This window comes from Nicotiana tabacum, chromosome 5 (assembly GCF_000715075.1).
Source record: "Nicotiana tabacum cultivar K326 chromosome 5, ASM71507v2, whole genome shotgun sequence".
Taxonomy (NCBI): Eukaryota; Viridiplantae; Streptophyta; class Magnoliopsida; order Solanales; family Solanaceae; genus Nicotiana; species Nicotiana tabacum.
Window position 1 is genome coordinate 163,056,557 of NC_134084.1, and position 72,089 is coordinate 163,128,645.

The 72,089-nt window shown below is 39.3% G+C and overlaps 2 protein-coding genes across 2 annotated transcripts; both read left to right on the top strand.

Annotated features, from left to right (window-relative positions):
• Window positions 1-33,866: 33,866 nt before the first annotated feature.
• On the top strand, window positions 33,867-35,772 carry LOC142181071 (putative mitochondrial protein AtMg00860). Its single transcript, XM_075253198.1, has 4 exons — window positions 33,867-33,917; window positions 34,145-34,431; window positions 34,526-34,638; window positions 35,663-35,772. The coding sequence occupies exons 1-4, from the start codon at window positions 33,867-33,869 to the stop codon at window positions 35,770-35,772; spliced, it is 561 nt and encodes a 186-aa protein (XP_075109299.1).
• A 9-nt stretch (window positions 35,773-35,781) lies between these two features.
• On the top strand, window positions 35,782-36,288 carry LOC142181072 (uncharacterized). The gene is made up of 2 exons (XM_075253199.1): window positions 35,782-35,973; window positions 36,064-36,288. Exons 1-2 carry the CDS (start codon window positions 35,782-35,784, stop codon window positions 36,286-36,288), a joined length of 417 nt encoding a protein of 138 aa, XP_075109300.1.
• Window positions 36,289-72,089: the final 35,801 nt, after the last annotated feature.

The following is a 72,089-nucleotide window of genomic DNA, read 5'->3' on the forward strand; positions in this document are numbered from 1 at the left end:
AAATGTTCCCACCTGTTCCAACATCATGGCTGTTTCTGAAAGGTTGCAAATCTTTTCAGAAACAATGCCAGAAAATGGCTATAAATATGCCTTGATCTGAGAATCTTTCCTTACGAAATTTTCTGAGCTTCTTCTGCACAATTAAAGTTCCAGTGTGGTTCTCAACCTTTGAGTGGTTCGCTATTTCACTGATGTTTTTAGTACCAACACTCTAGTGAGTTAAATCGTTGTATCCTAGAAGGATAATATTCCAGCACCTCGGTTACTTGAGGGGAATAATTTCCTTAAGGACACACTGTGCGATTTCATTTCGAAATTATTTTTAAAATTCTCTTTGATTATTTCAACATTCTGTTCTTGCTAATTTTCTGTTTTCATAGTAACACAGGTTGACTAACAATCTTAAGAAAATTATTTTTTATATTGTAATTTGTATTTTGTTTTTGGAGATTAAAACCTGTGTGGTTTTCTACTCCTTCTGAATTTTTCTATTCCGATTTGAGGATATAAAAACTTCATTGGAATATTAAAATTCAGAAACGATTTGAAGAACATAAAACTTCATCGTTTTCTGTGAAAATGTATATAAAAACTTCGGTTTTATTTATTAAACGTGCTTTTTATCATTAATTACAGTATTGTTCTCTGTTCTATATTTTTCCATTAATTGAACTCTTCTATTGTTGACAGTGAGAAATGACAATTGATAATAGAAATTTTTCTGCGACTGTTGCGGCAACGACGATAGCCTTGTCAAGCCGAACTATTGTGCCACCGACCGAGAAATCAGGAAAATTTTCTAGAGCCAACTTCAAAGGATGGCAATAAAGGGTGTTCTTCTAGCTTACCACACTTGGTATGCAGAAATTCACCAGTAAAGAATCTCCAGTGCATGCCGCGGACATGCCATACAACGAGAATTTTATGATTGTTGAGGTGTGGAAACAGGCAGATTTAATGTGGTTCGGCCAGTGTGACTTATGTCCACAAGCGGAGAAGAGTAAATTCACTATACCAACAAGAGTACAAAAGAGCATACAAAATTAGAGCAAATACTCTAATTAATACCAAATACCCCGAGAGAATAACCTCACAAGATCACTCCAAAGAAAGGGGATTACACAAGTATTTCTCAACACTCAACTCTCTTACAAAATACTCTCAATTACTAAAGAAGGAAAAAAACAAGAAATGAACACTCAAGTCTTGTTGGTATATCGAAAATGAACTAATGATCTTTTCTTTTATAGGCAAAAAAAGCCTTGACCTCCAAGATGTAAAAGAAAAGATACAACTGGAAATACTGGCCATATTACAGTAAGAACAAAGAATATTGTCAAAAAGGTCCCACACAATGCAATATTTTTGAGTCCCAAAGAATGTTGTCAATAAGGTCTACTTTGCAAATTGACTTATACTTATGTGAGATGAACTCCACTAAGCAAAATATTGGCCATGTTATAATAAGAACAACGCCTCAGTCTCTCCAAATCTCATCCCATCTTTGTATTGTAGTTAATAAATCAATCCTAATTAGCCATGGCGGTCACCACTAAGCTCCTTTTAGCTATACTCCTCTCTATTTTTCTCTTGTCCGCAACTAATGAAGTTAGAGACAATTAGGGCCAGCAAGCCGGTCAGCAGGATCAAGAGGCACTCATGTGACTGAAGCTCAACAATGTCGTTTAACAAAGCTCACTGCTAGCCAGCACACGAACCGAATTGAGTCAGAGGGCGGCCTCACTTGTTGGATTATATATGGCAGCAGAAGCAATTACAGTATCATATTCACGTGTGAATTAAACAATTAGCACATACAGAGATTATTCGAGTTACCTCTTGAAGCGTGAACAAAGCAGATTAATCTCAGTCTCCAATTCCGGAGTTGCAAGACCGCGACTTCAGCAAAATCTCCACAGTCTTCTGCCGTGTTACCCAAATAATATCCGGAAAGAAAGAATTTCGAGTGGGCGAAATTCCAAGGAAGAAAACGTCTAAAACCAGTGTCAAAAATGGCCAGCCCTATATGGAGTATATATATAGCCATGTTTTTTAGGTTAAAACGCTTTTCCAAAACCTGTTAGGTTTTCTTCTTCCACTAAGGAAAGGTTTCTTTTATTTCCTACTCCCTCCGTTTCAATTTATGTGGACCTATTTCCTTTTTAGTCCGTGCCAAAAAGAATGACACATTTCTCTATTTGGAAACAATTTACCTTTATGCAATGATTTATAGCTACATAAAATATATGTGCCTTATTTTACAGCATAAGTTCAAAAGTTTTCTCTCTTTTCTTAAACTCCGTGCCTAGTCAAATGGGTTCACATAAATTGAAACGGAGAGAGTATTATTTAGGCACAATAGAGACCACATAATTTAATTAAAATGGCTTCCTATTATGGAATTAATTTTGAAATTTGAAATTAATTTCTACCATAATAAATTATAAATTATTCCACTAAAAATTCGTAATTGCACTCCTTAGTTCAATTTTGAAATTCTTCCATAAAACCTTATTTAGCTCCTCATGTTAAGATTCAAATACTAACCAATCAAATTAAATTACTGACAATTTGATTTATTGATTACTTTCTTTAGACTTTCGCTTAACTTATTTCATGCGCCGGATACAAAATTCACTGGCCGGGTTTACACATGAAAACTTATAAGCTTTCATAAAGGAGTATCATCAATCTTAAAAATCGAGACATGGATTCTGTCAACTAATTATTACTTCGCCAATATATATCATTATTGTCCAATTTATCTGGCTTATTGACCCACGAAAGAATCTCGCCTTTTAATAAATCAAACCATATATGACACACACAACTAATAATAATTATATCAAGATTAAGAGTATAAGTATATTGAATGGACTAGAAAAATTATTTTATTAAGTCAGTATAAAATACTTATCTCTACTTGATCCGTTCAATACATACAAAATGTACTAGCACAAGAAGTCGGAATTAAACCATTCCCATAATCAAGATAAATTATATTTAATCTTGTGCTACAACCATTCCGATGGTCTGTCCAATTCCATTATTAGATTGTGAACATAAACTTTATTACTTATAAGAACCGATGATTTAATCTTCCGTGTATAGGCTAAACTCTATACACTAAATCATCTACTATATAAGCAATCAGTGGCAAAGGCAGGATATCCATGAAGGGGGTTCAAATTTTTTTTTTGTATCTAGTGGGAATTGAACTCATGACCTTATGTAGATTTTGAAGCCCCTTGACCACTAAACTATACTTTTAGATTGTGTTAAGGGGGTTTAAAACTTAATATATAGAGGTAAAAAATAGATTTTACCTTATATATACAGTGTATTTTTTCGGCGAAGGGGGTTCGGGTGAACCCCCTTGCGCCCCCCTAAATCCGCCCCTGTAAGCAATGGATACACAGACAAATACATGATCTATTTAAAACAAAACTTTATTGAATTGAATAAATAAATAAATAATTGTTCCATAAAGAATACTATAATAATACGCATAGTTTATATTATATCCTAATATCACTGAACTATGGGACGTGAACGAGGAGAAATTCCAGTGTCAAAAAAATCTCCCGGAGGTTTTAGGAAGATGAATGAGGATATCAGCAATAAAGATTTGATAGTACGGGAAGATGTGATCACAGAAAGGGAGTTTTTACTCATGAAAATTCAAGCAATAAAGCTTATGAACGATTTTAAATAGTTTACGTGGTATTGTTCAATGTGATAATAGAAGAAAAAAAATTAGATAATGTTGTAACAAACCCTTTAAAATAATATGCACTAATGTAAATATGCATTGTACTTCAATAGTTTTTTTCCTCATCGCTTAGTTAACAATCTTTTAAAAAATATGTGAAATCTTTTTCAATAGTGTAATAAGCACGACTTTTGAGCGAAAATTCAGCCCAGTTCCTTCAAAAACAAACTTTAACAACCCACACCACATGATATACAGATTGACTTCTTGCTAAAAATACTAGTTGTGATGACCCAAAATATCATCTTTAAATTAAATAATTATCTCGGTATTTTAAGACCTTGAAAAACAGTATCAATAATTTCTCGACTTGCGTGCGCAATCCGTATAATTTTCCGGAAGATTTTTATGTGAAAAAAATGGATTAAATTGTGAACTAGAGTTTTAAAACTAAACTGAATTGACTTCGGTCAATATTTTGAGCAAACGAACTCGGATAAAAGTTTTGACCATTCCGTTAGTTTCGTATCATGATTTGGGACTTGGTTATATGTCCGAAATCGAATTCGGAGGTCGCTGGATCAAATTATCGCCATTTAACGGAATCTAGAAATCTAAGGCTAAAGATTTCTTAAGTTTGAGCGGAGATTTTACTTTTTGATATCGGGGTCGAAATCCAATTCTGAAATTTTTCATAGCTTCGTTATGTCATTTATGAATTGTGCAAAATTTAAAGTCAATCGTTTGATTTGATAGGTTTTTACATCGAATATAGAAGTTGGACGTTCCTAATTTCATTAGGCTTGAATTGGGGTGTGATTCGCGGTTTTAGCAATATTTGATGTGATTTGAGGTTTCGACTAAGTTCGTATGATGTTTTAGGACTGGTTGATGCATTTTTGTCGAGGTCCCGAGGGCCTCGGGTGGATTTCGGAAGGTTAACGGATATAAAAGGCTACTGAAATTTTCTGGGCAGTTTCTGTATTTTTTGCATGTGTGAACAGTGACCGCACCTGCGTGAACAGTATCCGTGTACAATATCCGTGTACATTACACATGAACAGTATTCGTGTACAGTAAACACGTGAACAGTACACGTGAACAGTATCCGTGTACAGTAAACGCGTGAACAGTACCCACGGAAAATTCCGGACAGAATGTTGAGTTCTGATCCATTTTTACCAAATTGGAGCTCGGGGAGAGGTGATTTTGGGGAGATTTTCAGAGAAAACAACGGGGTAAGTATTCTTAACTTAATTTTGGTTAGATTACCCGAATTTATTACTAGTTTTGGCATTAAATCTATGAATTTAGTTGGAAGAGTTTGAAATCTCTCTCGGATAGATTTGAGGATTTGAGGGTCGAAATAATATCAAAATTTAGTAATTTTGGTATGGTTAGACTCGTGGTTGGATGTGGGTTCATATTCCATAATTTTTGTCGGGTTCCGAGACGTAGGCCCCACGAGCGAATTTTTAGTGCAATTTCGGATTTTTAATGAAAAATGTAGAATTCCATGTGGAATTAATTCCTATAATTTTTATTGAATGAATCGAATTATTGTGGCTAGATTCGAGGCATTTGGAGGTCGATTTGAGAGGAAAAGGCATTGCGGAGTAGGATTTTGCTCGAATTGAGGTAAGTAACGGTTATAAATCTGGTCCTGAGGGTATGAAACCCCGGACATTATGTCATATGACTATTTTGGAGGTGACGCACATGCTAGGTGACGGGCGTGTGGGCGTGCACCATAGGGATTGTGACTTGGTCCGTCCCATGAGACTGTGGAATCAATTGGCCTACTATTTAATATATGTTTCCTTTGTTTTCATGAAAATTGACTGTACTTCATGTTAGAAATCATGTTTAGGTCTTATGTGATCATTGTTCAGACCTGCGAGGTCGTGTACGTGCTGAATTAGCTGCTAAATTGTTGTTTTGTACTTAGTCATAGCTTTTCTTGCTTATTATGCCTCCGTCTCTTACTGTTCATTGTTGATATATGATATTACTTATGTTTGGGCCGTTTATATGATTTCTGAGAGCCCAAGAGACTGCAGAGATTGATGACTGAGTGAGGCCAAGGGCCTAAGTGTGACGTTATTGATACTATAGCACGTGAGTTGTCCGTGCGGATCCAGATATTATATTATAGCACATGAGTTGTTCGTGCAGCACGTGAGTTGTCCGTGCAGATCCAGATGTTATTAGCACATGCGTTGACCGTGCAGCACGTGAGTTGTCCGTGCGGATCCAGATATTATTATAGCACGTGAGTTGTCCGTGCAGCACGTGAGTTTTCCGTGCAGCACGTGAGTTGTCCGTGCGGATCCAGATATTATTATAGCATGTGAGTTGTCCGTGCGGATCCAGATATTATTATAGCATGTGAGTTGTCCGTACAGTTTATAGCGCTTGGGCTGAAGGAGCCCCTCCGGAGCCTGCACACCCCCAGTGAGCGCAGTCGACTATATATATGGATCGGGCTGCACGCCGCAACGGTTATTATGAGGTACCTGCTGAGTGTGAGTGCTGATTGATGAGAGTTGAGTAATTAGGGACTGAGAGGCTTGCCCGAGGGGCTATATATACATGCATACGAGTGATGCTTTGCCCGAGGGGCTTGTGTTGTGAAATTATTGTCTTCACTCATCTTTATACTGAGCCTCTATTAAAAATGTTAAACAAATATTTTGAAAAACTTTCATTGGAACTGGAGTATTTTTTACAAGATGTTTGGAATTAAATTACTGATTTGATTTTGTTATTTCCACTGAGATTTTTAAGTTATGAGATGAACTGAGTGACTGTTGCCTTGAGATGCTGTATTTGTTTTCAGTTAATTGCTGCACTTAGTTGCTATTTATCCTTGTCGTATATATTTATGAAATATTTGATAACTGAGTTATTTGAGTACGCACTGATGAGATTTAAACTGTTAAATTGAAAGTATGGCTATTCTTATTGAAAGTTATTGAGATAACTGTATTTGCATAGCTCGTCACTACTTCTCAGTTCCTTATTTATTTATGTTACTTACTGAGTTGGTGTATTCACGTTACCCCCTGTACCTCGTGTACAGATCTAGACACTTCTTGTCACGGCGGTTGCTGATTGAGGAGTCATACTCAGGAGACTATTGAGGTAGATGCATGGTGTTCGCTAACCTTGACTCTCATTTCCTTTCATGTTGTAATGTTCTATATTTCCAGACAGTATTTTATCAGTCGAATGTTGTTATCATTTAGATGCTCGTGCACTCAGTGACACCGGGTTTTGGGGATGGATTGTTTAGTACTTTTGGAGTTATATTCTATTCTAAAAAGGTTTTATTTAATATTAACTGCTTCTGCCTTTATTTAAAAGTTCTATTGTGTTGAGATGTTGAGTTGAGGCTTGCCTAGTACCACGATAGGCGCCATCACAACAGGTGAGATTTTGGGTCGTGACACTAGTAGTAGTATATAAGAAGTAAAACCTCACATGGTACCCATCTCTCGATGACACAAGTTGATAATACATGGAAATCACAAATTACATCACTATATATATGAGTAGAATAAACACAAATGTGTCATATATAATTGCTTGAGATCTACGCCGGAAATTTAAACCAAAGTGTCAAGAATTAAGCTAGCTAATGTTGTATTAGTGGCAAGTCCTAAGTTTAGTGCTATTTTTAATTCATTTCATTTTAATTTTTGTATTTGTAGTTGGTCCCTGTTACAATTACTGGATATTACAGACACATGGCTAGTATGCCGTTAGAATAGGGAATCCTAGGTTGGTTCCGTTATATGCTCACAATGTACTCATTTTCAGATTTTTATCAGAAATATTATCCAATTTCTCTCACTCTTCTTCGTCTTCCTCTTCTCTCTTCCCTCCAATTCTGTTTCTTCACGACTGAGCTCTTCTATAGCTCAGCTCGTGACAATGGTATCAGAGCAGCACGATTCTGCAGAAAGCTCGGCAGTAGTGGAAACTCAAAAATTCAAAGGACTTGAAGATGGTATGAAAAAGCTCGAAACCCAGCTTCAAGCTATGGCAACTGATAACGCCCAATGATTTGAGAGGATCGAATCCAACCAGAACCATTTCTCTGTGGAGCTGCGCGAGAACCGGGAGACTAATAGGAAGCTCGAACTCATCATATCTCAATTTGATGTAGTGAAAATGGCAGGAGTTGCTGCTCAACCTCTATCTCCTATATTTACGACGTCGGAAGCTCAAGGACCAGTATTTATCCGTGAATTTGGACATGCATAAAAATCTCGAGCTCAGGTAACTCTATTTTAGACTCCTTCGAGTTACCCTATAGGAAGGGACTTCACTTTTCCTCCTGTTTTGCCTAATCGGAGCTTACTAACCACAATCTTCACATCCTTGTCTTTTCCAGCCTCCCTTGTTACCCCTACCATTACAAGTACTGTTCCATTGCCCACTACTACTTTAACCACCTTGAACCCCTTTATTTCCCTTACCTGTAATTGCTACAGCTACTCCAACTCCAGAATCACCTACAAAACCTTTTAAAGCAAAAATCAATTTTCCCGAGTTCATAGGATTCAATCCCAGAGGTTGGATAAGGAAGTGTGAGAACTTTTTGTGATCTATAAAATTCCGGAACAGAGTAAAATGAGCTATGTATCAGTATATATGAAGGATAAAGCAGACGTATGGTTTGATAGCTACATCTTAGAGAAAAGGGGTACCAACTGGCCTTTGTTTTGTGCCGAGATGTGTCACAAGTTTGGAAATGTCAGACCCATTGATATTGTTAATGAGTTCAACAATAACAAGCAAACTGGAAGTGTGGATAGCTATTAAGAAAGGTTTGATGAACTCAAATCCTACCTGTTACTCGTAAACCCTATTTTGAATAAAACTCATTTTATTTCTAGTCACATTAGCGGATTAAAATCAGAGTTGAAGCCCTTAGTAGGTTTAGCCAATCCTGCATCTCTAATGGATGCATATGAAATAGCTAAATCCTATTAAGCATCTTTCAGAGCCTTGACCAGAAACACTACTCCTAGAATTTTCCATTACCCAAATCACCCTCAAACCAATTCTAAAGCTATTGTGTCTTACCAGGGAACCTATAACCAACCTCAAAACATCCAAACCTCCAACAATAAGGCCCTTGTTCCTAGACCAAGAGTTCCCTTCAAACCAAACACTCTTTTTGATGCCACTAGAGATAAAAGTCTTTGCTATAGATGTCACGAGAAGTATTTCCCTGGCCACCATTGTAAGCCCAAAACACTTAATCTTGGGAAGGTGAGATTCTAGAGGACCAAATGCAAGTTATGGAACAAGTGCAGGCTCTGCAAGAAGAGGATGAAGCTAGTGGAAACAAGAATGACGCAGGAGAGGAAATTTAGGAGGAAGTTCAAGCTGAAATATCTCTTTGTGTGGCTATGGGAATGCCTAGTTCTCCCTCTACAGTCAAAATTTTAGGTTATGCAAAGAAGATTGTTATACCCCATATTTTCGTACATGAAAATACGACATAAATAAATTAATGAGAGACCGGAAGTGAGATGTCACGTCCCGCAGTATTATATTACGATGATGTTACCCTCTGCAGTAATATATTACGATGATGTTACGTCCTACAGTAATATATCACGACGATGTTATGTCCTACAGTATTACATTACGATGATGTTATATCTTGCAGTATTACATTACGGTGATGTTACGCTTTGCAGTATTAAGTTACGACGATGTTGCACCCTAAAGTATTGTGCGTTGAATTTGTCGTAAGGTAATTGACATCAGTCCAAGGAAAAGATTATTTGGATATTATAAATATTGTAAGTGATGAATAAATTCGTGAAGGTGAGAGAGGAAGCAAGTCGAAAAAAATAAATTTTGTTGAAATTTGGTATTTTAGGATAAAATAAGGCCCGAGCTAAAATACCCAGTATTTATGGACTAGTATCATACAAAATACCACATAACCATGATAGTAAGGTGTATAAGGTATGTGAAAAGTGAGTAGTATTTTAAGAAAGTGAAAATAATTCTCAATTATGCGGGTAATTGTTGATTACCGGATAACAGGACATTACCCAGCTAACTAATAAGTGGATAAGTTTTTGGATAAGCCTTATAAAAAAACTCAACGTGGAAGCCCCTCCCTTAACATATTAATGACTCTTAAAGTCATATGAAATGTGGCAAAGTTGTGGAAGTACCCTAGCCTCTATCAATATATATATAAGGAGCGAATTCGCATATTCAGAGATTAAATTTGGTCTAGTTCGTTAGATAAGATATGAAAGAAAGCAGGTTCTATTTTTCAAAAGATTTGCATTGTATTAGTGGATTGGAGAAAAGAAAGGGAAAATCGGGTTAAAAGAATTGAACTCAAACCACCGAATATTACCCATTAAAAGGCTTCAAGTCATTATTTTTTTAATCCCAAATTATTGTTTTTTATACATTCGTTTCAAGCAGTACTATATATTGTATATAGACAAAACAAGGAATGAAGGTGAGAGAGTTTTGAAATTCATACGAAATTGCAATGTGTAATAACAACGGGATTTTGCAATTCTAAGAGAGTACGGTGCAATCCTTCTCAAAAATATCATACAGATTGTTCCCTAATCCAGGTATGTTAAGGCTAAGCTCTTCCTTCATTTTGGCATGATCTTTTCATTATACAAGTTGATAACATGGCATAAAGAAAAATTCATATCCCAAAATTTGCGTATATTTTGCTAGTCTCGCAAGTTACGTATAGTTTTCTAGTTTTGTAAATTACCATATTCTCCTTATGGGAAAAGGTTACGGCATTATATACACACCACCACCTGATCAGCTGATATATGATGATGATGTTGCCCACAGTGGCTGAAATATGATTCAAACGATGTTATATACGCGTATATATGTATGTATATATATGTATATGGGATATAGGAAAGGTTATGGCGTTATATACGCACCACCACCCGATCAGCTGGTATAAGATGATGATTTTGCCCACAGTGGCCAATATGATATGATGGGATTCTCTCAGAGGCTGATGATGTTATGAAACATGTACCTATGCACGACGTGACATTCATATGCATATGCATGATGCATGATACTAAAAGTAATTTATGATTTACAAAGTTATTCAGACTTACAGGTTGAGTCATGTACTCTATATTTCTTCCATGTCTCTTATGTATTTATTTATGTGCCTTACATACTCAGTACATTATTTGTACTGACGTCTCTTTTGCCTGGGGATGCTATGTTGCATGCCGCAGGTCCCGATAGACAGGTCGAGAGCCCTCCAAGTAGGTTATCAGCTCAGCGGAAGGTGTTGGTGCGCTCCATTTGTTTCGGAGTTTCTCGTTTGGTTAGTATGATTTAGACGTGTATTGTTTGGTAAGGCGGGACTCTATCCCGGCCTTTATGACATTTATGTACTCTTAGAGGCTTGTAGACATATGTCGTGTATATAAAAGATTGTACGGCCTGGTCGGCCTATGTTTTGAGTTTATAAAGGATCATGTTGGCCTATTAGGCCCGTATGTCATGTGTATATAATGATGTAATAAGAAAGATATGTTACGTTGATACTCGATTGAGTAAGGTGTCGGGTGCCCGTCGTGGCCTATCGGTTTGGGTCTTGACAAAAGTGGTATCAAAGCAGTTCTATCCTAGGGAGTCTACAAGTCGTGTCTAGTAGAGTCTTGTTTATGGGTGTGTTGTGCACCACACTTATAAGCAGGAGGCTACAGGGAATTTAGGATTGTCACTATTTTTTCTTACTCTAGATCGTGTGGTAGAGCTCACTTATAAAATTCAAATTTCAAAATTCTATTTTATTCGTAATAAGACGATGCCTATATTCAGAAAGACGGTCGATAAGGGATATAGTTGTGGAAGTGTTGAGTTAGCGGATCTCGCTTTTGCATCTTGCTTGTGATGAGTAAATATGAGGTCTTCGGCAGATCATGCGTGTACTAAAAGGTGTAAGGTTCTTGATAAGGAGCTTTAAGGAAAGAATGCTTATCCACTCTTACGGTAAAAAGGTATAACGGAATCGGAAGTTAGACACAAGTTTTAGCAAGTAAAAGAAGCCAGGTGAAGAAGGGTACGAGGTACCCAGTTAATAAAGATTATCATTATTTATCATTCAGGAAGGGAGATATAAGTATTTTGAGTTACCTTCAATAGTAAAAGATGTACGTACAATCGTCCACACCTATCTCAGTCATGCCCTGTGGGAGCTAACGAATATGGTTTAAGAGAAGGATGGGATAGCAGGATCCGGCTGGGGTTAGAGTAACCCAAAATGATGGATGGATGGTTTGCGCTAATTTACATTTCGGAAGGATATTAAAAAGGTGATAATAGATATCCTTATGGGATACCTAGATGGTGTACTCTAAAATAGTACAGCTAGACATGAGTACTACAAAAACAGGCACCGGAAGCCTGAAAAGGATAAATATTATCTTAGTATGGCTCCCGTCCCCAGTAGAGAGATAATGCTAGGCAACCGAAAGAGCCAGTGGATGGTGCAAAGGGGAACTAAAAGCAAAAGAATATCTTGTTGAAGTTTTCAGAATAAAGTGATAGACAGAAATGTTCGCAGGGAATAAGAAGAGAGATAATGAGGCACTAAGAGTAAGATGTGATACATGGATGACAACGGTAGGCCAAAAAGATGACAGTATTCCAGAGTTGATAGTCAAGTGAAGGAAAAGACGAGAAGTGACAGGCCTTGAGGTAACAAAAAAGTATAGGACATAAAGTGATATCCTCACTTCGAGAAACAAGTTCGCGACGCTAACGTGATTCAGAAGAAAAAGTTAGACCCCAGAGTAATAGAAGTCAGCATGGACTGGTGGAAAAATATAAAATAAATATGAATTAGGGACTGAGTGATTTGATGGTGGTCAGCATCAGGAGAACTTCATATTGTGTTCTGGCGATAATAGAATGGACCACAGAGGAAGATTCATGAGAAACTCATAGAATGGTTATTCAGGAAGACGCTTCCCCAAAGCAAGCAATATGAGCAAAGTTAAGTTTAAGGGATTGTATGTGCCAGTTACACTAAGTATCACACTCGTGAGTGAGGAATTTTATTATCCTTGGTACAGAAGGATTGCCGCAAGGCGAGTAAGGGTAATTAATGATGTGAAAAGATGCCAAAGATAAAGAGGTAACACATCTATAGGTAGATCGTTGTGGCTTCAACTCTTATTACTCCCCTAAAGGGGGGAATATTGAGTGATGTGGTGTTAAGTCAGAATTAAGTGGTTCAAGTAGCTACGAAATGGTAAAGGAAGAATGCAATAAAAATAAGAAAGGGATGAGATTGCACTATTCAAAGCCTACAGATAGGCTACGATCCCAAAACATTATGCAAACACGATGTCAAGGAACAAAAGTGAGACGTTCCTGCCCGGAATGTTGTGGATAAATAAGGAGCCAATGTGAGATGTAAGTTAAGACAAAGGAAATAACCCAAGAAAGATTATGTGGAATATTTATGTGAGAATGGGCCAATGAGTAGTTAGCAGTTGATTAAGGAAGAGCCTACTTACGGCTAGATAAGAGGTTACAGACGAATCAATAGATCGTGAAAGATAAACATAGTAAAACCCAATATAGTGAATTCAGCTTCGCAGTATTGTTATTGTAATACTTTAAATATATTCAGATAGGAGTCAAGGTAGTTAAAGGTACCATATGAATGTTACGGGGATAAAAGAGAGTATCACTGGGGAGACAGTCAAAATATCAGTTCAGAAGCAACCCTACAAGCACAAGGGCATGGAGGTAAGCAACTATGGATAATTATAGGTAAGGAAGGACATCAAAAGGTCCATAATAAGCTCACAACTTTACAGGAATCAAGGGTTCTCCCTAAGTACTATAACGAAAGACTAGCTGACGAAATAAGGAAGAAGGCTTCAACCTAAGCACAACAACCTAAAGAGGAAAAGGTCGTGTAACAACATTGTAAGCACTCCAAAGTAATGTGTCCCCTATCGTGGCTAATGAACGGGAAGAAAAATTAAAAGTAATATTCGAAGGTCATATGAGTTGCAGGAAAACTCTAACACACGTAGGAACTAAGATAAGCTAAGTATGCACGCAATAAAGGGACAGAAAGACCAGGAAAGGTATTAGCTTACATTGAAGAAAGCTAAGAAGGAACGAAAGTAATTATTCGATCAATGATCCCGAGTTGGTGACGTTATGAACGCACTTAAGAGTTTGAAGTTTTATACCTGCATCATATACAACCATAGAAGATTCTGGTATACGTTAAAAGAAAGAATTGAGCCCAGGTCATAGATGAAGGATTGAATTGTTAAAGGATTTTATCATAAATATCCCTCAACGCCTATAAAGGATAAAGTAATAACTAATACTAGGAGCCGCAGGTCGAAATATATCTTAAGCCTACATAGAGGTTGATCAGAAAGAAGAGGAGACTAAAGAGTTATATCGACTAAGCAAAACAGGAGGGACCAAGAGAATTATAGATCTCAAGATCACTCTTAAGTAGCAGAGGTATAAGAAAGATAGTACAGTAGCCATATTTTATAATAGCTCTATGATGAAGCCAACTGAAAAGTACCAGCCTCATAAGAAGTTAGTACAAAGCTCCCACCAGATTGTGTATGTACCAGATGTACGAGTATTATAATAGAGCTTTAAGTTATGGACACGTAAGGGAGGTCATAAAAGAGATAGAAGATACGATGCGAGATTTTAAGGTAAAGGTGAACAGCGTACGAGATACTCCAAGGCATAATATGTGAATAGTCCATACTTCAGATAAAAGGCTAGAAGTGTCGGGATTCAATATTCAGGAATGATAGCGGCATAGTCAGTGGCATATCTCATAGCCTATGGTTTCTAGGTATCGAGGAGGCTAATTAAGATAGTAAAGAAGAGTTAGAGACGAAGTGATGTCTCGCTTAATGTCCTAGAATGACATAAGGAAATCTATGATGCAAGCAGGTTGAAAGGTTGCAAATAATATAAATAGAGTTGTGTTGGTCGCAAGCCATTGTATGGTGAAGCGACAACGTTCTAGAAGACAAGAGCAAGAATAAGAAAGGGCGAGTGAGAAGGTAACGAAAATGGATAAGTCCTCAGTATTAAGCCCATGAAAATAAGAAGAGCAGATGGTTTCTCTAAATTATACAAAGTTCACTATAGCCTGAATGAACTCAAAGGAGTCTGAGACTAATAGCATTTGGAATGCCACCCTGATAATAGAATGAGGGTGTAATTGTGATAGATAAAAGATGCGTTTGGGGCTTCGATTGAGTAATGATTCAACAAAGGAAAGAAATGGGTCTTATGAATTGGACAAGATTAAAGTACTCACGCAAGATGAATCGCATTGGGATGCTGTGAGGTATGGTTATGAAAGCAGGGTATCGCCCCAGGTGGATCAATCTAATCATTTCAGACGTTCCACGACAAAACGTGAATCCTAGTAGCAATATTACATAAAAGGTTAAGTTGACAATGGTATATTGTAGATCAATATTGAGGTAAAACAACAATGGATGGACAAAAGTTACAAAGTATGAGATAAGATTAGGCTGTCATTCTAAAGATGAACAGTAATGAGGAAGCATTAAAGGACTTAAATTTATACATATGAAATGAGCAACGAGAGTAAGCTGGAATTTGGTAGCAGACCTCAGCAACGATAAATTAAAGTAAGAGTTATGATAGTAAATTCATACGGATGGTTAAACAGACCTATGCGATGAGATATAATAATATTCGTAAGTTCAACAAAGTACTTGAGCGAAGAACTTCAACATACCCATAGATGTCCAGAGGGACGTCTTATCAAGATCTGTATATATTTACAAAGTGATGCCTAGATATTGGCTAAAATTCGAAAGAAAAAGGAGAGAAGAGTCGCATAGGCGCACTTACATGGTCAGAGTCGTACAAGCTACATGACAGAAGGTAGCAACAGTCACAAGTCATGGTGTGAGAAAGAGGCCTAAAGGGGGGAATGCTCTGGCCTTTGGACTTATTCACAGAACAGTTACCTAGATGGCAAAAGGACTACTAAACTATTTGCAAGAGCTATGGGATATGAGAATGATAAGCGTCAGTCAACATTCGAGGATGAATGTTCCAAAGGAGGGAATGATGTTACACCCCATATTTTCGTACATGAAAATACGACATAAATAAATTAATGAAAGCCCGGAAGTGAGATGTCACATCCCGCAGTATTATATTACTATGATGTTACCCTCTGCATTAATATATTACGATGATGTTACGTCCTGCAGTATTATATTAAGACGATGTTATACCTTGCAGTATTACATTACGGTGATATTACGCTTTTCAGTATTAAGTTACGATGATGTTGCACTCTGTAGTATTGCGCGTTGAATTTGTCGTAAGGTAATTGAAATCAGTCCAAGGAAAAGATTATTTGAAGATTATAAATATTGTAAATGATAAATAAATTCGTGAAGATGAGAGGGGAAGCAAGTCGAAGAAAATGAATTTCATTGAAATTTAGTATTTTGGGATAAAATACGGCCCGAGCAAAAATACCCAGTATTTATGGACTAGTACCATACAAGATACCACATGACCATGATAGTAAGGTGTATAAGGTATGTGAAAAGTGAGTAGTATTTTAAGAAAGTGGAAATAATTCTCAATTATGCGGGTAATTGGTTGATTACTGGGTAACAGGACATTACCTAGTTAACTAATAAGTGGATAATTTTTTAGATAAACCTTATAAAAAACTCAATGTGGTAGCCCCTCCCTTAACATATTGATGATTCTTTAAGTCATATGAAATGTGGCAAAGTTGTGGAAGTGCCCTAGCCTCTAGCAATATATATATATAAGGAGAGAATTCGCGTACAGATTAAATTTGGTCTAGTTCGTTAGATAAGATATGAAAGAAAGTAGGTTCTATTTTTCAAAAGATTTCCATTGTATTAGTGGATTGGAGGAAAGAAAGGAAAAATCGAGTTAAAAGAATTGAACTCAAACCACCGAATATTACCCATTAGAAGGCTTCAAGTCATTATTTTTTGAATCCCAAATTAGTGTTTATTATATATTCGTTTCAAGCAATAAAAAGTAACAGTGTAATTATCATCAATTATCACATCCCCTTGAGAATTGGAGAGTGTAATTGCACCTATCCAATTACACTCAATTCCATGCTGATCAAGTAATTACTTGACCAAACAAATATGCTAAACTGTGTAATTATACCCAATTACATCTAAATTCAATTCCTATAGAAACTATAGTTACTCACTTTCTACCTTAGGTTAGCTACGAGCTTTTCATCTCTGTTACTTCGGACTGGATTTTCTGCCGCTACTTTCAGTTTCTGAATTTGATCTCGAAGGGCCTCATTTTCTTTGGCTAGCCTTTTCTTTTCACCCTCATCCACCGCTGCTTGTAAGCCATTCTCAAATTGAAGGTCTTTGACTTGCTTTTCCAGCTTTCTTATTGTGGCCCTGTACTCGTTTTCTTTGGCCAACCAAGCCCACGGTTCTTGCGATGCCTTGACGAATTCCTGAATGTGCGGTTTTTTGGCCGGTCTTTCTGATTCGGCCCTTGCAGTGTTCTTCTTTCTATACCAATATATTGTATATAGACAAAACAAGGAATGAAGGTGAGGGAGTTTTGAAAATTTATACGAAATTGCACTGCGTAATAACAACGGGAGTTTGCAATTCTATGGGAGTATGGTGCAATCCTTCTCAAAAATATCACACGAATTTTTTCCTAATCTAGGTATGTTAAGGCTAAGCTCTTCCTTCATTTTGGCATGATCTCGTCATTATACAAGTTGATAACGAGGCATAAAGAAAAATTCATATCCCGGAATTTGCGTATATTTTGCTAGTCTCACAAGTTACGTATATTTTCTAGTTTTGTAAATTACCTTATTCTCCTTATGGTAAAAGGTTACGACGTTATATACGCATCCCCACCTGATCAGCTGGTATATGATGATGATGTTGCCCACAGTGGCTGAAATATAATTCAAACGGTGTTATATACGCGTATATATGTATGTGTATATATATATATATATATATATATATATGTATATGGGATATGGGAAAGGTTATGGCATTATATACGCACCACCACCTGATCAGCTGGTATACGATGATGATTTTGCCCACAGTGGCCGATATGATATGATGGGATGCCCTCAGAGGCTTGATGATGTTATGAACATATGTACCTATGCACGACATGATATTCATATGAATATGCATGACACTATAAGTATTTCATGATTTATAGAGTTATCCAGACTTACAGGTTGAGTCATTTACTCTATATTTCTTCTATGTCGTACTTATTTATATGCTTTAGATACTCGATACATTATTCGTACTAACTTTCCTTTTGCTTGGGGACTCTGCGTTTCATGCCCGTAGGTCCCGATAGACAGGTCGAGAGACCTCCAAGTAGGCTATCAGCTCAGTGGAAGATGTTGGTGCGATCCATTTGCTTTGGAGTTGCTCGTTTGATTAGTATGATTTAGACGTGTATTTTTTGGTAAGGCGGGACTCTGTCCCGACCTTTATGACATTTATGTACTCTTAGAATCTTGTAGACATATGTTGTGTATATAAAAGATAGTACGGCCTGGTCGGTCTATATTTTGAGTTTATAAAACATCATGTTGGCCTATTAGGACCGTATGTCATGTGTATATAATGATGTAATAAGAAATATACGTTACGTTGGTACTCGGTTGAGTAAGGTACCGAGTGCCCGCCGCGGCCCATCGGTTTGGGTCGTGAAAAAGATCCTGTTACGCCCCGCAATATTACGTCAATACTTCATCCCACAACATTATATTACGATGATGTTACACCTTATAGCACTACATTACGATGATGTTACACTTTGCAGTATTAAATTATGACGATGCCGCACCCTGTAGTATTTTACGTTGAATTTGTCGTAAGGTAATTGACATCAGTCCAGTCCAAGAAAAAGATTATTTGGAGATTATAAGGAATATGTTATTTCAAACAAGTGATGAGTAAATTCGTGAAGGTGAGACGGGAAGCAAGTCAAAGAAAGTGAATTTTCATCCAAGTTTGGCATGTTCGGATAAAATACGTGCCAAGCATTAATACCCGATATTTATGGACTAGTACCATACAAGGTACAATATGACCATGATAGTATGCTATATAAAAGGGAATTAAAAATAAGTAGAATTTTAATTAATTTGACGCAATTCTTAATTATGCGAGTAATTGGTTAATTACCGGATAACAGAATATTACCTAATTAATCAATAAATTAATGGATAAACATTTAAAATCCCCACCCCACCCCTACGTGACAGGTCACTATTAATACACATGACTAAGAAGCCATATGAGCTTAGGTGTCTAGCTAAAATGAATAAGCCATCAACGTGTAAGACATTGAAAGTTTATAAAAACATTTTGGTCTCTTTTACAAAAATTTGGTTCATTTGGACAGAGAATATCAAAGATATATGTCTTCCTTCCTAATTCAAAGTATTCAAGAAAAACCGCTAAACTCCATCCGAAAAGCTTCCAACGTGAATTCTTGCAAACCAAAAGAAATCCAACGGAAACTATTAGCAAACGTAAAATTTTGCGGTTCTAAAGGAGTATGGTGCAATCTTTTCCAAAAATATTATATGAATTTTTCCTTACTCCAGGTATGTTAAGGCTATCCTTTCTTCCTTTTGGCATGATCTATACGATACAAATGAAACGAGCAAAATATGCAACATTCATAAACGACTCTATTCATAGAAGTACTAGGGGTCTCTATGTTCTTGATTCCCTATGTGACATATTATTCCATCGTTTGTTCATGGGTCTCAGAAAAATACGCATTTGATAAAGTTTATCCGAAAGGCATATTGAGTTTTATGGCATTCCAAAAAATCTTATTAATATATTTTTTTTGCATTTCATGCACTTATACATGTACATTGACCCATGACTTCAAACGGCATTATATACGCGTATATATGTATGTATATATGTATATGGGATATGGGAAAGGTTATGGCATTATATACGCACCACCACCTGATCAGCTGGTATACGATGATGATTTTGCCCACAGTGGCCGATATGATATGATGGGATGCCCTCAGAGGCTGATGATGTTATGAAACATGTACCTATGCACGACATGACATTCATATTGTTACGCGGCGCCTTCCTGAGATTCCTTGGAAGGGCGACGTAAGGCTAAGCAACTGATGTCAGTGCAGTTACTGTCCGCCAACTGAGGTCCCCTCCGTACGCTAGACTAGATTGTCAGTGCCGTACGGGAAAACCAATGTCAAGAGAAATTGAGAGAACAGGAATGAGAATTGAGAATGAAAGAAAGCTTGATTGCATTAATGAAAGCTATTACAGAAAGGAAATGCGGTGTCGAGGGGGAGAGACACCAGTACAGAGAATTGTTTGCTTGCTAGAAAGTTTTGATTGTTTGGTCCCCCTTAATAATGCTTAAAAAAAATAATCCAAAGCTACAAGACTAGACTTGATTAAGCTAGAGAAACATAATGAAATTACATGGAATAAAACTACTCTATATTTACAATGAAAAAGACTTAGTTTGCTATAAGGCAGAAAACATGGCCGTTGTCGGCAGCATAGTCTTTGGCATCAGGATCTGCGCGCGCGGCATTGTCTGCGCGCGCGGCGCTGTTGGCATCTGCCTGCGGTTGGGCGCTGGCGAGGGGTATCGGTGGGGCGACAGAGGCACATGTGCGCTTGTCACTTGGCGCGACCAAGACCACGGGGCCGTCCGTGGCGCTGGGCATTGGAAGGCTTGCTAGGACGCCACGGGGCGCGCCCAAGGGGTCATGGGGCACGGCTGGAAAGCCGCCCATGACATTCTCCCCCACCTGAGTTGGCGACGTCCTCGGCGCCTTACTTGCAAGATAATCTTCAATTAGGCTCTTGTAGGCTTTGAGGTTTGTTCCCCTCTCCCAAGTGTTCTCCTCTGTATCACAGCCCTGCCATTTCACCAAGAACTCCTGGTGATCTTTCCTTGAGGCATGAATCACTCTATCATCAAGGATAGCTTCAACACGCCTCTTCCCGGTTGAATTGGGCCCTCGAATACTGGGTATTGTGAGCTGGCTCCTTGAAGGATCCTCTGTATCTTCCCGAAAAGGTTTTAGGAGGCTGACATGAAAAACAGGATGAATTTTCCACCAAGCTGGGGTATCCACCCGGTATGCAACTTTCCCAATACGCCTTTCAATGGACAAGGGTCCAATATATTTTTGTAATAAGCGAGGGTCATGGACCCCTGCAAATAAGTAACGTTTTGGAATTTTGACCATCACTTTGTCTCCTACTTGGTATTCAACAAAGCGACGATTCTGATCAGCATGCCTCTTCATCCGCTTTTGAGCCTTGACAAGATAGCTCCGCACTATCTCCAAATTTTGCTTCCACTCTTTAGAGAAGCTAGCAGCTCGAGGAGATTTAGACATATTTGGTGCATTGACGGTGTGTGGGAGTAGCGGTTGCTGTCCGGTAACAATTTCAAAAGCGCTTTTGTTTGTACTAGAGCTCTTTTGTGAATTGAAACACAGTTGAGCAGCATCCAGAAGCTTCACCCAATTCTTCTGCGATCCGGTTACAAAATGACGCAAATATTCCTCCAACATACCATTGAACCGCTCCGTCTGGCCATCAGATTGCGGATGAAAACTTGAGCTATGATTCAGCTTCGACCCAAGACACTTAAAGAGTTGGGTCCAAAAGTTGCTAGTGAAGCGTGAGTCACGATCACTAACAATATCTTTGGGTAGGCCCCAATATTTGACGACATGAGAGAAGAAGAGTCGAGCTGTATCTTCTGCTGATATATATTGTGGGGCAGCAATAAAGGTAGCATATTTGGAAAACCGATCTACCACAACCAAGATAGTTGTTAGATCTCCGACCTTGGGCAATCCGGTGATGAAATCCAGGGAAACACTTTCCCAAGGTCTCTTTGGGACAGCTAGTGGTTCCAAAAGTCCCGCCTGTGTTAAGCGGTCTGACTTGTCCTTCTGGCATACTAGACAAGTCTTCACATACTGAGCCACGTCATCGGCCATTTGAGGCCAATAATATGCACGGCGAAGTAACGCCATGGTGCGTTCTTCACCGGGATGGCCGGCCCACAGAGTATCATGACATTCCGCTAGAAGAGTCCTTCGTAGATCTCCTCCTTTAGGAACATAAAGTCGGTTCCCTTTCACTTTCAGAAAACCATCTTCCATGTAGAACTGGCGAGTCTTGCCTTGTCCTACCAAATCAACCAAATACTGTGAAGCAGGATCTCTGATGAGTAGATCTTGTATCTGGTCCTTGATGGAGGTGGCTACCTCGCTCCCCCTTAGGGTGGCGAGTAAGCACACTGATGCTAGATCAGCTCTCCGACTGAGCGCATCAGCAACATGATTGGTCTTCCCACTTCGGTATTCCAGGTTGAAGTGGAATTCAGCTAGGAGTTCCTGCCACCTGGCCTGTCGACCATTCAACTTCGGCTGGGTCATGAAATGGCTAACAGCTGTGTTGTCTGTCTTGACCACGAACGGGGTTCCCAGCAGATAGTGCCTCCAGAGGCGCAAGCAGTGGACGACAGCCAATAATTCTTTCTCATGGGCGGCATAGCGCCGCTCTGCATCTTTTAGCTTCCGGCTCTCGTACGCCACAGGATGCCCTTCTTGTAGCAAGACGCCACCGAGGGCATAGTCAGATGCATCTGTTTGTACTTCGAATGGCTTGGCCAGATCAGGAAGGGCCAAGACGGGGCTGCTAGACATAGCCGCTTTCAATGCGTTAAAGGCCTCCGCTCGCTTGGGTCCCCATTCCCAAGGCGTGATCTTCTTGAGGAGTTCTGTCAATGGTACTGCAATGAGGGAGTAGTTTTTCACGAATCGCCGATAGAAATTGCATAGACCAAGGAACGCCCTCAAGGCATGGATATCCTTAGGTGGCGGCCAATCTGTGATTGCCTGAATCTTCTGCTGGTCCATCTTGATTCGCCCTTCCCCAATGACATGTCCGAGGAAATCAATTTGCTTTTGAGCAAAGGAGCACTTAGATAGCTTCGCGTATAGTTCATGCTCCCGCAATCGAGCTAGGACCTTCCGCAAGTGCATCAGGTGTTCCTCCAATGTTTTGCTATATACCACAATGTCATCCAAGTAGACCACCACGAATTCATCAATGTACTCCCGGAAGACTTGGTTCATCAAAGTGCAAAATGTAGCTGGGGCGTTAGTCAAGCCGAATGGCATAACTAGGAAATCGTACGAGCCATATCTTGTCACACAGGTCGTCTTGTGCTCATCACCCTCTGCAATCCGAACTTGCCAATAACCTGTCTTCAGATCTATTTTGGTGAACACTGTCGCGCCACCCAGTCTATCGAACAAGTCTGCCATTAACGGAATAGGGTACTTGTTCTTCACAGTAATTTTGTTTAGAGCCCGATAGTCCACACAGAGTCGTAGACTACCATCATGTTTCTTTTGGAATAGCACAGGGGACCCGTATGGGGATTTGGAGGGCACGATAATCCCTGTGTCTAGCATTTCCGTCAATTGTCTCCGAAGTTCGGTGAGTTCGGGTTGTGACATTCTGTAAGGCGCCCGGGCAGGTGGCTTCGCGCCCGGCACCAGCTCAATTTCATGATCCACAGTGCGCCTAGGCGGTAGTCGCTTTGGCATGTCTTGTGGCATGACATCTTCAAACTCTAGTAGTAGCTCCTTCACGGGTTCAGGAATGGGACCCGAGGAGCATTCTACATCTTCGATGCAGAGGGTTGCCAGGAACGTAGGTTCGTTTCTTTTGACCCCCTTCTTCAACTGCAAGGCCGAGATGTTTTCAACGGCCATCTTCATGGGCATGCACGGGATAACGCAGGGCTTGGCCCCGTTTGCTCCCATCATCAGTAACATGTCAGCATACGGTACAGGCATGGTGTTGGTTTGCCTCAGGAATTCCAATCCAACTATCAACTCGAAGTCATCTATGATCACCACACGCAAGTTGAATTTTCCTTCGTAAGGGCCAAGCTTCATCGGTACTTCTTTGGCTATTCCACCCACTGGCTGGGGAGGTGAGTTGATAGCCTTGACACGGCCTCTACCTTTCCCTACGACTAGACCAAGGCGCTCCACCTGAGTCGAGGCTAAGTAGTTGTGGGTAGCACCCGTGTCTACCATGGCCCGAATGGGCTTGCCATTCACCTTCATCTCAACGAACATTAAGGTCCTCTCGTGCTTAAGAGGAGTCTCATCATCCGCCTTCTTTTTCCCTTTCTTGGTGACGGGACATGGGTCCTTCTTCTTACGGATACCAGCACTAGTCTCTGCTAATGCCTCAGAAATGGAGCCAACAATTGCATTGAAGGCACCTACGGGTTCAGTCTGATCCGCATCGTCTGAATCGTCATCTGTCCCATCATCAAGAGTCTGATGGGCATTCATCTGTGCATGTGGGCACTCATTGTTCCAATGTGGTCCGCCACAATGACGGCACCCTGAAGGAGGCTTCCTCCCCCGATCATTGTTGTTAGATGCAGCACTGTTGCTGCCTGTGGAGGGAGCCTTAGGTTTGGTTGAGCTCCGATCTCCCCCACTTCTGCTAGGGCCACCATTGCTAGACTGGCCCCCTTTGAATCCCGCTCGGGTAGGCGGTTGAGGCCTATCCTTCCGGGCTTCCATTTGATAGTCCCCAAGGCATTCAGCTGCTTGGATCGCCTTGGGCAGGGTATCTACCCGTTGCCTTTGTAGCTCCATACGGGCATAAGGTTTCAGCCCTTCTAGGAAGGTAAAGAGCTTGTCTTTGTCCCCCATGTCGCGTATGCTTAGCATGAGCGCGGAGAATTCCCGCACGTAGTCCCGCACAGATTTGGTCTGACGGAGCTCCCGTAGCTTTCTCCTTGAATTGTATTCAACATTCTCGGGGAAGAATTGTAGGCGGATGGCTGCCTTCAGTTCTGCCCATGTTTCGAGAGCATCTTCACCGGCCTTGATAGCTTCGTATTTCACCCGCCACCAGAGTTTAGCATCACCCTGAAGATACATGGCAGCAGTTGCTACCTTCTTGGCTTCTTCTAGGCCCCCAACAGCATCAAAATATTGTTCGACATCAAAAATGAAGTTCTCCACTTCCTTGGCATTCCTAGCTCCACTGTATGGCTTTGGCTCAGGAATTTTCAATTTTTGTGTCGCGGAGGTGGGGTTTGCAGTGCCCCCGACCTGGTTTCCACCGCCTCGCAGTAGGCCCTGTAAAGCAGCATTGACAACATTGAGCTTGTCTGTCAAGTCGTCAATAGTTTGTTGCATGGCAGTCACCCTATCTGCCTCTTGTGCCCTGTAAGCTAAATCCTCGGCACGCTCCTGTTGGAGTCCCTCGAATTTGCCAAAAATTTCGGCTGCCTCTGTGGCTGCCGTTTGTCGATCTCCCTCGGAGTCACGACTGATGTTTTCTATGTCAACTTCGGCCTGGAGCACCCTGCGGTCCAGGTCATCCAACCTTTGCCCTAGGCTGGTTCTTAGTTCAGGCATCGTATCCATGATGGGCAGTAATCCGTCAACCGTCTGTTCAAGGGCCGCAATGCGGTCCCCATGATTCACCATGGTCAGAAATGGTGGTAATGGCAATGCGTTCCCTCGTCCGATGTCGAGCCTAGGCTCTGATACCAACTGTTACGCGGCGCCTTCCTGAGATTCCTTGGAAGGGCGACGTAAGGCTAAGCAACTGATGTCAGTGCAGTTACTGTCCGCCAACTGAGGTCCCCTCCGTACGCTAGACTAGATTGTCAGTGCCGTACGGGAAAACCAATGTCAAGAGAAATTGAGAGAACAGGAATGAGAATTGAGAATGAAAGAAAGCTTGATTGCATTAATGAAAGCTATTACAGAAAGGAAATGCGGTGTCGAGGGGGAGAGACACCAGTACAGAGAATTGTTTGCTTGCTAGAAAGTTTTGATTGTTTGGTCCCCCTTAATAATGCTTAAAAAAAATAATCCAAAGCTACAAGACTAGACTTGATTAAGCTAGAGAAACATAATGAAATTACATGGAATAAAACTACTCTATATTTACAATGAAAAAGACTTAGTTTGCTATAAGGCAGAAAACATGGCCGTTGTCGGCAGCATAGTCTTTGGCATCAGGATCTGCGCGCGCGGCATTGTCTGCGCGCGCGGCGCTGTTGGCATCTGCCTGCGGTTGGGCGCTGGCGAGGGATATCGGTGGGGCGACAGAGGCACATGCGCGCTTGTCACTTGGCGCGACCAAGACCACGGGGCCATCCGTGGCGCTGGGCATTGGAAGGCTTGCTAGGACGCCACGGGGCGCGCCCAAGGGGTCATGGGGCACGGCTGGAAAGCCGCCCATGACAATATGCATATACATGACACTAAAAGTATTTCATGATTTACAGAGTTATCCAGACTTACAGGTTGAGTCATTTACTCTATATTTCGTCCATGTCGTACTTATTTATGTGCTTTAGATACTCGGTACATTATTCATACTGATGTTCCTTTTGCTTGGGGACGCTGCGTTTCATGCCCACAGGTCCCGATAGATAGGTCGAGAGCCCTCCAAGTAGGCTATCAGCTCAGCAAAAGATGTTGATGCGCTCCATTTGGTTCGGAGTTGCTTATTTGGTCAGTATAATTTGGACATATATTGATTGGTATGGCGGGGCTCAGTCCCCACCTTTATGATACTTATGTACTCTTAGAGGCTTGTAGACAAATCTGTATACGAATACTTGTATGACCTTGTCAGCCTATGTTTAGAATTTATAAATGATCATGTTGGCCTATTAGGCCCATATGTCACGTGTATATGATGATGTAAGAAGAAAGATACATTATGTTGGTACTCGATTGGGTAAGGTACCGGGTGCCCATCACGGCCCATCGATTTGGGTCATGACAAAAGTGGTATTAGAGTAGTTCTATCCTAGGGAGTCTACAAGTCGTGTCTAGTAGAGTCTTGTTTATGGGTGTGTTGTGCACCACACTTATAAGCAGGAGGCTACATGACATTTAGGATTGTCACATTTTCTTCTTACTCAAGATCGTGTGGTAAAGCTTACTTATAAGAATTCAAATTCTGATGTTCTATTTTATTCGTAATAAGACGATGCCTACGTTCAGAAAGATGATCTATAAGAGATATAGCTATGGAACTGTTGAATTAGAGGAACTCGAGTTTGCAGCATTTCTATGATAGATAAATGTGAGGTCTTCAGCAGAACATGTGTGTACCTTACGTGTAAGCTTCTGATAAGGAGCCTTAAGGCAAGAATATCTACCATCTCTATGGTGAAAGGCAATAAGAGATTCAGAAGATAGATACAAGCTTCAATAAGTAAAAGGAGTAAGATGAGAAGTGTAGGAGGTACCCTAGTTAATGAAGATCATCGGTATTTTCAACTCCAACAGAAAAGTATAAGCATTGTGACTTTTCTTCTGAGTAACAAATGTATGTAGAATCGGCCACACCTATCTCAGTCATGCCTTATAGGAGCTAATGGATATGGTTTAAGAGAATGATAGGACAATAGGATATGGCTGGAGTTAGAGTAACCCAAAATAAGGAATGGATGGTTTGCGTTAGTTGACGTTTCCGAAGGATATTACAAAGGTGCTAATAGATCTCCTTGCGAGACACCCATGTAGTGCACTCTAGAATATTACAATTAGATGAGAATACTAGCGTGATCAAAAAAATTCCGAAGATAGGCACTGAAAGTCTAGAAGGGATAAATATTACCTTAGTATGACTCTTGTCCCTAGTAGAGTGAGGGGGTTGAGCAACCGGAAGAGCCGATGAATGAAACAAGGAGAGCTAAAAGAGAAAGAATATCTTGTTGAAAGTTTCAGAATAAAGTGATAGACATAAATTTTAGCAGGAAACAAGAAGAGAGATAATAAAGCATTAAGAGTAAGATGTGATACCTGGATGACAACGACAAGTCAAAAAGATGACAGTATTACAGAATCTATAGTCAAATGAAGAAAGAGATGAGGGGTGATGGGCCTTAAGATACCAAAAGAATATAGGCCATACATTCACATCCTCATTTCGAGAAATAAGTTCGCGACTCTAACGTGATTAACAGAAGGGAAAGTTAGACCCCAGAGTAATAGAAATCAATATGGACTAGTTAACAAGATAAACTAAACATGAATGAGAAACTGAGTGATTTGATAATAATCAGCATCATGAGAATTTCAGATTGCGTTCCGGCAGTAATAGAATGGACAATAGAAGAAGATCAATGATGAATTCAGAGGATGGTCATCCAGGAAAATGTTTCCCTAAAGCAAGCAATGTGAGCAAAGTTAAGCTTAAAGGACTATATGTGCCACTTACACTAATTTCCACCATTACGAGTAAGGAATTTTGTTATCCTTGGTACATAAAGATTACCGCAAGGCGAGTAAGGGTCATTGATGATGCAAAATAACACCAAAGATGGAGAGGAAAAACATCTATAGGCAGATCGTCGTAGCTCCAAGTCTTAGTACTCCCCTAAAGGGGGTAATATGGAACGATGAAAGAAGAATGCGATAAAAATGAGAAAGGGATGAGATTGCACCTATCCGAATCCTACAGATATGCTATGATTTCAGAACATTATATAAGCACGACATCATAAAAAGGAAGTAAGGGTTCCTGCCCAGAAGGTTATTGATAAATAAGGAGACAGTGCAAGAGGTAAGTTAGAAAAAAAAATAACCCAAGAGAGATTACGCGGAATATGGATATGAGAATGGGTCGACGACTAGTTAGTAGTTGATTCAGGAAGAACCTAGTCATGGCTAGACAAGAAATTACAAACAAATCAGCAGATCATGCATGATAAATGTAGTAAACCCTAACATGGAGAATTTAACCTCGCAGTAATGTCATTATAATACTTGAGATATGTTCAAATAGGATTCGGGGTAGTTAAAGGTACCGTATGAATGTTACGGGGATAAAAGAAAGTACCACTGGGAAGGCAGTCAAAATATTAGTTTAGAAGCAACCCTACAAGAACAAGGGCACGGAGGTAGGCAACTACGGATGATTATATGCAAAGAAGGACATCATAAGGCCCGTAATAAGCTCATAGCTTTACGCGAGTTAAGGGTTCTCCCTAAGTAGTACAACGAAAGACTAGCTGAGGAAATAAGGAAGAAAGCTTCAACCTAAGCACAACGACCTAAAGAGGAAATGGTCATGTAAAAACAGTCTCACTACAACATTGTATGCACTCCATAAGAAAGTGGCATCTATCATGACTAATGAATAGGAAGTAAGTGATATTCGAGATCATATGGGTTACATGGGATTTTAGTATTCGTGACGCCAAGATAAGCCAAGTATGCACGTAACAAGGGGCAGAAAGACCATGAAAAGAAATAGCTTACAGTTAAAGAAAGTTGAGAAGGAACAGAATCAATTATTTTACCAATGATCCAGAGTTGGTTACGTTATGAACGCACTTAAGAGATCAGAGTATTATCCATACAGCATATATGTTGACAGTCATACAGCCGTAGAAGATTCCAGTATAAGTTAAAAGGAAGAATCGAACCCAGGTCATAGACAAAGGATTTGGTTGTTGGAGGATTGTATCATGGATATTGAGTCTGATTATTGGACCCAGAGAATTATAGACCTCGTGATTGAGAATATGGAAGGGTCACTTTTAATATCATGGGTACAAGACAGATAGTATAACAACCATATTCTATAATGACTCTATGATAATGTCAGTTAGAAAAGTACCAACCTCATCAGAAGTCAATATGAAGCTTCCATCGGATTATGTATACACCAGAGGTACAAGTATTAAAATAGAGTTTCAATTTGTGGATGTAAATTATACCTATGTGGAAGGGAGGTCATGAAAGAGATAGAAGATGTGATGTGAGGTTTTAAGGTAAGTAAGCTAAAGGTGAACAACGTATGAGATACTTAGGTGCAGAAGGGGGTGAATAATCTATACTTCAGATAGAAGGCTAAAAGTGCTGGGATTCAGTATCCAAAAATGATAGCGGCATGGTCAGTGGCATATCTTCCAACCTATGGATTTTAAATATCGAGAGGTCCAGCTAAAAGAGTAAAGGAGAGTTAGAGACAATGCGATGTCTCTCTTGATGTTCCAAAATAACACAAGGAAATCTATGGTGCAAGGAAGTTGAAGGAAGGCTATGAGTAGTATAAATGGATATGCATGGGTCGCAAGCTAGAGTATGCTAGAGCGACAAGGATAAGAAAGGACGAGTGAGAAGGTGACGAAATGGATAAGTCCTCAAGATTAAGCCTATGAAAACAAGAAGATATGATGGTTTCTCTAAGTTATACAAAGCTTGGTATAGCCTGAACGAACTCAAAGGAGTCAAAGACAAATGGCATTTAGAAGAGGTAGAATGCTGCCCTGGTAATAGAATAAGGGTGTAATTGTTGTAGATAAAGGATGTCATTCGAACCTTTGATTGAGTAATGATTTGAAGTGGGTTTCACGACTGGTACAGAATTAAAATATCCACGTAAGGTGAATCACATTGGGATGCTATCAAATATGATTATTGAAGTACAATATCGCCCCCCAAGTAGATCAGGAAAATCACTTCAAATATTCCTCGATGCAACATAAGCCCTAGTGGAAATGTATTACGTAAGAAGTTTCAAGATATCAATGTAAGATTATAGGTCAACATTAAAGTGAATCGACAATGGATGGATAAAAGTTACAAAGTACGAGATGAGATCAAGTCATCATTCCTAAGATGAACAGTAATAAGGAAACATTAGAGGAATTAGACTTATACATATATGATAAGTAGCGAAAGAGTAACCTGGAGTCTGGTCGTAGACCTCAGTAATTATAAATCGAAGTAAGAGTCATGGTATAGTAAAACCTAGCTAGATGCAATAAAGTCATACGGATGGATAAACTGATCTGTGAAATAAGATATAGCAATATTTGTAAGTTCAACAAAGTATCGAACAAAGAACTTCAAGTATACCTGTAGATGCCTAGAGGGACATCTTGTCAAACTCTGTATATAATTACAAAGTGAGGCCTAGAGGTTGTCTAAAAGCTGGAGGGAAAAGGAAAGAAGAGTTGCATAAGGCGCACTTACAAAGTCAGAGTCATACAGACTGCATGACAGGAGGTAGCAACAGTTGCGAGATTGGAAAGATTTCGACCACAAGTCGTGGTAAGAGAAAGAGGACTAAAGGGTGGGGGGATACCTTAGAATTTGGATTTATTCACAGAACAACTGCCTAAATAGCAAGGAGAGTATTAAGGTATTCACAAGAGCTATAAGTTATGAAAATGATAAGAGCATCAGTCAACATTCGAGGACGAATGCTCCAAAGGGGGAAATGATGTTACGCCCCGCAATATTATGTCGATATTACATCCCGCAGTATTATATTACGATGATGTTACACCTTGCAGTACTACATTACGATAATGTTATGCTTTGCAGTATTAAATTACGACGATGTCGCACCCTGTAGTATTGTACGTTGAATTTGTCGTAAGGTAATTGCATCAGTCCAAGGAAAAGATTATTTGGAGATTATAAGGACTATGTTATTTCAAACAAGTGATGAGTAAATTCGTGAAGGTGAGACGGGAAGCAAGTCAAAGAAAGTTAATTTTCATCCAAGTTTGGCATGTTGGGATAAAATACGTGCCGAGCATTAATACTCAATATTTATGGACTAGTACCATATAAGGTACCATATGATCATGATAGTATGATATATAAAAGGGAATTAAAAATAAGTAGAATTTTAATTAATTTGACGCAATTCTTAATTATGCGAGTAATTGGTTAATTACCGGATAACAGAATATTACCTAATTAATCAATAAATTAATGGATAAACATTTAAAATCCCCACCCCACCCCTACGTGGCAGTAGGCCACTATTAAGACATATGACTAAGAACTCATACGAGCTTAGGTGTCTAGCTAAAATGAATAAGTCATCAACGTGTAAGACATTGAAAGCTTATAAAAACATTTTGGTCTCTTTTACACAAATTTGGTTCATTTGGACAGAGAATAAAAAAAATTTATGTCTTCCTTCCTAATTCAAAGTATTCAAGAAGAAACGCTAAACTCCAACCGAAAAGCTTCCAACGTGAATTCTTGCAAACCAAAAGAAATCCAACGAGAATTATTAGCAACGTAAAATTTTGCGGTTCTAAAGAAGTATGGTGCAATCTTTTCCAAGAATATTATACGGATTTTTCCCTACTTCAGGTATGTTAAGGCTATTCTTTCTTCTTTTTGGCATGATCCATACGATACAAATGAAACGAGCAAAATATGCAACTTTCATAAATGACTCTATTCATAGAAATGCTAGGGGTGTCTATATTCTTGATTCCCCATGCAAATTATTATTATATCTTCTGCTCATGGGTCTCAGAAAAACACGTATTTGATAAAGTTTATCCGAAAGGAATATTGAGTTTTATGACATTCCGAGAAAATCTTATTAATGTATTTCTTATGCATTTCATGCATTTATACATGTGCATTGACCCATGACTCAGACGGCGTTATATATGCGTATATATGTATGTATATGTATATAGTATATGGGAAAAGGTTACGGCGTTATATACGCACCACCACCTGATCAGCTGGTATACGTTGATGATTTGCCCATAGTGGCCGAGATGATATGATGGGATGCCCTCAGAGGCTTGATGATGTTATGAACATATGTACCTATGCACGACATGATATTCATATGAATATGCATGACACTATAAGTATTTCATGATTTATAGAGTTATCCAGACTTACAGGTTGAGTCATTTACTCTATATTTCTTCTATGTCGTACTTATTTATATGCTTTAGATACTCGATACATTATTCGTACTAACTTTCCTTTTGCTTGGGGACTCTGCGTTTCATGCCCGTAGGTCCCGATAGATAAGTCGAGAGCCCTCTAAGTAGGCTATCAGCTCAGTGAAAGATGTTGGTGCGTTCCATTTGCTTCGGAGTTGCTTATTTGGTCAGTATATTAGGACATGTATTGATTGGTATGGCAGGGCTCAGTACCGACCTTTATGATACTTATGTACTCTTAGATGCTTCTAGACAAAGCTGTATACGAACACTTGTATGGCCTTGTCAGCCTATATTTATAATTTATAAATGATCACGTTGGCCTATTAGGCCCATATGTCACGTGTATATGATGATGTAATAAGAAAGATGCATTACGTTGGTACTCGATTGGGTAAGGTACCGGGTGCCCGTTGCGGCCCATCGGTTTGGGTCATGACAGATCCCCTTATCTATTTTGATTGACTCCAAGTCTACTCACAGTTTTGTAGATCCCCAAGTGGTTAGGAGTCTCAAATTAGAGGTGATTCCCTATGCCATGAAAGTAATTGTACAAATGGGCAAGCAATGTACTGTGATAACGTTTGTCCTTAATTCTGGTGGCAAATACAAGATAAATATTTCTGTTTTGATATGAGTGTATTGAGGGTAGGAGGTTGTGACTTAGTTCTTGGGATGAACTGGCTAGATATGTTTTCACCTCTTATCTTAAATAACAGGCCCCCCTAGTTTGTCCTTCTATTTGGAGGATAGATTAGTCACCTTGATGGGAGACCAGGAAGGTTCTTCTCTTGTCCACAATTAGGAAGATAAGTCAGAAAGGCTTAATGTGCCTGCAATCTATATCTTGAAGTCCAATCATGATACAGAAACTAAGATTGAGTTGTCTAAGAAGGTGGAATCATTATTACAGAAGTATTGGGATGTGTTTTAGGTACCTAAAGAGCTACCTCCACCAAGAACTTGTGATCATTCAATACCATTAGTCCCAGGAGCACAACCCTTCAATCTAAGGCCATATAGATACTCATTTGATCAAAAGAATACCATTGAAAACACCATTGAAAAGATGTTGAAATCCCAAATTGTTGTTCCTACTCATTCATGCTTTGCTTCTCCTTCCTTACCAGTAAAGAAGAAAGACAATACCTAGAGGCTATGTGTGGATTACAGGAGACTTAATTCATTGAAAATTAAGGACAAATATCCTATTCCAATGTTGGAAGACCTTTTGGATGAGCTAAATGGGTACAAAGTGTTTTCTAAGGTGGATTTGTGATAAGGATAACACCAAGTTCGGATGAAGATAGAAGATGAGCACAAAACTACTTTCAGAACTCACCATGGCTTATGGCATTTCAGGGTGATGCCTTTTGGGCCCACTAATGCACCTGCAACTTTTCAGTCTCTAATGCACCAAGTTTTTGGTCCTTATCTCAGAAAGTTTATACTTGTATTCTTTGATGACATACTTATTATAATGTGTCTTTAAAGGATCATTTGAAACATCTGCAAATTGTTCTACAATTACTGAGGGAGAATCAATTATTTGCTAAGAGATCTAAATGTGAATTTTCCCAGAATAAGGTGGAGTTCTTAGTTCATGTTATATCTGGAGAAGGGGTAGGGACATATCCTAGCAAGGTGGCTGCAGTGTTGGACTGGCCTCAACCAAAAACCATCAAGGACCTGAGAGGATTTCTAGGTCTCACTAGCTATTACAGGAAGTTTGTTAAAGGTTATGCTCAACTTAGTAAACTTTTGACATCTCTGTTAAAAAGGTGCTTTTGAATGGGGTGAAGAAGCATATAAGGCTTTTCAATAGTTGAAGAGGGCATTGACTTCTACTCCTTTGTTGGCATTTCCAAATTTCAGTAAAACTTTTATTATGGAAGTGGATGCATGTGGTATAGTTATTGGTGATGTGTTGTTACAAGATAAGCAACCTATAGCTTATTTGAGCCAAGTATTGAGTCTGAAACACCAAGGTTTATCAACTTATGAAAAAGAGTTGATGTCCTTATTACTGATCATTTTAGTCTTAAGTTCCTCCAGGACCAGAGGATTTCTACTACTCTGCAATATAAAGATTTGACTAAATTGATGGGCCTCAATTACGACATATAATATAAGAAGGGTACTGAAAATACTGTAGCTGATGCACTCTGTAGAATGCATGAGTCAAGTGCTAATTGTAATATCCTTTCTGAAGTACAACCTAAGTGGGTGGAGGAGATAATTAACAGCTTTGAAGGAGATCTAGAAGTAACTAAGATTTTTACTCAAATTCTTATCGACCCTGTAGCTGTATAGAATGTGACCTTGCAAAACAGGATGTTGAAATACAAAGGTAAGGTGTGGGTTGGAAATGGTACTTAGTTAAGACAACAACTACAACAAATTCACACCACAAGCTTGGGAGTTCACTCTGGAGTCACTGCTACTTTGCAGAGGATCAAGTTAATTTTCTACTGGCCTTCAATGATAAGTGATATTAAGAAAGTGGTTTTGGAATGTGATATTTGTCAGAGGTGTAAAGGAGAGCATGTAGCCTACTATTACAACCACTACCATTACCCTCAACACCTTGGAACCACATAACAATGGACTTTATTTAAGGTATGCCCAAGTCTGAAGGAAAGAACACTATCTTTGTCAAAGTAGACAGATTCAGCAAGTATGCGCATTTTTTATCTATTGCACATCCTTTTACTGCAATACAAATCGCTAGGGTCTTCATGGATCAGGTTTACAAATTGCATGGCTTACATACCAGTATTGTCAGTGATAGAGATAAGGTGTTCTTAAGTGTATTCTGGAAGGAACTCTTTAAAGGATTGAAGGTTGAATTGAAGTTCAGCTCTGCATATCATCCCTAAATAGACGGACAATTTGAGAGGGTGAATCAATGTCTAGAGAATTACTTAAGGAGCATGACTGATCATAGACCTAGTGATTGGAACAAATGGATCTCTTTAGCTGAGTTCTGGTACAATTCTAATTATCATACAGCCACTCAGATGACTCCCTTCAAGGTTTTGTATAGGTATGATCCTTCTCAATTGACATTTGAGATGGTGTCTCAGTTTAAAGTTGATGCAGTTGATCAATGGCTACAATAAAGACAAATTATGACAAAAATTTTGAAGGAGAATCTGGAGAAGGAACAACACAGAATGAAGTTCTATGTTGTTAGGAAAAGAACTAAAAAGGAGTTAGAACTTGGTGATTGGGTGTATCTCAAATTGCAGCCCTATAAGCAAACTTCCATTGCTCTAAGGAGAAACTTGAAGCTGACATCCAAGTACTATATCCCGTATCAAGTGATCAAGAATATCAATTAGGTTGCCTATGAACTTTAGCTCCCTGCTTTTGCAAAGATTCACCTTGTGTTTCATATCTCTCAATTGAAGAAAAAGATAGGCTCACATATGGTTCTTTCCATTGACCCTCCAGTGTGTTCGGATAATGGCCAGCCACTTGTGGAACCTGTTGCAATTTTAGATAGAAGAATAGTGAAGAAAGGGAATGTTGCAGTTGCTCAAGTCTTAGTGCAGTGGGCTAATTTGCTGTCGGAAGAAGCCACTTGGGAAGATTACAACTTCATCAAATCTCAAATTCCAAACTTTGAACCTTGAGGACAAGGTTTCCCAAAAGGAGGAAGGATTATCAAGAATTAAGCTAGTTAATGTTGTAATTAGCAAAAAGTCCTAAGTTTAGTACTATTTTTAATTCAGTCCATTTTAATTTCTGTATTTTTAGTTGGTCCCTTTTGCAATTACTGGATATTAGAGACACGTGGCTAGTATGCCATTAGAATAGGGAATCCTTGGTTGGTTTTGTTATATGCTCACAGTGTACTCATTTTCAGATTTTTATCAGAAATATTATCCAATTTCTCTCTCTCTCTCTCTCTCTCTCTCTCTCTCGCTCTCTCTCTCTCTCTTCTTCTTCTTCTTCTTCTTCTTCTTCTTCTTCTTCTTCTTCTTCCTCCCTTCTCTTCTCTCCAATTCTGTTTCTTCACGACTGAGCTCTTCTATAGCTCAGCTCCTGACACAAAGTTAGCCATGGAAAGAAAGATAGAGATAATTTCTATGGAGTTAATTAGACCTCTCTCTCCTACTCCCAATCACCTTAGATGCTTTGAGTTCTCTTATTTAGATCACATGGCACCACCTACATCTGTTCCCTTGGCTCTATTTTATCCTTCTCCTCTCCCGTATAGTGGCGAGGGAGCAAGGGCAGCCAATTCATCAAGATTACTTCTTTTGAAGAAATCTTTGTTCGAAACACTTGCTCATTTTTACCCTTTTGCTGGTCGAATTGAGGACAACTCAATTGAATACAACGATGATGGGGTGCCTTTTTACGAGGCTTTTGCTTATAATTATCAGTTGGAAGGCATTCTTAGACAACCTGATGTGGATGTAAACTTCCTTTCTACTATCGAACACAACTCATTATTATCCTATAGTACAGTTCCATTACTCGTTCAACTCACCATTTTTGAATGTGGAAGCATAGCTATTAGTACGGGTGTTTCTTACAAAATTGTTGATCGTTCCTTTTCGTGCACCCTGATTGATGCCTCTTTATACCCAATTTTCCTCTATAATATTTTTTGAAATGCAAATATACCTTTAAAACTATGCATTAGCATCAATGGGTATTTTTCCATAATTTTTAAATTTTTAAATTAATTTATCTCAATATTTTCTTCATATAAATAAATACAAAATTGCATCACAGATGATTTTTAAAACATATCTTAATTTAATATTACCATTTATGGTCTTATTAAGTTCCAATTATTTCACAAATGGTCAGATTTACACCTTTTGGTTACAATTGCACTGATTTTGTAATTATAGCACATGTACACATTACTGCATAATTTTGCCAGAAATTGGTCCCTTATATTTTTAAAATATTGAATAATTATTTTGAAGCACTTCTATGCATGAAAATTATTTTTTTCTCATTTTTAATTATTTTATAAAATAATTTTATTCAATTATTTGGGGTATTTAACAAATAGCCTTTTAATCTCCCTAATATTTGGACCCAAAAACCAGCCCAAATCCCTAACCCAATTCACACCAAGCCCAAATGCAATTAGACCCGACCCAGACCCCCCTAATCTTGGCCGTTGATCTCTGAGATCAACGGCCCATATTGATTCTTACTAATTTTAACTCCAAATGACCCCCTCCTAACCTAAATTATTTTCTACCATACCCCGCTGTCACCCGTTCCCTTCTCTCTCAAACTCTCTCCACCTAAACCCTAATCCTCAAGCGCCGTCACCGGTTTAGCCCTCCGTTCTATGATATTTTTTTGTCGTCTCAGGTCTACACTGGCCTCCTACTTGCTATGGTTCATCGGTTTATTAGATCCTTGGGAAGATCTCAAGGGACCTAGGCGGTCTAGTTTGCACCTTTGATTTCTTTGCCTGTTTGAAGCCATTTGCTCGACCATGAGTAAGAAGCCTCTTTTATTTTGATATGAATCCATGATTTTCTAGACCTATGTTCGCGTCTCTGTCATGCTTTCTAAAAAACCCTAATTTTTTATCTCCGACCTTCTCAGATTTGTATAGATCTGAGACGAATCGAACATATCTCTCATGTTTTCCTTGAAAGTTTCTGGTTTTCACCTAATTCCCCATTTTCCTAAACTAGGGTTTACCCTAATTCGTCTTCTAAAAAGGTTTTTCGGACTATTAAACGCTTAGTCGTTTGTTCTTAAGTTTTGACTGATTTATGCTAAAGTTGTATAAGCCCTAAGTCAATTTGTGTTAAAACTCTAATTGTCTGATGTTTTGCTTTGATTCTGATCTTTCAAAGTTACCAGTCATGTTGGTTCATTCTGTATTCTAATTTACACGCCTTTTCTTAGTCGGATTCCTTACTTTGTAATTTTTTTTCCTAATTAACCTCTATTAGGGTTTTGAATTATTTTTCGCCTAATTTCTCTGTGTCCCTAAAGTTTATTTCAGCCTATTTGTTTATGGAAATTGATATATTCTTTCCAAAATTGTTGAATGATTTCCTCTGTTAACGTTCATGTGTATGATTCTTGATTGCTACATTGTTGATGACTTTAATTAGTTTTCTTGCCTTATTTAGTTGCCTATAGTATCTACTGATTCTTGGGATGATTATTTCCTTAGTTAGATTCTTAATTATTCACTCTTTGCCTAAGTCTGATTTGAATTTCTTTCCTTAAATATTTCTTGTCCTTACCGTTGGTTAATTACCCTTAATTAAGGGAAGATTATGTTTATTTTTTGTGTAATTGGTTCTGTGATCTTCCCTTGATTAACTGAAGTTGATTCTTTTACCTTATTGGCTCTACTCTTGAACTACTATATAGACTCCTCTGTTTTACTTCTCAACACATGAACATCAGTTCACAACACACACATACACTCAAACTCTTCTCCTTCTTTGCTACTTGTGCTAGTTGTGCTATTGTGGGTTTAGCCGGCTGAAATCCACGGCTAGATAGTGGGTCTACACTTGCTCAATATTCTGTAATCTTTTTCCTCAACTGGTATGTCTCTAGTTAAATTTGAAACCCAAACTATATGTATTCCATTCCTGCATTAGTTCATTGACTATGAATTTAATCTATCCTCTTATTTACTTCTTTGCTTAGCATGCCTAAATCCTGCCCTGTTCAATGTACAACTAGTATGTCTACACTTTACCTATTTATCTGATGCTTGACCAGCCTGTTTGTTGATTTATGTTTAATCCCTTAACTATATGATCATGATCCTACTTGTGTGTCTGATTCTACCCACTACATCTTTGCTACATGTCTTAATTGCCTTCTATCTTGGTTAATTTGTTAAGGCTATGAAGCTCCTAAGTGTTCTATGCATATTGTTGTCTACATGCCTCCTGTTGGAAATTGTGCATCCACCAGACTGTATAGAGAAATAGGTTCTCTATGTGTTTCCTCTAAAAATACTGATGAACCAAACTGTATAGGGATCTGGTCCTATATCAGTTGGGTACAGTGCTAATTTTGTATGAGCCCACCAAATAGTAGAGTACTTGGTCCTCTGTGGGGGTTTGCTGTGAATGCTAGTAAAGCTGTATGTAAATAAGGCCGAGGATTTTTACGTGGAAAATCCCAAACAAGGGGATCAAAAAACCACGACCTACACCTGTAGGCTTTTAACTTCACTAACTTGCAATCTCCCTATTACAAGCCATTTTACAATAACCCTATTGCAAAGACTTTAACTAACTTGTGATGCTCTCATCACAAGCCACTCTATAACTATCCTAGTTACAAAGAATTTGACTAACTTGTGGTATTTCCACCACAAGTCACTTTGTCACACTACGGTTTCAAAGGCTTTGACTAACTTGTGATGTTTCAACCACAAGCCACTTTGTCACACTACGGTTACAAAGGATTTTACTTATGACTCAACCTAATCAACGCTTCTAAGAAAGCCAGATAAGAATAACAATGAAGAACACATAACAAAGACTCAACAACCATAAGGATTAAGATATCATCAATCTCGGATCAGGTCCTTGAGGTTGCAGCAGCTTTGTTCTTGAGAGAGGTTCTTAAGCACTTGAGAGAATTTTCGTTTTTTGTATTTGCATGTGTTGAAACCTGAATCTTGTGCCTTGCATAAGGTTTATACTACACAAGACATCCTTAGTGATTTCCAATCTCAATGGGAAGTGACTGTTGCACTATCTGCTGCACTGTTGCAGTCAGTCACTTTCTGCAGTTGCTTTCCAGTTGTAGTTGACTTGTACTTCTGTCAGAGAACCCTAAGGGACTAGGTCCTTGTTGTGTTCCTCTTTGTACAGTTGCGGACGGTCACTTTCTACAGTTGACTTGTACTTCTGTCAGGGGAGCACTAAGGGATCAGGTTCCTGATCTGGTTCTTGTGCACACTGCCTAGATTGTCTTGACTTGAGTAACTTGAATGATGTTTTGTATAAACTCATTGGAGGTACACCTTGATCACATCACTTGAAGTGATGTGAGCACTTTAGTTGGTCAGAGAATGAGTGGGCGCTGGAAACAGTGTAGTGCGGCAGAATCTTTATTTCCAGCTGTGTCCAAATGACTTTGTATTGCCGTAAGGAACCCATAAGAGTATCAGGTCCTTGTTTGGGTTCCTACCTTCTAAAGCTTTCCTGAAGCTGTAGCAAGTTCACATTTGGCTGGAATCCGTTAGATGCAGTGTAATCCAAGTGAGTCAGGTTCCCTATCTGGTTCTTGACATTAAGTTTGTTAGATCATCAAAACACAAGACAAAGATATTGAAAACCTATCAATTTCCCCCTTTTTGATGATGACAAACTTAGCATTGAATACGAGAAGTTAGAGTTCAGAGAACCAGATTGAATAACAGGATACCACAGGTTCCCCATGACTTTATGCCTTTACTTACACATGTTTCCTCGGATGTTCCCCCTGACTTTTTACTATCATTCTTGGTATTTTATCTGGTTCCATACAAAAAGTTTGTTAGATCATCAAAACATAGATTAAAAGACATTAGGCCCATCAATTTCTCCATTTTTGATGATGCCAAACTTTTAACATTGATGACTATCTTGGTGCTCCCCTGACAGAAGTACAAGTCTACTGCAGAAAGTGATCGTCCGCAACTGTACAAAGAGGAACACAACAGGGACCTGGTCCCTTCTCTGACAGAAGTACAAGTCAACTATTTAATTGAACCAGATAAGGTAACAGCAACCACATATGTTCCCCCGACTCTATTCTTAACCCTGCCATATGTTCCCCCTGATACAGACATATGTTCCCCTGACTCGATTCACTCGATTCTTCCCCCTTTTGGTATCAACAAAAAGACACAATCAGATGTAAAGGCATAAATAAGTCCAATAAAGCTAACTCATGCCACATATGTGCACACAATCATGATAGAAAAGAGAAGCAAAAGTGAAAACAAGAATTGTACAAGCAAAAGAAGAGCTATTTTATTGAGAAGAAATTTGATTGTTTCAACAGGAGAAGCAATGGTGAGATCCAACATGCCATCAAAAAGAAAAACAACAGCCACAGACTCATCAGAGCAAAAGATAACTGGCTACTGAGAGGATCCTAGGGGGCATTAGAAGAGGGAGGCTTGTAAGAGGAGGCAACAAAAGATAAAAGGTTTTGAGAGCTAGGTCCATGCGTGCAGTTGCAGACAACTGTTAGTCAAGCAGTTTTCTCGCAGGTTTTCCACTAGTTTCCTAAGTCCAGAACTTGTCTCATACCTGCCATCTCCTAGATTTTCGGGCAAGCGTGCAACCCAACAAGACTTTTCTGGGTACTCAGACTCTCCTGCGCAAGGCCACTGTCGCTTGGCATGGTCTTTATTGAACCAGGTCCTCCCACAGTTTCCCATTTTTGTTTTCTAGACATTTCAACAAACTTCCCGTTCCTGCTTGCAACAGCCATAATGGCACTTTTCAAAACAAATCGTTCTCAACCACAACTTTTGTAGATCTTTTTACTAAGGAACTAGGTTCCTCCACAACATTTTTATCAACCTCAACCACTGGAATGTGTTTATCAGCCACAGCTTCCCCATATTTCATCAACCTCTTCTTCTTTTTCTTAATACTCTGCTTACTCTTCTGCAAGGCAGACTCAAAAGCCTCTTTCTTCTACAACCACCTGGTTTCTTTCAGCTAAAAGAGAATCAGGTTCTTCAACATGTTTTTATGTGACAGTGTCATGAACCGGAGACTCAAAAGGCTCCAGAGTCCTTTCATCCCCTAAGAATGGAGTTTCTTCCCCCTGAGATTCAGGAACAGAGGAGAAGTAGGGTTTGCAACACATGGAAGTAAGACAGGGTTTGATGGATGAGTAGAGGTGACTAGAGATGAGGAAGAAACTGGTATGGGTACAGTAGTATCAGGGATAGTGAAGAAGTGGGTTTCTGGTGATGGTGTTAATGGGGAGGAGATGTGGGAGTGATGTTTATGGAAAGAGAAAAGACAATTATTCGTTGTCCATGGTGATAAAAGTGATAGAGAGTTCTGAAGGAAAAATTAAAAAGATGCAAAGGGAGACAATGGTTTAGAACTACTGGTCTGAAAAATCGGCTGATGTAGCAGTTGAATTAATTTTTCTATCCTTTTTTTCATTTGAACAAGCATGCGAAAAACACATTACTACTAACCTGTGGTGCAGGAACCAAGTTCCTGACCTATTTTTGTAAAAGGGTTTTTGCATCTCTCCTCCGAAGTTCAACACTGTAACTTTAGCTTCTATGATCATCATGTGTGTTTACCTGCAATGGTATGGATGTGAGTTAGGCCTAGTTAGAAAACACTTTAGCCAATTTTACCTTAGTGTGACTATCATAGTCATGTCAGCAGAACCAGGTTCTCAATTAGGTTTAAGTAATCCCAGTGCCATCTTGTTTCTCAAAGTGTTCCCTGCTCAGAGCTTTGGTGAAGATATCTGCAATTTGATCATCTGTGCAACAAAATCTTATAGAAATAAGACCTTTTTTCCACATTGTCCCTAAGAAAATAGTGTCTGACATCAATGTGCTTGGTTTTCTTGTGTTGAACCGGGTTCTTTGCCCTGTTGAGAGCACTAGTGTTATCACATAGAAGCAGTACACAATCAGTGTATACACCAAAAACTTCCAATTATTGCTTGATCCACAGAGAATGAGCACATCACGAGGTAGCTACAACATATTCTACTTCAGCTGTTGAGAGAGCTACTGAGTTTTGTTTACTTGTACCCCATGAGATAAATCATGATCTAAGAAAATGAACCATTCCAGATGTGTTTTTCCTATCCACTAGATAACCTACATAATCAGCGCCAGCATAACCAATAAGGTTGAAATTGTCACCTGAAGGATAGTATAGAACCAGGTTCTGTGTGTCCTTAAAATTTCTCAGAATTCTCTTAGCAGCCTTCATGAGGATATTCCTTAGAATTTGATTGGAACCTTGCACATAATCTCACACCAAATACAATGTCTGTCCTACTGGCAGTAAGGTAGAGTAGAGATCCAATGATTCCCATGCTTCCATGTCAAACCTTTTCAAGAGTTCTTTGATGCATTTCTGCTAACTGATACATGTTCCCTTTATGGACTGCTTCACTTGAAGACTCAGGAAGACATTTAGTTCCACATCATACTCATTTCAAACCACTTCCCATGAGTTTACAAAATTCTTCACATAATGAGTTAGTTGTAGCTCCAAATATGATGTCATCCACATAAATCTGATCAATGAGCGGGTTCCTTCCCTATTTCTTCAAAGACAATGTATTGTCAATCTTTCCTCTTGTGAAGCCATTTTTCCAAGAGAAACTTGGATAATCTCTTGTACCAAGCTCTAGGGGCCTGCTTCAATTCGTACAGTGCTTTATCCAATTTTGAATACATGTTCGGGATGTACATGACGTTCAAAAGCCTGGAGGTAGCTTGATATAGACTTCTTCTTTGAGAAAACCATTTAGGAAGTCACTCTTCACGTCCTTTTGGAATAAGGTGAATTCCATATGTGAACCAAAGGCAATGTGGATCCTAATAGCTTCTATGCGAGCTACTAGGCCAAAAGTCTCATCATAATCGATCCCTTCCTCTTGATTGAATCCTTGGACAGCAAGCCTTGCTTTGTTCCTTGTATCATTTCCATGTTCATTCGATCATTCCTGAATACCCACCTGGTCCCTATGTTGGTTCTGTTTGAGGGTCTAGGTACTAGGTGCCATACCTTGTTTCTTTCAAGTTGATGCAGTTTCTCTTGCATTTCAGTAATCCAGTCTGCATCGTACAAGGCTTCCTTGATATTTTTGGGTTTTTTTTGGGATAGAAATGTTGAGAAGGCTAGGGAATTTCAGGTTTTTGATCTTGTCTGAACTCTAGAATCAAGGGGTGATTATATTATCAAGTAAATGGGAGCTTTTGTGTTTCCAATTTGGGACTGAAGATTGATTGGTAGAGAAACTGGGTAAGTTAAATGGATTTCCCTGCACTCCTTGTTCAGTTACTTGGGGAGTGCCTTGTACTGCATCTCCAACTCTTTCTTCTGCTTCAGGGGGTAGTAATGGAAGTACCAGGTTCCTCTTAAGAAGTAGAAGAGGATGTTGCATTGTCTCTCACCTGTCTCCTTCATCTTACTCATCAAATCAGCCTTCCCATTTGAAGCTCCAGATATTTCCCAGGGACCAAAAGTGGTTCATTATCTTAATCATCACTGTTTCCTCCTTTTTAGAGGAGGATATCTCGTTGAATGGCATATGAACACTTCCTTCCACACAATGTGCCATTTTGTTGTAGACTTTGTGGGCTTTGCTTTGATGGGAGTATCCCAGAAGGATTCCTTCATCACTTTTTGCATTAATTTCCCAAGCTGGTCCTTCTCGTTGTTGAGAACACAAAAGCTCAGCATTTTCATCCAAAGGTTCTCAGATGAGTCAGCTTAGTTTTTCTCCTAGTCAGCAACTCATAGGGGGTTTTGTTCATGAGAGGTCTGATCATGCGCCTCTTTTCACTCCTGCTCAGTATTCCCATAGGAATTGCATGCTTCGTATTCTTCGAACTTTGAATTTGACAGACCATGGAACAGGTCCTTCTTCATTAATATCTCCAGAAGTGAGAAACTTGTAACCCCCTAATCTTTTATGCCAAGTCTTCAAATCATTATCAACTGCATTCAAGCAGCTCATATTCCCAGCTTAGACACGAACTTCTACTATGTTTTCTTCCACATACCTAGAATGCACCCTTTCTTTCCATTTTCCAAAGGGTACGTCCCTTCCTTGCAGGGCTTTCAGTGAGAGAAAATCCATGGTATTTCTAGTCAAGTGCTTTGAGCATCTACTGTCCATGATCCATTGTAGTCCACTTCCTCCCATTGTTCCCTACACATCTAAATTATGGGTTAGATTTAGGAACCCAAACTAGTTTAGGTCCCTTGTTATGATAAAAGGGATGGATAAGGGCTTTTCTAGTCCATGCAGGCAGCATTGGTTTCTTGCGAGCGGTACCTGGTCCCCTATTAGTAGTCACTTTGTTAGTAAACACTTTGTTTTTCTGAACAGATTGAGCCCTGGCCTGGCAATTTTCCTTGAAGTGCCCATTGTTCCCACAGTCGGTACATAACCAGTTATCAGGAATTGTGACGTACTTGCTATAAGGGTTGTAATGATCTGTCTCCTTTTGGAACCTCATTCCCCACCTGTTTCCACTATTACTAAAGTACATGGCAGTGACAGCATCTAAGGACCAAGTCCACTTGAGAGATTTCTCAAGATCACTTTTTATTCTCTTCAATTCAGCTTGAAGCTGCCTATTTTTCTTGAGTTCACCACATATCCTAGTTCAAACAGCTTTCAACTCATTTTCAAGCCTAATGTGTTCCTCACTGGCTCTCTCCTTCCTTTTCTAGAATTTTAAGGTTTTGACTTAATCTCAGGTTTCACTATTGTTTCCCTTAGGTCTGTAATTTATGCCAAAAGATCATTCTTTTCTTTTCTGAAAAGTTCAATGGTTTTCTTATGGTCAGTAACTACAGCCACTAAGTCATCTCTAGTTTGTTCAGATTCTGCTAATTCTAAGGTCAAGGAATCCTTATCCTCCACAGACTATGAAAGGCACTAATTAATACATTAGCTAAAAACATGAGTTTTCTTGGAGAATAGGATTTCAGATTTCTCTAAACATCCCTGAAATTTACCTCTTTGTTGTCATCGTCTTCATCATCATCTGATTGAGCCATTAAAAAAAGTTGAGTCATATTCATCTGATCTTTTCTCTTGAAGTTCTTGGAGAATTCTTGCTTCAAGAGAGGACAATTTTTCATGAATTGCCCAGCCTTTCCACACTTGTAACAAAGATCATTGTCCTTTGATCTATTAGAGTTGTCCCTTTTTAGCACTTCTCCATTTCTTGTGACCATCTTCTGAAACCTTTTGGTTAAGTAAGCCATGTCACTATCTTTCTCACTCGAATCATTATTAGCAGCTTTTAAGTTCCAGGTACTTTTCCTTCTTTGGTTCTCTCCTTTCAAAAGTTGGTGGAGCAGCCATGAGGATCCTTCCTAGGTGTTAGCCTGATAGGAGGAACCCGCTATGATACCAATTGTTGGAAACTATGCGTCCACCAGACTATATAAAGAAATAGGTTTTCTATGTATACTAATGAACCAAACGGTATAGGGATCTGGTCCTATATCAGTTGGGTACAATGCTAATTTTGTGTGAGTCTACCAAATAGTATAGTACCTGGTCCTTTGTGGGGTTCTGCTGTGAATGCTAGTAAAGCTGTATGTAAATAAGGCCGAGGATTTTTACGTGGAAAAATCTCATACAAGGGGATCAAAAAACCACGACCTACACCTGTAGGCTTTTAACTTCACTAACTTGCAATCTCCCTATTACAGGTCACTTTACAATAACCCTATTGCAAAGACTTCAACTAACTTGTGATGCTCTCATCACAAGCTACTCTATAACTATCCTAGTTACAAAGAATTTGACTAACTTGTGGTATTTCCACCACAAGCTACTTTGTCACACTACGGTTACAAAGGTTTTCACTAACTTGTGATGTTTCCACCATAAGCCACTTTGTCACATTACGATTGCAAAGGATTTTGCTTATGACTCAACCTAATCAACGCTTCTAAGAAAGCTAGATAGGAATTACAATGAAGAACACATAACAAAGACTCAACAACCATAAGGATTAAGATATCATCAATCTCGGATCAGGTCCTTGAGGTTGCAGCAACTTTGTTCTTGAGAGAGGTTCTTGAGCACTTGAGAGAATTTTATTTTTTTGTATTTGCAAGTGTTAGAACCTGAATCTTGTGCCTTGCATAAGGTTTATACTACACAAGACATCCTTAGTGATGTCCAATCTCAATGGGAAGTGTCTGTTGCACTGTCTGCTGCACTGTTGTAGTCAGTCACTTTCTGCAGTTGCTTTCCAGTTGTAGTTGACTTATACTTCTGTCAGAGAACCCTAAGGGACTAGGTCCTTGTTGTGTTTCTCTTTGTACAGTTGCGGACGGTCACTTTCTACAGTTGACTTGTACTTCTGTCAGAGGAGCACCAAGGGTTCAGGTTCATGATCTTGTTCTTGTGCACACTGCCCAGATTGTCTTGAGTTGAGTAACTTGAATGATGTTTTGTATAAACTCATTGTAGGTAAACCTTGATCACATCACTTGAAGTGATGTGAGCACTTTAGTTGGTCAGAGAATGAGTGGGCGCTGGAAACAGTGTAGTGCGGCAGAATCTTCGTTTCCAGTTGTGTCCAATTGACTTTGTACTACCGTGCGGAACCCACAAGAGTATCAGGTCCTTGTTTGGTTTCCTACCTTTTGAAGCTGTAGCAAGTTCACATTTGGCTAGAATCTGTTAGATACAGTGTAATCCAAGAGAGTCAGGTTCCCTGTTTGGTTCTTGACATTAAGTTTGTTAGATCATCAAAACACAAGACAAAGATATTGAAAACCTATCACCTCCTTGCACCCTATTCATGTACCCTCAATGAGATTCCTATATATTCCCTATCTTTTTCACCCTTGTGTGCAAACCTGCTTGCTCAAGTGCCGGTGAATCTGAACCTTCTATGATTGACTGGCTGTCTACTGAATTTGTTCTCTCCATAATTGTTTTCAAAATGTTATCAGTATTCTTCTAAAAAACTAGTTTTCATTCGTAGCATTTTCTTAAAACTGGTCTATTCCAGAAAATCTTTTTTCACTCCTAAAAAGTTATCCCCACACTGTTTTCACTAAGTCTTTCAAACTATGTCTAGCACTCTCACTTACTCTTAGGTTATTATGTTCTGCCCCTCTGGTATGTATACTACTTAGGGATCCTTGAGATCTCTCTGAACTCTGGCATATGAGTGCTGGCTCTTCTACACTACATATAACCAGTCCCTATTTAAGAAAAGTCTTGGTGTGAGAACTGTCCGGGATCTTTGAGGTCCTTAGGGAACTCTGACACACCTGGACACTTGTTGGATATGAGATTTCTTAGCATTTGAGCCTACATTGAAGGCCTGATAATCCTAGGTTACTTTGCGCCTGCTTCAGGCTCCCTACAGTATCATTTTACATTTTCATCTATGTAATTTATTCAATCCTGGTTTGTAATAATTATTTGTAAACAAATATTGGGGTAACTAGTGAAAGGGGAGGGTTACTATGTGATTCTGTGGGGTAAATTGGGTAGAATCCATGCTTTAGGTGTTACATTATATTGAGTTGTTGTAGAAATCATGTTCTAGGATTGTATGACGCACTAGATATCATGATTTAGGTTTGCTATGCTTACTCTCATTAAACCATGCAAAATTTGTGCATTAGATATCTTGATTTAGGATAATCACGTTTATTGCTTCTGCATATCACATGTTATAGTTCATCATCTCACTTTTGATTCTGTATAAGTAGCTATCACTTAGAAATTTTGCCATTAAGTTACTAATATTGTTTAATAAAATAACCTTCTCCATGTGCATTAGAGATCCTGTTTTAGGACTACACGTGCATTTGCCTTGAGATATGTCGCTAAAATAAATAGGTTAAAACAGCCCTCACACACGTATCATGTCCCTGGTATGAATTAGTATAAAATCACCTGCTATAATATTCGTCACTTAGATCAGCATGCCTATAGGATGAAAGAACTTCAAACAGTTCAGGAAGTCCCTAGATTGTGACTGCATATACACACCTAGGCAAGCCTTAGGTCGTTAGATAACTGTGAAACCAGATTTGTTTATATGTGAATTGTTCACGCTTAACAGGCTATAAAACTAGTAGGCAAACTGGTTAGGATTTCGCCACTTCCCTTAAAACAAACTCTGCATATCATGTATCTATGACATTCATCTAGATATCATGTTCCTAGGCTTTCTGAACTTTTTCAAAATCAGCTGCTTGAGACGTGTTGTTTATTTCCCTATGTATCTGTGGAGGTAAATATGAGCCTTTACCTGCTTCCTTATTTGACAGTCCTATGTGTTATTTGTTGTCGCCTAGACTTTTCCCTTTTAAACACATTAGGATTGTCTAGAACTGCCTAAGTCTAGAGGTCCTAAATTCCTCCGGGGCCACAAGGAAGGGATGGGTAACAGCATGTTTAGAGGTCGTTAATCAAACTCACTTATATAACCATTAAAGAGGGGTAATGGTAGTAAAAGGATATGATGACCTGCACGCTAATGTCACGTGTAGACCCTCTAGTTGAGGAGGATTACCGGGCATTGCACAGATTGATCCTGTAGGCTAATCACCTTAGGACTTCCCTTTCCCAATTCATATATGTGTTTAAATTATCTAAACTTCTCTCATATATGTGCATTGGACCATCTCAACTTCCTTGGTCATATATGTATTTAGACTGTTAAAACTACCTTTATTTACAAATATGTGCTAAGACTGCTTACTTGTTAATTGACTAATTCGCATAGTTTAAAGTTCAGCTGGGACCCGCCATTGTGGACCGCAAGGGGTGCCTAACACCTTCCCCTCAAGGTTATTTCGAGCCCTTATCCTAATCTCTGGTAATGCAAAACTGGTTACATGACTTAATTGCTCCAGGTGCCCTAACGCACCTTAATCCGTTAGGTGGCGACTCTTCAAATACCCAATTCCCAAAAGAAAACGAGTTATTCCCCCATGAATGTCGAAACCCGGACTTCCCCGCAAAAAGGGGAAAAAAGGGGGCGCGACAGCATGCCGATTCTGCTGAGGATATTTTAGGCTCTTACCATAACGAACTTATTTTTGTGAATTAGTCTTAAGCATGCAGTCGCGCCCCCTTTTTTCCCCCTTCCAACGGAGAGGAGTTTCCGGATTTCGACATTCATGGGGTGTAATGACTCATTTTCTTTTGGGAATAGAGTATTTGAAGAGTCGCCACCTAATGATTTAAGGCGCATTAGGACACCCATAGAGTTCTTTTACAACTATGTTTGATAACCAGAGATTGGGTAAGGGCTTGTAATTATCCTAAGGAGAAGGTGTTAGGCACCCCTCAGGATCCACTAGTGTGGTTCCCGGCCAGATAGTTTTTTGTGAATTTTCAATTAGCAAGTAATCAAATAAAAGGCTTAAGTAATAGGGGAATTAAGTTTAAATACACAAGTGCAAACAATTATTAAAAGTTAGGGTTTTGTTATAAGCTAGACATGCTTGTAAAAATGAAAGGGTGTCCAAGGTTTGTTTATAATATGGATCACCTTAATGCAATACCCGGTATGACACTCCTCAGAAGAGACACGTGGTATTAGCGCACCGGTCATCATATCCATATCTACCCTTCCCACCCTGTTAAGGTATTAAAGCATAGATTGGTTTCGACCTCTATTGCATGCTATTACCCGTCTCATTCCTATCAGTCTCAGAGGAACTTAGGACTACTATTTTTAAAAAAGGGAGGATTTTAGGCTGACTCTTAGGTTTAAGGGTAAAAATACTAAGGCGACATACAAAACATGTAGGACTGCATTTTGAGGGGAACATATAAACAATTAGAGGGCTCATATATACCTCTGCAAACAATGCATATAAATAGCATGACTTAACATAGTTAAGGTCTGAATTTTAAAATCCTAAAGCAGAGTTTGAGTCAGAACCAGATTCATTACATAACTCAGAAAAGCAGTCTGAATCAGGCCTGCGTGCTGGTTGTAGCATTTGGTAATTAACAAAGGCAATTCCAGTTTTATTTAAACAGTTACCTAAGGCTTGCCTAGGCATAATAGTGATGAACTATGAGCATGATATCTATATTGATTAAGAATGCAGTAGAGTAGTGGTTAATTTTAAACATGCGATTTGGATCCTATAGGCATGCTCTCTAATGATATTGATTAACACAAAAAGAGTAGGTTATTTAATGTGATTCAGACAGGCACGAGTCAAACTGATTTTTAACTAAACTGGTTTTAGACCTTGTAGGCATGATTTCTATTATAGCTAATTTTAAATCCTATAGGCATGGTATCTAATTATTAAAAGCTGACTTTGGACTTATAGGCATGATCTCTAAGGGAAACAAATCTGGATATATGATGTAATGAAAAATTGGACTTCAATTACTTTACATCTAATAGGCATGATATCTAATTATAAAGCGGATTTTTAACCCTATAGGCATGATCTCTACTATTAAAGCCATTTAGACCCTATAGACATGGTTTCTAATTGTGAAAAGTAAAGCATGCAGAATATATTTTAAACCAAAGCAGATCCTATAGGCATGTTATCTAATAGACAATATATGAAATCAAAATAGACCCTATAGGCATGCTATTTACCCACAAGATACAACTACCCACCCTTTTTTCATAATCACCCCATAATTGTTTACAAATTATTACAGACAAATGATTGAATTACAAAAGAAGTGCTGAAATAAGAAATTACAACCAAAGGAAGCCTGATCTTGACTTCCTCTCTGAGTTATGTAAGGAACCACTTCAATGCCAGAATTTCAAAGCCTTTTCTCATATCTGGGTGTGTCAGAGTTCCCTAAGGACCTCAAGGGATCCCGGGTAGTGCTCACACCCAGATTTACATAACCAAATAGAATGAGTGCAGTGTGGAAGGGCCAGCCCTTATTTGTCCAAGTTCAGAGGGAGCTCAAAGGTCCTAAGGCAAGGCTCACACAAGAAGGGTAGAACATAGATTCTAAGAATATAGTGGAAGTGCAGAACATAGTTTGAAAAAGAGATTTATTTTTAAAAGCTGGACTGACAACCCATTTTGAAAGTAATTAGTGACAGAGGTGATTTAACTCAAAACTACATAGAATCAGTAGGCATTCAAAGGGGTCAAGGGATTTTGGGGATACATTTGCCTGTAAGCACATGAACCCAGCAGGGGTCTGGTTTGGTCATGCACAACAATATCTGATGCTAGCATGGCCACAAACCAGTCGAAGTAACACAAACACATAGAGGGGATATAGGGGTTTAGGGGTTCATAAGACATAGTATGCTTTAAAATACACATAGGGGAAGCATTAATCTAAGGGAAAAGGGAACATATTACAACATGCTAGTAATGTAACTTGACTGCAAAAACATGAGCAGAAGTAGGCAAGAGTGAAAGAAACTGAAGCAACTAAAGAAGTATGTTGTTGTTGAGACTTAAAAAATTAACTAGGACATACTAGTAGAGAAGCAAAGTGCAGAAAGGTAAAGCAAGCAAGATTCCACAGTCTAGCTTTGGCTTTCAGCCGGCTACACAAAGCAATAGCACAAGTAGTAGTAAATAAGGAGATAGTTTTTAGTGTAAGTGTGTGTTCTGAACTCAAATTGTTCGTGTTTTTTGAAAGAAGAGGGGGTAGGGTATTTATAGTTTTGAAAAAGAGTGAAGAATAAGGTAATAAGTAAAGTCTTGATACATACATGGAAATAATCAATCATAATCAATTAACACAAGTGATTCCCTTTAATTAAGAAATCACTGCTTAACGGATACTAACAGGGTTAATTAAGGAAAGAAATCAGCTTGAAACAGATTGATTCTTGCCATATAATGGGGCAGTAAAAGTATGAAGTAAATGATTGAGTCTAAGTACAAAAATATGCTTAATTTTGGGAAAGGATTCAAGGTAAAACATCACAGTAAAGGAGGGGAATCAATTAATTCAAACAAATGAGTAAAATTATGTTTCATAAGAAAACTTTTGCAATCGGTCGCAATATTGAGGGAATTAGGATCATTCAAGAAAGAGTCATGACTCTGCATTTTGACATATAAATAGCGAGGAATGAACATGCGTGCAGGGTCAAACATGTTGACAAAAAGAAGCAACACTAACATACAGTATTAGCATGAATAAGCGATGATTCAATAGTAAAAGAAATCAACTCGAAGCATAGTAGTTGGCAAGGTCAAGTAGTCACATAGAATTAGAGTGTAGAGATCCAAACTAACAGGTAAGAAAGTCAGAAACAAGTAAAGACCTTCAAACTCATAGTAATAAGCGAGGACAATAGTCGAGTTTAAGAGATGATAAGAACTTAGAATCAGATAAGTCACACAAAGAAAAGAGAGTCAGAAACAAAGAATGTAATCGAACAAGCATATACTCAAACAAATAGTTTCAGAACTCGGATAAGACCAAAAGACCTAGGGTTTTCAACAATAGTCGAGTTTAAAAGATGGTAAAAACTCGGAATCAAATAAGTCAAACAGGGACAAAGAACTTAATCGAACAAGCATACACTCAAACAAACAAGGACAGTTTCAGAAACTAGATAAGACCAAAAAAGACTTAGGGTTTCCAACATGCTGAATCAAGTAGAAGGAAAGCATAAACAAGTTGTTTGAACGTAGTAAAATCATAAACAACATTAAAATTAGAGAAGAAATCTTTAAAAATTTAAGAGAAAACCCTAATCGTTGAAAAATAAAGAGCCATTTTGAAAGAAAATCTGAAAACCTTTAAGAAGTTCATAATATGCATAGATCTAAGATAGATCTGAAAAAAATTGAAAGATCTTAAAAGTTTAGGGTTTCAGAGAACCCAGAAAAAGTGAGGAAGATTTTAAAAAGTTACCGATCTAGCCGGAAAAGTCAAGGATTTGACATGAAAGGCCATGGATGGTCGGAGAAAGGCCATGAACATAAGTTGAGTAAGGACTGGACCAGATCTCTTCAAGATTTGTCCATGAAATCACACAAACGGGCCACCAGAGGGTGTAAGAGGCTGGTATACATCTCGAACGGCCATGGGAGACCATGGATTAGGTAGGGATAAAGGTGGATTAGGGTAGAATTGGGTGGCGGCGGCTAGGTTTCATGTGAGGATGCAGAGAGAATTGAGAGGAGAGGAATTCAGGGGCGACGGGTGGTGAGAAGTGAGTTAGGGTAAGGGGTCATTTGGGTTTAATTATCGAAGGGTGAATGGTGGTTGTTGATCTAAATGATCAACGGCCTAGATTAAAAGGGTATGAGGGGAATCCGGGTTTGGGTTGGTTGAAATTGAGTTGGGGTCGGGTTTAATTGAAGTTGGGCTGGGGAAATTGGGTTTGATTTGGGGTTAAATTTAGGCTAAAAATTAAATACAAATGGGTTGTTATTTAAATAGCCAATTTTCCCTTTTTAAATTATAAAAAATAGTAAATAAATTTCTGAAAATAAATTGGAAGCATTGAGATGATTTATAACACATAAATAAAAATTTAAAAATATAGGGCTTAATTTTATGAATATAAAACTCAATTAAATCTTAAAAAGACTAATGTTGCAATTATATGCAATTAGCTTTAAAAAATACAAAATAAATTGTAAAAATATGTAAAAAATTTCTTAGTCATATTTTGGCATAAATATAAATATCCAATAAATGAATCATTAGAAATAATAATTTTGGACAAAATTATTGGGATTATATGGATAAAAGGGGACAATAAATCAATTTAAACCTTTGAAAATTATGGAAAAATAATAAAACATTTGGACATGCTTATATATGCATATATATGTTATTTGAAAGTATTTTTCATATTGAAAAATATATAGGGAAAAATTGGGTATCAACAGCTGCCCATCTTTACCCGGGAAGAATGAAATAGTTGTCAGGTAAAGATATGATGGCCAATTTTGACCGAGCGAAATGGTTTGAAGAAACATTTTAGGCCGCACCCTGGCTTCTGAGTTGCCTACATATCCCTGGTTTTACAGAAATCAGGTCGTATGTAGTTCAGGATTCGTCGCCGGAGTATGCCGATGGAGACTTTTCAAGAACGGGCGCAATATCCAGGACGGGGTGAGTGGACGGCTTGTGGGAATGATTAGGTTGGATATGGATACGGGAATTAGAGCGAGATCGCTCCTGCTGGGATGGTCGTTGCTTGCCGGTTTACCTGCAATGAAACAATACAGGCGTATGTTGTGCATTAATTTAAACATGATGCAAATTCCCGTCGGACCATGAATGTTGTCTTTGGACGGTTAGGATGACGTCCTTAGACCATGACGTCCTGGGCCATGAAGCATATGATAAAGGATTCGCAGGACATGAAATGATGCTCTTGGGCTATAAGGATAGTGCCTCCGAATGATGATGCCTTCGGATGAGTTGGCGATATTTTAGCCCATGAAGGATGCAATAGCATGATGCGGACAAGACAGAGCTTAGTCTTGCGAATTGAAGGGCAGATCTTAGCCCGTAAGAAAAGCGAAATAAATAGTGCGTAGTTTCGAAGAAAACGGGAGGCATAGCTTAACCTCGGAAGGCAAAATGATAGCCTTATGCAAGATGCAAATGCAGAGAGAGGTAGAGCTTAACCTCGGAAGGCAGAACGGTAGACTTATGCAGGATGCAGATGGAGATAGCGTTTAGTCTCGGAAGGCAGAAAGGTAGCGTTATGTAGATTGGAAGGCAGAATGGTAGCCTTATGCAGGATGCAGGTGGAGACAGCGTTTAGTCTTGGAAGGCAGAAGGTAGCCTTATGCAGATCGGGAGGTAGAATGGTTGCCTTATGGAATAATGCGGATGGAGACAGTGTTTAGTCTCATAAGGCAGAATGGTAGCCTTATGCAATGCAGATGCAGATGGAGACAGGGTTTAGTCTCAGAAGGCAGAATGATAGCCTTATGCAAGAATGCGGATGGAGACAGTGTTTAGTCTCGGAAGGCAAAATGGTAGCATTATGCAATGCAGATGCAGATGGAGACAGCGTTTAGTCTCGGAAGGCAGAATGGTAGCCTTATGCAAAATAAAATAACGAATGATAGTAGAGTTTTCTTAGCTGATAGAAGATTGTGATATTGTGATTACTGAGAGCATCGTGTCAGACAAAAAATCATTGGTGTGTGTGGATAGCAAATGTTGGTAAGTGCAACATTTTTGTTTGTCCCATGGGTGTATAGTATGTTTGATGATTTCGCAATCCTAGTGCCTGCATCCAAAGAAAAAATCATGAGTTTTGTAAGGGGGGAAGGTTAGTTTGTATCCCCGCTGGCTTTGCTTGACTTGCTCGGCTTTGATCTAGTGATATTGTCTGTAGCATTGGGGTAGCGTTGCTAAACAAAGCAGTTTCGATAATAAACATGCAATGATTTTGTAAGAGTATGACATAAGTGTATAATTAAAAATAGTTTTTAGATAAAACGACGACTGTGATGCGGTTCGGGACATTGCAACCACTCTTGCTAAGGAATTTTGACAGTCCTCCTCAAAATTCTGCCCCAGTTTAATGGGTTGAAGCTTCTGACTGTTGCTTGCGACGATCGACTGAAATTACTTCAGAATTTTGAGGGTCCTCCTCAAAATTCTACCCTAGTTTCCAATCGCGAGGGGAAATGAAATTTTTATTGAATTGTGACCGAACCCATAGGGTTGCCTATGTATCCCCTCTTAAACGGGAATTAGGTCAGGCGTAGTTCAGTTTACATCATATAAGGGAAGCATAAAGATTACACATAGTAACGTTTGACTGCATCTGAATTGATCGACTTTGGCCAAACTTCTCCGTCCATTTCTACAAGTATGAGGGATCCTCCTGTCAGAAACCGGTGAACCATGTATGGACCCTGCCAGTTGGGAGAGAACTTCCCCTTGGCTTCATCTTGATGTAGAAAAATTCTCTTTAACACCAGCTGCCCCGGTATGAACTGTCTTGGCTTGACTCTTTTGTTGAAGGCTCTGGATATTTTGTTCTGATAGAGTTGACCATGGCATACTGCATTCATTCTTTTTCCATCTATAAGGGCTAGTTGCTCATAGCGACTTTTTATCCACTCTGCATCGTCGAGCTCAGCTTTTTGTATGATCCTTAGGGAAGGAATTTCTACCTCAGCGGGAATGACAGCCTCTATACCATAAACCAGTGTATAGGGGGTTGCTCTGGTTGATGTGCGGACTATGGTGCGATATCCCAATAGAGCAAATGATAACTTCTCGTGCCACCGTTTATGCTTCTCTATCATTTTCCTCAATATCTTCTTGATATTCTTGTTGGCAGCTTCTACAACTCCATTCATTTGAGGACTGTAGGCTGTGGAATTCTTGTGGCTGATCTTGAAAGTCTCACACATAGCTTTTATCAAGTCACTGTTGAGGTTGCAGCCATTATCAGTAATGATTGACTCTGGAATTCCGAATCGACAAAAGATGCGGTCGCGGACAAAGTTTGCCATGACTTTCTCAGTTACTGTTCTGTAAGATGCTGCTTCTACCCACTTGGTGAAATAGTCTATGGCTACCAGGATAAACCTATGTCCATTGGAAGCGGCAGGCTCGATTGGTCCAATAACATCCATCCCACAAGCGGCAAACGGCCATGGTGATCTTGTTGTATTAAGCTCATTTGGAGGTACCTTTATCATGTCTGCATGTATCTGACAGTAGTGGCATTTCTGGACATACTGGATGCAGTCCGTTTCCATGGTCATCCAAAAGTAACCAGCCCGGAGTATCTTTTTATCTAAGACAAAATCATTCGTATGTGGACCGCAAGTCCCGGGATGAATTTCCTCTAGGAGCTTGGATGCTTCATTTGCGTCGACACATCTTAGTAATCTCAAATCAGGAGTCCTCCTATACAGGATTCCTTTGTTGTGAAAGAAGTTGCTGGACAATCTCCAAAGTGTGCATTTCTGAATAGGATTAGCAAGCTCCGGGTACTCTCCTTTTGCCAAATATTCCTTGATATCATGAAACCAAGTCTTTCCATCTTCTTCCTCTTCGACATGGGCAAAATAACATGGCTAATCACGGATCTTTACTGAAATGGGATCGATGAAATTTTTGTGTGGATGTTGTATCGTAGATGACCGGGTAGCTAATGCATCGGCGAACTCATTCTAGACTCTAGGAACTGTTGGAACTCCGTCTTCGTAAACCTCTTTCTCAATTCTTGTACATGATGTAGATACAGGAGTATCTTGGAGTTCTTGGTTGCCCATTCTTCTTGTACCTGATGTATAAGTAAGTCTGAATCTCTAATTACTAGCAGCTCTTGAACGTTCATGTCAATGGCCATTTTTGAATCCTAAGAAGCAGGCTTCGTACTCATCCATATTGTTGGTGCATGGGAACCTGAGTTTGGCGGACATCGGATAATGCTGACAGGTTTCTGATACTAAGACTGCTCCTATGCAGACTCCTTTGAAATTTGTTGCTCCATCAAAAAACATTCTCCAACCGTCATAGGATTCTGCAATGTCTTCTCCTATGAATGATACCTCTTCGTCAGGAAAATATGTTTTCAGGGGTTCGTATTCTCCATCCACGGGATTCTCAGCAAGGTGGTCTGTCAGTGCTTGTACCTTGACCGCTTCCTGAATTACGTAAATAATGTCAAACTCACTCAACAAGATTTTCCACTTGGCTAGCTTTCCAGTGGGCATGGGTTTCTGAAAGATGTACTTCAAAGGATCCATCCTTGATATGAGATATGTAGTATAGGCACAGAAGTAATGCCTCAGCTTTTGAGCTACCCAGGTCAAAGCATAACAGGTGCATTCCAATAAAGAATATCAGGCCTCATACGGGGTGAACTACTTGTTGAGATAATAAGTGGTCTGCTCCTTCCTCCCCGTTTCATCATGCTGCCCCAGAACGCAACCGAAAGCTCCATCCAATACTGCAAGGTAGGTTAGTAAGGGTCTACCTGGCTCGGGCGGGACTAAGACTGGTGGTGTTGACAGGTACTCCTTAATTCTATTGAAGGCGTTTTGGCAGTCATTAGTTCATTTCGTAGCGGCGTCCTTCTTCAACATCTTAAAGATTGGTTCACAAATAACTGTAGATTGTGCTATGAACAGGCTGATGTAGTTAAGTCTTCCCAAGAAACTCATTACATCCTTCTTGTTCTTTGGTGGTGGCAATTCTTGAATGGCTTTGACTTTTGATTGATCCAGTTCTATTCCTCGGCGACTCATAATAAACCCAAGCAGTTTCCCAGCAGGAACCCCAAATGCACACTTTGCGGGGTTTAGTTTTGGGTTGTACCTCCGTAGTCTATTAAAGAACTTCCTCAGATCTTCCATGTGATCAATAGCCTTCTTGGACTTGATAATAACATCATCTACATATACTTATATCTTCTTATGTATCATATCATGGAAAATGGTAGTCATGGCCCTCATGTAGGTGGACCCTGCATTCTTTAGGCCGAATGGTATCATCTTGTAACAGTACATTCCCCACGGCGTAATGAAATCTATTTTCTTAGCATCTTCTTCATCCATCCGGATCTGATAATAACTAGCGAAGCAATCTACAAATGATTGTAGCTCTTGCTTCACTCAATTGTCAATCAGGATGTGTATATTCGGCAAAGGGAAGTCATCTTTTGGACTGGCCCGGTTGAGATCCCAGTAGTCGACACAGACTCTGACCTTCCCATCCTTCTTTGGCACTGGCACGATGTTGGCTATCCATGTCGGGTATTCTACTACCCTTAGAACCTTAGCTTTGACCTGTTTGGTGACTTCTTCCTTGATTTTCAAACTAATATCAGGCTTGAACTTTCTGAGCTTTTGTTTTACCGGCGGACATGTCGGATCGGTCGGCAGTTTGTGAGCCACAATAGACGTACTCAGACCAGTCATGTCATCATACGACCATGCGAATATGTCCTCATATTCCTTTAGAAATTCTGTGTATTCTTTCTTTTCTGATGCCGATAGGTGAACGCTGATTCATGTTTCCTTGATGTTTTCTGCATCTCCCAGGTTAACAATTTCTGGTCTCGTCCAGGTTGGACTTAGGTCTGTTCTCAAAGTTCTCAACTTCTTTGACAATCTCGTCAGGTATGTCATCTTCCTTTGAATCAATGTCTGTTTGTTACGTTGTCTCATTACATGTCACGGTCATTGGTTCATCAAGATAAGTAATAGTTATGCTGCATAAGTAAAGTAATGAGAGAAAATAATAATGAGTGTTTATTTATAAGAAAAGTCAAAATGCTTTGATAAATTGCATAACTGTTTAGAACACTGAAGATCTTATTGTGGGAATTAAAAATGCGAAAAGAAAATCATTTAGCAAAAATAATGGATAATGCTTGTTTTAGCCTTGCTACCCTGAGGCTCGTCGGGCTCTGGTTGTCCTGATGGTCCAGCTATTGAGGCGCGCCCCTCTACTCATAGCCTGTATGGAAGGGCCTTCCTCCCCCTCCTCCTCCAGAATAATACAACAGTCCATATCATTGTCTTCTAGGAACAAGTTCTTCACCGCTGCCAGTGCTTCTTCTTCATCTAACCCATAAACAATGTCGGCCCGCTGGAAAGTCTGCTCCAAATAGGGTATAGGCTACTCTAGTGGATAGTAAGGACTGCGCCATGGCGGCGACCAATTGTTGAATTCTTCCCAGGTATATTCATATGCCAGACCGAAAGTAGTGCCATGTTTCTTAAGTTTTATGGGCTTAGCGATTCCTTGGAGGTTCTTGCCGAGCCCCTTGCCAGGTTCGTACCCACTCCAATTCAGCATACTCTCGATTTTGTTGTCCCACCATTTTTCTTTGTCGATAGCATTGGCTCGTTCAATATGGTGGTAAGTCTCTCCTTCTAGCTTCCTTCTTCCCTCGATTGCCGGAAAAGTCTGACGACTGTATATAGGGTTGCTACCGTCGCCGTGAATGATCACTTACTGGTGATTCCATTCGAACTTTATTGCCTGATGCAGTGTTGATGCTACGGCCCCAGCAGCATGAATCCATGGCCACCCTAGCAGCAAGTTGTAAGATGTTGTCACATCTATCACCTGGAAATCGACGTCGAACCACGTTGGTCCCATCTATAGGCATAGGATAATATCCCCAATGGTGGACCTCTGGGAACTGTTGAAGGCTTTCACATTGATAGCTCCATCTTTTATCTCGTGTAGTCCTTTACCCGACTTCTTGAGTGTTACCGGTGGACAAATGTTGAGACTGGAACCTCCGTCGATCAGGATTCTGGTGATGAAATAGTCCTCGCATTGCACGGTGATGTGCAATGCTTTGTTGTGCCCCAACCCTTCAGGTGGCAGCTCGTCCTCATGAAAAGTGATCTTATGGCTCTCCAACACTTGCCCTACCATGTTAGCCATTTCCCCGACAGTGATGTTGCTTGGTACGTATGCTTCACTCAGCACTTTTAACAGAGCATTCTTGTGTGCCTTGGAGTTTTGTAGTAAGGAGAGGATTGATATTTGTGTTGGCGTCTTGTTTAACTGGTCGATGACTGAATACTCCTTGGCCTGTATTTTCCTCCAAAGGTCATCTGGACCTGTCTCAATGATGGGTGGCCGGTTGGAGGCCTGCTTGCTTGACTCAGCTAGATGTTCAGGGGTCTAGACTCTACCAGTTCTTGTCATACCCTACGCTGCAACAGTCTCTTCGAACCTAACCTTGCCTTTCCTTCTCGCTTCGGCTATATAGTCCTAGGGTATAGCCTTTTTATGGAACAGTGTCATGGTCGACATTGCCACTAGGATCGGTGTGGCTATCCTTACTTCGAACGGAGCGTGTGCCTTGGGTGGCAAAACTGCAACCTCAAATGGTGTGGGTGCATTTGCCGGAGACGTGAATTCGACCTTAATTAGTGCTGGTATATTTACAGATGACATTGCTTCAAACTCAAATGGTACATACATATTCACCTCAGTGTCCTCAGACGGTAGAATCTGGATTATGATTGGATTGAGAGTAATTATTGGTTTCTTTGGGTCATCACCTTCTGCGATCAACCCGATTGATCCCTCGGGATCCCAGTTATCCTCTATTTAAATCATGTGGATACCTCCACCCTTATGGTCTGGTATAGGGTTGTTGCGGACATTTGGAGCAGGTTCCTTTGCCACAATAATCTTGCTATCAATCAAGGACTGTATCTTGTCATTCAAGGAGCGACATTCATCGATGGTGTGTGCTTTCATGCCGGAGTGGTATGCACAGGACTTGTTTGGGTTAACCTACTGAGAAATGTTCTCAGGTGTTGCAGCAGGGATGTGGGTGACATAGCCAGCAACTTTGAGTCTCTCATACAGCTGGTCAATGGGTTCAGCGATGGCTGTATATTGTTTTGGAGGTCTGCGATCAAAATTTGGTTGGGGTCTAGGGAAGTTTTGGCGTGCAGGAGGTGAGTGATAATGGGATGGTTGAGCATTTTAGGTTTGGTAGACATGAGCAGGTTGGGAGTATCTTGGTGAGGTAGGTTGATATGTAAGAGGTGGAGGTGACTGATAAGTTGGTGGTGGAGCTTGGTATAAGGGTGAAGGTGCTTGGTAATTTGGGGTTGGTTGATATATGAGTGGAGATGTTGGGTAAGTTTGGTATTTGAGGGGAGACTTGGTCCTTTGTGTAACCATCACTGACCCTATATCCCTCTTCTTGGATACACCACCGGATTATAAGGCCTTATTTGTAGCTTGCAAGGCCTCGAAGTTTGTAACCATACCGCTTTTGATACCTTCTTCGATTCTTTCACCCAGTTTGATAATGTCGGAAAACTTATGGTTCTCAATCATCATCAGTCGTTCATAATACTGTGGGTCCTGATCCCGGACAAAGAACTTGTTCATCTATTCTTCTTCTAAAGCAGGTCTAACCTTAGCAGCTTCAAACCTCCAGCGAGTGGCATACTCGCGAAACGTCTCTGTGGGCTTCTTCTTTAGATTATGAATATAGAACACATTTGGCGCATTCTCTATATTAAACCTGAACCTGTCCATAAAGTCGGACGCCATGCTTACCTAGCTTGACCACTTCTTTGGATCTTGGATGATGTACCAAGACAACACATCTCTTTTCAAACTCCTCATGAATAGCTTCATGCAGATTCTCTCGTCTTTCCCTACTCCAACCAGCTTGTCACAGTATGTCCTCAGATGGACCCTTGGATCACCCGTACCATCAAACATTTAGAACTTAGGAGGTTTGTACCCCTCGGGCAGTTCGACATCGGGCTATATGCAAAGATCTTCATAGTTCAGCCCCTCGATTCCTTTACTTCCCTCAACGCCCTGAATTCGGCTGGTCAATTTCTTAAGTTCCTCAGCCAGGTTCCTGATAAGCCGATCCTTTTCATCAGACTTAGGTGTGCTAGAGATAGGTTGGGTGGAGTGTGGCATGGTCTCCACGTAGATATAAGTGTTATGGTGGCCTGGTGTGTGGGTGTGGAAATGGTCATTTGTGGAGTTTTGAGGTTCTGGGATGAGTAGTGGAGTATTGTTTGGGATATGGCAGGTGTTGCATTGGGTCTTTGGTGGAACAGTGTGATGGTGAGGAGCGGGATGATTCTGTGGATTTGGGATATTTTGAGGAGGTGTAGGGTTTTGAGTGTTGGGGAAATTGATATCTAGGGTGCTGAGGGAAAATGACAGGCTTGCCAGATTCTGAACCTGATCGAGCTCTTCTTGGAATTTCAGCAGTTCCTGTTCAAGTTGTGATACATTCTCGTTTGGAACACGAATAGCCTGGCTATCAATGGACTCTACCCTTTCAGTCGTGTTCTCATTCCTGATGTTATTCAAATCTTCCATTTTGCCTTTGATAGGACTAAGAGGAGGAGTGGGTGGAAAGACTCTGGATCTTGTGAAATAAGATGATGATGCCAGAGTGCACAAACTTAACCTTTGGGGAGGGGAATAATAAAAACAAAAACAAAAAATAAACAAAAAAGATAATCAAGTCAGTGAGGGTTAAAAAAAGTATTGCAATATTTAAGCACATAGTGCGGGAATGTAAATCGTGTCCTAATTTGGGGAACCTCTTTGTGCCTGAGGTAGGCCTAGTGACAAATTGATTTGGTGAACTTATGATGCTAGATGCCTCATTTTATTGATAAAAATAAACTAATCCCAAATTGACACTAAATAAATAAGAAATAAAAGTCACTAATGGCCATCGGCCTTATTACATTTATAAAGCAAAAAAGATAAACTCCTATCTACTTGGTCCCAAAAGGACCTTCCCCAAATTGAATGTTCTCGTTGATCAAATCCTCCAGTTCGCGTAGGTTCACTAGTAAGAATGCTTTTTCTATGTGTTCTCCTTCGTTTCCCTCAGCGTTCTGCCAGTCGGCGACTCTCTTCCTCACTTTTCCTTCCAATTCCAATAGGTTGTATTCCAGATATTCCAGCTTTTCGCTAGCTTTGGCGGGCCTATCTTTCCACTCATTGATTTGGTCATTTGATGGAAGACTACTCCACCTGTCTAGCAAGAGTGGGGGCGTGTTAATCATACCAAAACTGGGGACCTCGTGCCTCATATTTCTGCAAGACAGATAAGGTTAGGCCCTTACCCCCACCAGACTCGACTATTTAATACCAACAATTAGCATGAAGCATTTAGTTCTCCAAATAAATGCACAGAACATGGTGATGTCCGTTTGGATTCAGGGAAACCCGGTGGACTTTGGACAAGGCTATCTTAAAGGATCATTATGTGGACAACATAACTGACCCGGCTAGGTTTGACCATGATGCATGCACAATTTAGAGATCAAGGTTTCTACGGGGTTTTAGACTGGTACCCTTGAGCGGACAACTCAAGGGGGAAGGCATAGAACTGTCGACTGCACCGCTGATCGACCAGTTTTACCGCAAATATGTCTTTCCGAATTTAGGGGGTAATGATATAGGAAGAGCTCAACCACTAATTATAAGCGTTGCTATAGTATTTGTTTGGCACGAGTGGAGTATGATGTTGAGCATGATTATGCAATAATTAAAAACATGTTGACAAGTATTTGCACGTTAAGAAAGCGATAAATACAGAAGTTTTATAATTTAAAGCGGCAATAAAGGAAAGAAACAAGGAAGACATGTCAGTTTTGTAGTTGAAAAAGAAATTAAATGCTTAAAGAAATTTAAACAAGTAATTGCACATAAGGGAGGTACAAATTCACAAGAATAGTTTGAAATGGAAAAAGCCTAAATATCCCCAGCAGAGTCGCCATGCTGTCGCGCCCCCTTTTTCCCCCTTCCAACGGAGAGGAGTTTTCGGGTTTTGACATTCATGGGGTGTAATGACTCATTTCCTTTTGGGAATTGGGTATTTGAAGAATCGCCACCTAATGATTTAAGGCGCATTAGGACACTCATAGAGTTCTTTTGCAACTATGTTTGATAACCTGAGATTGGGTAAGGGCTTGAAATTATCCTAAGGGGAAGCTGTTAGGTACCCCTCAGGATCCACTAGTGTGGTTCCCGGCCAGATAGTTTTTTATAAATTTGCAATTAGCAAGTAATCAAATAAAAGGCTCAAGTAATAGGGTAATTAAGTTTAAATACACAAGTGCAAACAATTATTAAAAGGCAGGGTTTTGGAAAAAGAGTTATAAGCTAGACATGCTTGTAAAAATGAAAGGGGGTCCTAAGTTTGTTTATAATATGGATCACCTCAATGCAATACCCGGTATGACACTCCTCAGAAGAGGGGATACATGTGGTATTAGCGCACAGGTAATCATATCCATATCTACCTTTCCTACCATATTAAGGTATTAAAGCACAGATTGGTCTCGACTTTTATTGCATGTTATTACCCATCCCATTCCTATCAGTCCCGGAGGAATTTAGGACTATTATTCCTATAAGATGGAGTATTTTAGGCTGACTCTTAGGTTTAAAGGTAAAAAGGCTAAGGCGACATACAAAACACGTAGGACTGCATTTTGAGGGGAACATATAAACAATTAGAGGGCTCATATATATACCTCCGCAAACAATGCATATAAATAGCATGTTTTAAACATAATTAAGGTCTGAATTTTAAAATCCTAAAGCAGAGTTTGAGTCAGAACCAGATTCATTACATAACTCAGAAAAGAAGTCTGAATCAGGCATGCGTGCTGGTTGTAGCATTCGGTAATTAACAAAGGCAATTCCAGTTTTATTTAAATAGTTACCTAAGGCTTGCCTAGGCGTAATAGTGATGAACAATGAGAATGATATCTATATTGATTAAGAATGCAGTAGAGCAGTGGTTAATTTTAAACATGCGATTTGGATCCTATAGGCATGCTTTCTAATGATATTGATTAACACGAAAAGAGTAGGTTATTTAATGTGATTCAGACAGGCACGAGTCAAACTGATTTTTAACTAAACTGGTTTTAGACCTTATAGGCATGATTTCTATTATAGCTAATTTTAAATCCTATATGCATGGTATCTAATTATTAAAAGCTGACTTTGGACTTATAGGCATGATCTCTAAGGGAAACGAATCTGGATACATGCTGTAATGAAAAATTAGACTTCAATTACTTTAAATCCTATAGGCATGATATCTAATTATAAAGCCATTTAGACCCTATAGACATGGTTTCTAATTGTGAAAAGTAAAGCATGCAGAATTTATTTTAAACCAAAGCAGATCCTATAGGCATGTTATCTAACAGACCATATTTGAAATCAAAATAGACCCTATAGGCATGCTGTCTACCCAATTTACCCACAAGATACAACTACCCACCCTTTTTTCACTAATCACCACTTAATTGTTTACAAATTATTACAGACCAAATGATTGAATTACAAAAGAAGTGCAGAAATAAGAAATTACAACCAAAGGAAGACTGATCTTGAATTCCTCTCCGAGTTATGTAAGGAACCACTTCAATGCTAGAATTTCAAAGTCTTTTCTCATACCTGGGTGTGTCAGAGTTCCTTAAGGACCTCAAGGAATCTCGGGCAGTGCTCACACCTAGATTTACATGACCAAAGAGAATGAGTGCAGTGTGGAAGGGTCAACCCTTATGTGTCCAAGTTCAGAGGGAGTTCAAGGGTCCCAAGGCAAGGCTTACACAAGAGGGGCAGAACCTAGATTCTAAGAATATAGTGGAAGTGCAGAACATAGTTTGAAAAAGAGATTTATTTTTAAAAGCTGGACTGGCAGTCCATTTTGAAAGCAATTAGTGACAGAGGTGATTTAACTCAAAACTACACAGAATCAATAGTCATTCAAAGGGGTCAAGGGATTTTGGGGATACATTTGCCTGTATGCACATGAACCCAGCAGGGGTTTGGTTTGGTCATGCACGGCAATAGATGATTCTGGCATGGCCACAAACCAGTCAAAGGAACACAAACACATAAAGGGGATATGGGGGTTTGGGGGTTTATAAGACAAAGTATGCTATAAAACACACATAGGGGAAGTACTAATCTAAGGGAAAAGGGAACATATTACAGCATGCTAATAATGTAACTTCACTGCAGAAACATGAGCAGAACTAGGCAAGAGTGAAAGAAACTGAAGCAATTAAAGAAGCATGTTGTTGTTAAGGCTTAAAAAATTAACTTGGACATACCAGTAGAGAAGCAAAGTGCAGAAAGGTAAAGAAAGCAAGATTCCACAGTCTAGCCTTGGCTTTCAACCAGCTAGACAAAGCAATAGCACAAGTAGTAGTAAAAAAGGAGATAGTTTTTGAGTGTAAGTGTGTGTTCTGAACTCAAATTATTCATGTTTATTGAAAAAAGAGGGGGTAGGGTATTTATAGTTTTAAAAAGGAGTGAAGAATAAGGTAATAAGTAAAATCTTGATACAGACATAGAAATAATCACAAGGTCAAGTAGTCATATAGAATCAGAGTGTAGAGATCCAAACTAACAGGTAAGAAAGTCAGAAACAAGTAAAGACCTTCAAAATCATAGTAATAAGCAAGGAAAATGTTTTAAGAAATTAGGATTTCAACAATAGTCGAGTTTAAGAGATGATAAGAACTCAGAATCAGATAAGTCACACAAATAAAAGAGAGTCAGACACAAAGAATTTAATCGAACAAGCATATACTCAAACAAACAGTTTCAGAACTCAGATAAGACCAAAAGACCTAGGGTTTTCAACAATAGTCGAGTTTAAAAGATGGTAAAAACTCGGAATCAAATAAGTCAAACAGGGACAAAGAACTTAATCGAACAAGCATACACTCAAACAAACAAGGAAAGTTTCAAAAATCGGATAAGACCAAAAAAGACCTAGGGTTTCCAACATGTTGAATCAAGTAGAAGGAAAGCATAAACAAGTTGTCTGAACATAGTAAAATCATAAACAACATTAAAATTAGAGAAGAAATCTTTAAAAATTTAAGAGAAAACCCTAATTGTTGAAAAATGAAGAGCCATTTTGAAAAAAAATCGAAGAACCTTTAAGAAGTTCATAATATGCACAGATCTAAGATGGATCTGCAGAAAATTGAAAGATCTTAAAGGTTTAGGGTTTCAGAGAACCCAGAAAAAGTGAGGAAGACTTTGAAAAGTTACGATCTAGCCGGAAAAGTCAAGGATCTGACTTGAAAGGCTATGGATGGTCGAAGAAAGGCCATGAACATATATTCAGCAAGGACTGGACCAGATCTCTTTGAGATCTCTCCATGAAATCACACAAACGTTCCACCAGAGGGTGTAGGAGGCTGGTATACATCTCGAACGACCCTGGGAGACCATGGATTAGGTGTGGATTAGGGTGGAATTGGGTGGCGATGGCTACGGTTCATGTGAGGCTGCAGAGAGAATTGAGAGGAGAGAGATTCAGGGTCAGCGGGTGGTGAGAAGTGAGTTAGGGTAAGGGGTCATTTGGGTTTAATTATGGAAGGGTGAATGGTGGCCGTTGATCTGAATGATCAACGGCCTAGATTAAAAAGGTAGGTGGAGAATCCGGGTTTGGGTTGGTTGTAATTGGGTTGGGGTCGGGTTTAATTGAAATTGGGCCGGGGAAATTACATTTGATTTGGGGTTAATTTTAGGCTAAAAATTAAATACAAATGAGTTGTTATTTAAATAACTAATTTTCCCCTTTTTAAATTATAAAAAATAGTAAATAAATTTCTGAAAATAAATTAAAAGCACTGAAATGATTTATAACACATAAATAACAATTTAAAAATATAGGCCTTAATTTTAGGAATATAAAACACAATTAAATCATAAAACGCTAATATTGCAATTATATGCAATTAGCGTTACAAAATACTAAATAAAATTGTAAAAATTACCTTAGCCATATTTTGGCATAAATATAAAGATCCAATAAATGAATCATCAGAATAATAATTTTGGACATAATTATTGGGATTATATTGATAAAAGGGGACAATAAATTAATTTAAACCTTTGAAAATTATGGAAAAATAATAAAACATTTGGACATGCTTATATATGCATATATATGCTATTTGAAAGTATTTTGCATATTGAAAAATATATAGGGAAAAATTGGGTATCAACACATGCTTTATTTTGTTAATACATATGCACCCTTTTCTATTTCCCCTTTACTTGGATTTAGTTGCTTCTTTCCCAAGCATTTACGATTTCCTTTATTTACTACAACTGACTTGTCTCTCTATTTTCTTTTTTCGTAACTGTCTTTCAATTATTTAAATACTGCATTTATCGTGTTTAACGTGCAAATACCTGACAACATGCTATTTATTATTGCATAAATCATGCTCAACATCATATTCCACTCGTGCATAATCAATACTATAGCAACGCTTGTTGAGTGTTTGCACTCTTCCTATATATCACCCTTTTAAATTTAGAAAGGTGTATTTGCAGTAATACTAGTCGATCAGCGGTGCGTTCGACGGTTTCGTGTCTTTCCCCCTCAAGTTGTCCGCTTGAGGGTCCTAGTCTAGACCTATATAGCAACCTTACTCTGATTAATTGTACATGCATCATGGTCAAACCTAGTCAGGTTAATATGTTGTCCATATAATGACCCTTTAAGACAAACCTCACCCAAAAGTCCATCGGGTTTTCCATAATCCCAACGAACCCAACCACGATTGTGTGCATTAATTTAGAGAAATAAGTGCCAATATGCTAATTATTGAGGTATAAATAGACGAACCTGGAGGGGGAAAGAGCCTAACTATCTTTTGTTTTGCAGAAAAATAAGGCACGAAGTCCCTAGATTTGGTATGGTCGGTAGCATACCCTCACTTTTGCTAGATCGGTGGAGGGATCTTCCTTCATGTGACCAAAATCAAGTGAAACGACTCTTAGGAAACTTGCCTTCTCTGTTGGATCTTCATCCCAACAAAATGTTAATCGAGTTTGCCACTATGTTTTCGGACAAGGAAAGGGTTGTATTCCGTTTTGGGCACATAGAAATGACTCCCCTTCTAGAAGAAATAGGGGGATTTGCTGGGTTGCCTTGGGACAACCCTGGTCTGTTAGCACCGAAAAATCGCACTGCTAGGGGATTTCTGAAAATGATGGGGCTAAAGAAGAATGACAACTTGAAATGCATGAAGGACTCCCACATACCTTTTGACTTCTTTTAAGAATGATACGGTCACAGTCGCTCTTACCGTATTTTTGATGATGAGCTCTCAATTACTTCCTTGGGTTGAATTCATCGTAGGGTCTTCGTGTTTATTGTGTGTTTCTTAGGCATGCTAGTGTTCCCGATCCAAGGGGAAAGAATCCACACTAGGCTGGCCATGGTGGCCAAAAATTTAATGGACGGGATTGAGAGAAAGACATACACCATTGTCCCTATGATCATTGTGAGCATGTACGGGCTTTGGAACGATGTCAAATCAGATTCTTTGAGGGTTGCAATTTGCTATTACAAGATTGGTTGTTGGAACATCTCCAAAAGGGACAATACCGTCAAGAATTTCCACGAAGGCTGTGGAATGATCACATAGCCTTACATCATCCCAAAAGAATGAACTATATTCCAGACATGTTTGCTCAACCGGAGGACACTGTGGGATGGGTACAGCTTTTCAACAATTTGACCGAGGATCAGGTCCAGTGGATGTTCGAGTAGTTCCCTACGGACGAGTTCATCATCAGATCTAGGGATTTTCCACATTTGGTGTTGATTGGGTTAAGGGGCATATACCCTTACTCCTCTCAAGGTTATGAGATAAACAAGCAGGAGACAGGTCATACCGCGAGTCGCCAAGATGAGTCACTTCATAGCTGATTTTAGGGTGATGCCATCCCATATAAGAATGAAGCACAACATATGTGGACTTTGAAGATTATTGTGGAAAAGGATACCATGAGTCAGACCAATATCATGTGGGCCACTCATACTTTTACCCGTCGTGGTTGGATGATAACATAGCAGGAATCTTCGAGCCAAGGGTGGGTCCAGGAAACAGGATCATAGACGAGGTTGCCGAAGTAGAGGTGAAGTATAACAAGCTACGCAAAAGGGTTCGTGAGTCTGAAGCTGAGCATATGGAGCAGCATAAGGCCGACATGGAGATGATCAATGAGTGGAAAGAGAGAGCCACTAAATCCAGCGAAAGGCTGGAATATCTGAAGTATAACCTAATGGAATTGGAAGGAAAGATGAGAAAAAGGGTCACCAATTGCCAGAACGCTGAGGGAAATGAAGGAGGACATTTGGCAAGAGCTTTTTACTATTGAACTTGCACGAGCTAGGGGAGCTGATCGACAAGAGCATTCGGTCTAGAGAGGGTCCTTCTGGGACCAAGTAGATTAGGTTTACTTGTTT

Bases quoted from the DNA above. Each gene is read 5' to 3' on its own strand.
- LOC142181071 (XM_075253198.1), top strand. From the start codon at position 33,867: ATGTTGGAAGACCTTTTGGATGAGCTAAATGGGTACAAAGTGTTTTCT. The intron at 33,918-34,144 runs GTGGATTTGTGA...GTGTCTTTAAAG, and splicing joins GGTACAAAGTGTTTTCTAAG to GATCATTTGAAACATCTGCA. The intron at 34,432-34,525 runs GTGCTTTTGAAT...TCCAAATTTCAG, and splicing joins TTGACATCTCTGTTAAAAAG to TAAAACTTTTATTATGGAAG.
- LOC142181072 (XM_075253199.1), top strand. From the start codon at position 35,782: ATGACAAAAATTTTGAAGGAGAATCTGGAGAAGGAACAACACAGAATG. The intron at 35,974-36,063 runs GTGATCAAGAAT...TCTCAATTGAAG, and splicing joins AGTACTATATCCCGTATCAA to AAAAAGATAGGCTCACATAT.